The 72,089-nt window shown below is 44.1% G+C and overlaps 1 protein-coding gene and 1 long non-coding RNA gene across 2 annotated transcripts; both read left to right on the top strand.

Annotated features, from left to right (window-relative positions):
- The first annotated feature begins 24,001 nt into the window (after nucleotides 1–24,001).
- LOC127297090 (cytochrome b561 and DOMON domain-containing protein At5g47530-like) lies at nucleotides 24,002–24,755 on the top strand. The gene has a single exon (XM_051327351.2). It carries the CDS (start codon nucleotides 24,142–24,144, stop codon nucleotides 24,715–24,717), a length of 576 nt encoding a protein of 191 aa, XP_051183311.1. The 5' UTR covers nucleotides 24,002–24,141; the 3' UTR covers nucleotides 24,718–24,755.
- A 201-nt stretch (nucleotides 24,756–24,956) lies between these two features.
- Nucleotides 24,957–29,190, top strand: LOC127297091 (uncharacterized). Its single transcript, XR_011743943.1, has 3 exons — nucleotides 24,957–25,425; nucleotides 27,944–28,431; nucleotides 28,890–29,190. It is a non-coding gene; the product is annotated as an uncharacterized lncRNA (long non-coding RNA).
- Nucleotides 29,191–72,089: the final 42,899 nt, after the last annotated feature.

Raw genomic sequence — 72,089 nt, 5'->3', positions numbered from 1 at the left:
AACCAATAGCGGGATCTGGAGATCCATAATGGCTCCCACATATTCAACGATGACTTTAGTGATCGAATGAACCATTCACATATATTACCAATTCCCTTTGTCTCGCGATATTTTACTTGTCCGAGGTTTGATCTTCGGTATCACTCTATACCTTGTTCAACCTCGTCTCCTGACAAGTACTCTTTACTCGTACCGTGGTATGTGGTCTCTTATGAACTCATTCATATGCTTGCAAGACATTAGACGACATTCCACCGAGAGGGCCCAGAGTATATCTATCCGTCATCGGGATGGACAAATCCCACTGTTGATCCATATGCCTCAACTCATACTTTCCGGATACTTAATCCCACCTTTATAGCCACCCATTTACGCAGTGGTGTTTGGTGTAATCAAAGTACCTTTCCGGTATAAGTGATTTACATGATCTCATGGTCATAAGGACTAGGTATCTATGTATCGAAAGCTTATAGCAAATAACTTAATGACGAGATCTTATGCTACGCTTAATTGGGTGTGTCCATTACATCATTCATATAATGATATAACCTTGTTATTAATAACATCCAATGTTCATGATTATGAAACTAATCATCCATTAATCAACAAGCTAGTTTAAGAGGCATACTAGGGACTTCTTGTTGTCTACATATCACACATGTACTAATGTTTCGGTTAATACAATTCTAGCATGATATATAAACATTTATCATAAACATAAAGATATAAATAATAACCACTTTATTATTGCCTCTAGGGCATATCTCCTTCAGTCTCCCACTTGCACTAGAGTCAATAATCTAGATTACATTGTAATATACCTAACACCCATGGCATTCTGGTGTTGGTCATGCTTTGCCCTAGGGAGAGCTTTAGTCAACGGATCTGCTACATTCAGATCAGTATGTACTTTGCAAATCTTTACTTCTCCATCTTCGATGTACTCGCGAATCGAGTGGTAACTCAGCTTGATATGCTTCAGCCTCTTGTGTGACCTTGGCTCTTGTGCATTGGCGATGGCACCCATGTTATCACAGTAAATGATTAATGGGTCCAATGCACTAGGAACCACACCGAGCTCTACAATGAACCTCTTCATCCATACCGCTTCGATGAAGCCTCCGAAGCCGCTTATGTACTCGATTCTGTTGAAGACTTCGCCACCGTGCACCGCTTCGAGCTTGCCCGACCATCGCAGCACCATTCAATATAAACACGTACCCAGATTGTGACTTAGAGTCATCAGGATCAGTGTTCCAACTTGCATCGGTGTAACCATTTACAACGAGCTCTTGGTCACCTCCATAACAAAGAAACATATCCTTAGTTCTTTTCAAGTACTTAGGGATATTCTTGACCGCTGTCCAGTGTTCCATTCCTGGATCACTTTGATATCTGCTAAGTCAAACTAACAGCATGCGCTATATCCGGTCTTGTACATAGCATGGCATACATAATAGAGCCTACTGCCGAAGCATAGGGGATCTGATTCATCCTTTCTCTTTCTTCTGCCGTAGCCGGTCCTTGAGTCTTACTCAAGACCTTGCCTGGTAACATAGGTAAAAACCCTTTCTTACTTTCGTCCATTCTAAACTTCTTTAGAATCTTGTCCAGGTATGTACTCTGTGATAGCCCTATTAGGCGTCTTGATCTATCTCTATAAATCTTGATGCCTAATATATACGATGCTTCACCAAGGTCTTTCATTGAAAAACTGTTATTCAAATAACCTTTTACACTGCTTAATAGTTCTATATCATTCCCGATCAATAATATGTCATCTACATATAATATCGGGAATGCTACGTAGCTCCCACTCACTTTCTTGTAAATACAGGCCTCTCCATGACACTGTATAAACCCGAAGTCTTTGATCACCTTATCAAAGCGTCGGTTCCAACTTCTCGATGCTTGCTTCGGTCCATAGATTGAACGCTGAAGTTTGCATACTTTGTCGACATTTTTAGGATCGACAAAACCTTTGGGTTGTACCATATACAACTCTTCCTCAATGTCTCCATTAAGGAACGCCGTTTTGACATCCATCTGCCAAATCTCATAATCGAAAAATGCAGCTATTGCTAACAAAATCCTCACAGATTTTAGCTTCGCTACGGGTGAGAAAGTCTCATCGTAGTCAACTCCTTGAATTTGTCGGAAACCCTTTGCGACAAGTCGAGCTTTATAGACGATAATATTACCATCAGCATCTGTTTTTCTTTTGAAGATCCATTTATTCTCGACAGCCTTTCGACTATCAGGTAAGTCTACCAAAGTCCATACTTTGTTATCATACATGGATCCCATTTCGGATTTCATGGCTTCTTGCCATTTGTTGGAATCTGGGCTCATCATCGCTTCTTCATAAGTCGCAGGGTCCTCATCATTGTTATCCACAATCATGACATTTAGACAAGGATCATACCAATCAGGAGTGGCACGTTCCCTTGTCGATCTGCGAGGTTCGTGGTTTCCTCGTTCGAAGGTTCATGATCATTATCATTAGCTTCCTCTGTTGCCGGTGTAGGCGGTGCAGTACAACTTCCGATCTTGCGCTACTCTGATCAACGAGTATAGATTCATTAATCTCATCGAGTTCTACTTTTCTTCCAGTCACTTCTTTAGTGAGAAATTCTTTCTCAAGAAAGGTTCCGTTCTTAGCAACAAAGATTTTGCCTTCGGATCTGTGATAGAAAGTGTACCCTATAGTTTCCTTAGGGTATCCTATGAAGACGCATTTCTCCGCTTTGGGTTCTAGCTTGTCCGGTTGTAACTTTTTTACATAGGCTTCGCAACCCCAAACTTTAAGGAACGACAGCTTAGGTTTCTTATTAAACCATAATTCATACGGTGTCGTTTCTACGGATTTTGATGGTGCTCTATTTAAAGTGAATGCGGCTGTCTCTAATGCATAACTCCAAAATGATAACGGCAAATCAGTAAGAGACATCATAGAACGAACCATATCTAAGAGAGTTCGATTACGACGTTCGGACACACCGTTTCGTTGTGGTGTTCCCGGCGGTGTCAATTGTGAAAGTATTCCGCATTTCTTTAAATGCATGCCAAACTCATAACTCAGATATTCACCTCCGCGATCAGATCGTAGAAATTTAATCTTCTTGTTACGTTGATTTTCTACTTCACTTTGGAATTCCTTAAACTTCTCAAAAGTTTCGGATTTATGTTTCATGAAATAGATATACCCATATCTACTCAGATCATCTGTGAAGGTTAGAACATAACGATAACCACCGCGCGATGCTACACTCATTGGTCCGCACACATCGGTATGTATGATTTCCAATAAGTCAGTAGCTCGCTCCATCATACCAGAAAATGGAGTCTTAGTCATTTTTTCATTAGACATGCTTCGCATCTATCAAGTGACTCAAAGTCAAGTGATTCAAGTAATCCATCAGTATGGAGTTTCTTCATGCGTTTCACTCCAATATGACCAAGACGACAGTGCCACATATAAGTAGAATTATCATTCAATTTAATTCGCTTAGCATCAATGTTATGTATATGCGTATCACTACTATCGAGATCTAATAGAAATAAGCCATTCTTTTGTGGTGCTCGACCATAAAAGATATTATTCATAAAAATAGAACAACCATTATTCTCAGACTTGAATGAATAACCGTCTTGTATTAAACAAGATCCAGATATAATGTTCATGCTCAACGCAGGTACATAATAACAATTATTTAGGCTTAAAACTAATCCCGAAGGTAGATGTAGAGGAAGTGTGCCGACTGCGATCACATTGACCTTGGATCCGTTTCCAACGCGCATCGTCACTTCATCTTTCAGCAGTTGTCGTTTATTCTTTAGTTCCTGTTTCGAGTTACAAATATGAGCAACCGAACCAGTATCAAATACCCAGGTACTAGAACGAGAACTAGTGAGATAAACATCTATAACATGTATATCAGATATACCTTCTTTCTTCTTCTTGACAAGGCCGCTCTTTAGATCTGCCAAATACTTGGAGCAATTACGCTTCCAGTGTCCCTTCTCCTTGCAGTAATAGCACTCAGCATCAGGGTTAGGGCCGTTCTTAGGTTTCATAGGAGGCGTGGCAGCTTTCTTGCCACCCTTCTTGAATTTTCCCTTAGACTTGCCCTGTTTCTTGAAACTGGTGGTCTTGTTGACCATCAACACTTGGTGCTCTTTCTTGATCTCAATCTCAGCAGCTTTTAGCATGCCAAAGAGTTCAGGTAACTCCTTGTTCATGTTCCGCATATTGTAGTTCATCACAAAGTTCTTATAACTTGGTGGCAGTGATTGAAGGACACGATTAATCCCCAGTCTGTTAGGAATCACTATTCCCAAGTCACTGAGTTTCTTCGCATGCCCGGTCATGGCGAGCATGTGCTCACTAATGGAGCTGCCTTCTTCCATCATACAGCTGAAGAAATGTTTCGATGCTTCATAGCATTCCACGGCCGCATGAGTCTCAAAAATAGCTTTCAGCTCATTCATCAACTCATGAGGATCGTGGTGCTCAAAACGTTTTTGAAGATCGGATTCCAGACTGCACAGGATGGCACACTGAACTTGAGAGTACCGAGTTTTCCGAGTCTCGTAAACAGCTTTTACTTCATCGGTTTCAGTTTCTGCAGGAGGGTCACCTAGCGGTGCATCAAGCACATATTGCAGATTTCCGCCAGAGAGGAAGATCCTCACATGACGGAACCAGTCGGTGAAGTTGCTACCGTTGCTCTTAAGCTTTTCTTTCTCTAGGAACTGGTTAAAATTGATTGAGGACGCCATCTCTACAACATATATTTGCAATAGTTTAGACTAAGTTTATGACAAATTTAGTTCAAATTTTAATTCAACATAATTAAAAATCTAGGTGAACTCCCACTCAAAACAATATCCCTCGCATTGTCTTAGTGATCACACGAACCAAATCCATCGCACCTCAAATCGATCATCACGAGAAAAGGTGTAATTTCAATGGCGAACACTCAAAGTGTTCATCATATCAATCATATGATTCATGCTCTACCTTTTGGTATCACGTGTTCCGAGACCATGTCTGTACATGCTAGGCTCGTCAAGGCCACCTTAGTATCCGCATGTGCAAAACTGTCTTGCACCCGTTGTATGTACTTATCGAATCTATCACACCCGATCATCACGAGATGCTTCGAAACGATAAGACTTGATAACGGTGCTACTAAGGATGAACACTTTATTATCTTGAGATTTTAGTGAGGGATCATCTTATAATGCTACCGTCGCGATCTAAGCAAAATAAGATGCATACAAGGATTAACATCACATGCAGTTCATATGTGATATGATATGGCCCTTTTGTCTTTGCGCCTTTGATCTTCATCTCCAAAGCACGGACATGATCTCCATCATCTTCGGGCATGATCTCCATCATCGTCGGTGAAGCACCAAGGTCAATGGCGCCGTCTTCATGATTGTCCTCCATGTAGCAACTATTACAACTACTTTGAAATACTACTCAACATGAAATTTAAAGACAACCATAAGGCTCCTGCCGGTTGCCACAATACAATAATGATCATCTCATACATATTCATCATCACATTATGGCCATATCACATCACCAAACCCTGCAAAAACAAGTTAGACGCTCTCTAATTTGGTTTGCATATTTTACGTGGTTTAGGGTTTTCGATATAGATCTAATCTACCTACGAACATGAACCACAACGTTGATACTAATGTTGTCAATAGAAGAGTAAATTGAATCTTTACTATAGTAGGAGAGACAGACACCCGCAAAGCCTCTTATGCAATACAAGTTGCATGTCGAACGAGGAACAAGTCTCATGAACGCGGTCATGTAAAGTTAGTCCGAGCCGCTTCATCCCACTATGCCATAAAGATGCAAAGTACTCAACTAAAGATAACAAGAGCATCAACGCCCACAAACCATTGTGTTCTACTCGTGCAACCATCTATGCATAGACACGGCTCTGATACCACTGTAGGATAACGTTGCATAGAAAACAAAAATTTTCCTACCGCGAACACGCAATCCAAGCCAAGATGCAATCTAGAAGACGGTAGCAACGAGGGGGTATCGAGTCTCACCCTTGAAGAGATTCCAAAGCCTACAAGATGAGTCTCTTGTTGCTGCGGTAGACGTTCACTTGCCGCTTGCAAAAGCGCGTAGAAGATCTTGATCACGATCGGCTCCGGCGCCACGAACGGGCAGCACCTCCGTACTCGGTCACACGTTCGGTTGTTGATGAAGACGACGTCCACCTCCCCGTTCCAGCGGGCAGCGGAAGTAGTAGCTCCTCTTGAATCCGACAGCACGACGGCGTGGTGTCGGTGGCGGTGAAGAAGTCCGGCGGAGCTTCGCTAAGCTATGCGGGCAATATGGAGGAGAGGAGCTTGGCTAGGGTTTGGGAGGGGTGGCCGGCCACTCTATGGGGGGCGGCCAGCTTGTGGTCTTGGGGTGGCCGGCCCCCTCCCTTGGCCCCTCATTATATAGGTGGATCCCAAGTGTTGGTGTCCAAGTCTTCGAATAAGACCCGAAACCAAAACCTTCCATAAGAGGGGAAACCTAGCCCAACTAGGACTCCCACCGAAAGGGTGGGATTTCCACCTCCCATGTGGGGGGTGGCCGGCCCCCTAAGGGGGAGTCCACTTGGGACTCCTCCCCCGCTAGGGTTGGCCGGCCATGGAGGTGGAGTCCCATGTGGACTCCACCTTCCTTGGTGGTTTCTTCCGGACTTTTCTAGAACCTTCTAGAACCTTCCATAGAACCTTCCGCGACATTTTATTCACATAAAATGACATCCTATATATGAATCTTATTCTCCGGACCATTCCGGAACTCCTCGTGATGTCCGGGATCACATCCGGGACTTCGAACAAATATTCCAACTCCATTCCATATTCAAGAACTACCATTTCAACATCCAACTTTAAGTGTGTCACCCTACGGTTCGTGAACTATGCGGACATGGTTGAGTACTCACTCCGACCAATAACCAATAGCGGGATCTGGAGATCCATAATGGCTCCCACATATTCAACGATGACTTTAGTGATCGAATGAACCATTCACATATATTACCAATTCCCTTTGTCTCGCGATATTTTACTTGTCCGAGGTTTGATCTTCGGTATCACTCTATACCTTGTTCAACCTCGTCTCCTGACAAGTACTCTTTACTCGTACCGTGGTATGTGGTCTCTTATGAACTCATTCATATGCTTGAAAGACATTAGATGACATTCCACCGAGAGGGCCCAGAGTATATCTATCCGTCATCGGGATGGACAAATCCCACTGTTGATCCATATGCCTCAACTCATACTTTCCGGATACTTAATCCCACCTTTATAGCCACCCATTTACGCAGTGGTGTTTGGTGTAATCAAAGTACCTTTCCGGTATAAGTGATTTACATGATCTCATGGTCATAAGGACTAGGTATCTATGTATCGAAAGCTTATAGCAAATAAATTAATGACGAGATCTTATGCTACGCTTAATTGGGTGTGTCCATTACATCATTCATATAATGATATAACCTTGTTATTAATAACATCCAATGTTCATGATTATGAAACTAATCATCCATTAATCAACAAGCTAGTTTAAGAGGCATATGATGACCCACAAGTATAGGGGATCGCAACAGTCTTCGAGGGAAGTATTACCCAATTTATTGATTCGACACAAGGGGAGACAAAGAATACTTGAAAGCCTTAACAGCGGAGTTGTCAATTCAGCTGCACCTGGAAACAGACTTGCTCGCAAGAGTTTATCAGTAGTAACAGTTTTATAGCAGTAGCAGTAGTGAAATAACAGCAGCAGAGTAACAAAGACAGCAGTAGTGATTTTAGTAAACAGCAGGATTAAAATACTGTAGGCACGGGGACGGATGACGGGCGTTGCATGGATGAGAGAAACTCATGTAACAATCATAGCAGGGCATTTGCAGATAATAATAAAACGGTGTCCAAGTACTAATCAATCAATAGGCATGTGTTCCAATTATAGTCGTACGTGCTCGCAATGAGAAACTTGCACAACATCTTTTGTCCTACCAGCCGGTGGCAGCCGGGCCTCAAGGGAAACTACTGGATATTAAGGTACTCCTTTTAATAGAGTACCGGAGCAAAGCATTAACACTCCGTGAACACATGTGATCCTCACGTCACTGCCATCCCCTCCGGTTGTCCCGATTTCTGTCACTTCGGGGCCATTGGTTCCGGACAGCGACGCGTGTATACAACTTGCAGGTAAGACCATAAACAATAAATATCATGATGAAATAATAACATGTTCAGATCTGAGATCATGGCACTCGGGCCCTAGTGACAAGCATTAAGCATAACAAGTTGCAACAATATCATAAAAGTACCATCTACGGACACTAGGCACTATGCCCTAACAATCTTATGCTATTACATGACCAATCTCATCCAATCCCTACCATCCCCTTCGGCCTACAGCGGGGGAATTACTCACACATGGATGGGGGAAACATTGCTGGTTGATGGAGAGGCGTTGGCGGTGATGGCGGCGATGATCTCCTCCAATTCCCCGTCCCGGCGGAGTGCCAGAACGGAGACTTCTGGCTCCCGCGACGGAGTTTCGCGATGTGGCGGCGTTCTGGAGGGTTTCTGGCGACTTTCACTTCTCCCCGTGCGTTTTTAGGTCGAGACGAATAAGTAGTCCGAAGGGGGGCATCGGAGGCCGACCGAGGGGGCCACACTACATGGCCGCGCGGGCCCCCCCTGGGCCGCGCCGCCATGTAGTGTGGGGCCCTCGGGCCTCCACTTCAATTGCCCTTCTGGCTCCGTCATTATTCTGGGAAAATAGGCCCTTCCGTCAAAATCCCGAGGTTTTTCCTGAAAGTTGGATTTCTGCACAAAAACGAGACACCAGAACAGTTCTGCTGAAAACAGCGTTAGTCCGTGTTAGTTGCATCCAAAATACACAAATTAGAGGCAAAACAATAGCAAAAGTGTTCGGGAAAGTAGATACGTTTTGGACGTATCAACTCCCCCCAAGCTTAGCTTATTGCTTGTCCTCAAGCAATTCAGTTAACAACTGAGCGATAAAAGAACTTTCACGAACACATTTGCTCATATGATGTATATATTCTCATGATATGGCTAATACTTGAGCAGTTCATAATAAGGTACATGCAAATAAGATCATCTAACAGCTATGTCAATCATGAAGAGGTACCAACAATTAATAATAAGCATCATGAATCATGTATATAAGCAGGATTGCAATGTTCATAAGAGAGTATGATAAAGTGGTATCTCGCTTGCCTGTATTTGATCGGCAAAACATAAATGCCCGGGCACCTTTGAAGTTCATAGAAAGACTAGAAGTAGTGATTGTCAAAGATAAGAGCATCAAAGTTATACCACAATCAATCATATTTTGGGACAAGCATATTATACTAAGAATGACAGTTGTGCTCTCAAGAAAGTGCTCAAAGAAATAATGGAGACACAACATAAAAGTAAAAGATTGACCCTTCGCAGAGGGAAGCAGGGATTAACATGCGCTAGAGCTTTTCATTTGTAAAGCAGGAGTAAAATTATTTTGAGAGGTGTTTGTTGTTGTCAACGAATGGTAATGGGTACACCAACTACCTCGCCAACCGGACTTTCAAGAGCGGCTCCCATGAATTATTTGCATTTTTATGTGGCACTCCTTCCAACCTTTCTTACACAAACCATGGCTAACCGAATCCTCGGGTGCCTGCCAACAATCACATACCATGAAGGAGTGCCTTTTTAGTTTAGTTTTATTATGATGATGACACTCCCCCCAACCTTTGCTTACACAAGCCATGGCTAACCGAATCCTTCGGGTGCCGTCCAACAATCACAAACCATGGAGGAGTGTCTATTTAAGTTAATTAATTCGGGACTGGGAATCCCATTTCCAGCTCTTTTTGCAAAATTATTGGATAAGCGGATGTGCCACTAGTCCATATGAGAGTCCGTCAAAAGTAAATGACAAGGTTGAAAGCTAAACACCACATACTTCCTCATGAGCTATGAAACATAAACACAAATTAAGAAGCATTTTGAAGGTTTTAAAGGTAGCGCATGAGAATTTACTTGGAATGGTTTGAAATGCCATGCATAGGTATTTATGGTGGACACTCTGGAATAACTTGGTTTTCATGTGTTTGGAGGCACGAGCAGCGTTCCCACTCAGTACAAGTGAAGGCTAGCAAAAGACTAGGGAGCGACAAATCAAGAGAGCAGTAACTGTCATAATCATGCTTGCGGCAAAATAAATTAATTGAGGCATAAAAGTGATACAAGAACTCTGAAGCAATGTAAATCATTGAGGCTTAATTGACTTTTGTTCAGTCATATGCATGCGTGAGCATGTGCCAAGTCGATATAAATGAATTATTCAGAGGAGGATACCACAATGCCATACTTACTTATGAATAAAACAATGCAAGCAAACATCCATGACATGCTACTCATATTAATCAATTGGAGCTAATCATGAGAGATCATAAACTACTAGACTTTCTTAAATGACATATACCTCACATGAACCAACTAAGCATGCTCACATGGATGAGTATATGTACAAAAATGAAAACAAATAGAGTTCATACCAGCCTCTCACCACAATCAGATTGTCGTAGATCGTCATTATTGCCTTTTCACTTGTGTCGCTTGGATAATATGAAATGAAAACCACGCTCCAGCCACCGAAGACCATTGAACTCAAGATGAACTTTACAAACCAAAGAAGAACAGCAAATATTTTTGGTGTTTTCGAATTTGAGAATAAGAACAAAAGGAAACAAGCAAACAAAGCAAAATCTTTTTGGGTTTTCTTATAGCAAACTAGCAATAGCAAATAAAGCGAAACAAATGCAAGAAACCAAGATAAACAAATGATGAAGAGAAACAACAGAAATATTTTTGGTCTTTTTGTGTTTTGGGAAAGAAACAAAGTGAAAACAAGAAATAGCAAACTAAAAGAAACACAGAAAAGCGAGATGGCAGAAATCTGCCAAATCTTGACAGCAGTACAGAAATCGATTTTTACAAAAATCTTACGTTGCTCAGTTCAAAAAGTGTTCAACTAATGAAAGTTAGATAACAACCTGGGGAACATGCACAAAAATTTGCAATTCAAAATACTGTTCTGGCTGGGCGCACGAATTTTTACGGTAACAGCCCAGAATCTGTTTTCAGGCAGCACTTCCCCAAATATCATCTTCCTCTCATTAGAAAACCACTCAAAGAGACTAAACAAGTATATACAAGTATCCAGCAATCATAATATGCAAAGAATGAGTGATGCCGGTATACCTCCCCCCAAGCTTAGACTTTTGGCCTAAGTGGAGTTCAATCCCATCGATCCCATGAAGTAGTATCTCCGTAATATGAAGATGGGTCGTATTCCGGGTATGTGCTAGAAGAAGCACCCGGATATGTGACGGTGTGGTCGTAGGAGGTCCCGACGTCCTCGGAGTCATGTTGCTGGTGGAACTCTTGTATCTTCATATGTTCATCCACCTCCTCCTTAGTGCACGACCATGATTGCCTGTCAATACTGAGCAAACCTGGTTGGGGAAGAGGAATTTCTTTCTCATCCCCGTCAGAAAACAACATTCTATAGACCATATCATCTAAAGTAGAATCAGTAGTCACAAAATGATGACTCTTCATAGCAGCAATATCAAGTCTCCTAGGGGCCAATGGCACATCATTAGGATCAACAGAAAGCTCTAGATATGTTAAAACACGCAGTGCAATAGTTCCTCCAAAAATAGGTCCCCTGGTAGTCAGGCGGCGAGCAATAAGAGAACCAAGATGATAGGATGTTTGACCAGTAAGTGCAATATTCATGAAAGCAAGATGGTAGCTAGAGATATTACTAGTGTTCTCCCTACCAAGAACGCTAGTAGCAATGTAATATGCAAAATATTTAATGGCGGGGAGTTGAATGTTCCTTATCTTGCCCCGCTGAATGGTGCGACAGTCATCATTGGTGATCCCTCGATAGAGCTCCAACAAGTCCCGAGGGTTGTTATCGATCCTCCTTGCTGTACCTACAGGGGCAATATCCAATGCACGACAAAATTCATCCAATTCCATAGTAACAGGAGTACCATAGATCTTGAATGCGACTGTCGGATTATATTCCGCGTTTTGGAATTGGAAGCTCTCAACAAAAATCTTGGTGAGCATGTGGTATTGCTCCCTTTCATCGCCAACGTAGGTAGCTAAGCCCGCCCTGTTGACAAGGGTGAAGAAATCCTCCAATATTCCTGCATTCCTTAGAAAATCATAGCATGGAAAAGTAGAAGCATTAGGAGGCCCGTTGTCCTCTTCGGGCGCGAAGCTAGGCGCGAGGATGTCCTCGTTGTACGACCGCCTAATTTGGGTGGAGGACCTAGAAGGCCTCCCGGTGCTGGTTGTTCCCTTCTTGAACAATTCTCCAAATTTGAACTTCTTCATTTTCTGAAATTTTCAACAAACAATATAAAACTTGATTTGGTGACATATAATTGAGGGAAACTACCATAGGAACTTGCTAGAGTACTAATCATGCATCAAAACTAATTTCTACCAATTAGAACAAGCATGCAAGCTCACCAAACATGTTACCTACAGCAGCAAAATATTCAAGATATACTCAACCAAACAAAATTCTACTTGGATGGGTGGAGGAGTCACATACCAAGGAGCAAATGTGCCAAATTTCAACCGGAAATCTGAGCTGAGCAAAGAGATCGAGAAATCTGGAGTTCTTGAGCAGAAACGCGAGTGAGAGGAAATGTGTTCGAGTTTTTTCGGGAGAGAGAAGGTGCTGGGAGGAAGAGATGGCAAAGTGGGGCAAGGAGGGGCCCACACCACATGGTGGCGCGCCCACCTTGCTGGCCGCGCCGGCCTGTGGTGTGGCACCCTCTGGTGCCCCACAGGTCATCCTCTGGTGCTCCCAGGTGCCTCGTCGAAAAATAGGACCAACGGTATAATTTTCGCGAATTTTTGAAAACTTTGAAAAATGCACATTTTCTGGGTATTAAGTTTATTATTACTGGCCAGGAAAATTTTTGAAATCTCAAATCAACTAAAAAACTTTGCAAATTAAAAGTGCTACAGCAACTAAAGCAAGTGGAGGAAGAAAGAGATGTTGTTTACCTCCTATATGCATATAAAAGGTATTTGTTAACAAGGTTGATCAAGTCTTGCCACCAAATAAATTTTACATAGCATATGAAGAAATAAACCTCAAATCAATCATGTTACCTTGAATTGTATTGATATGGATCCAATCACAAGAGTTTGATATTCTTCTTTAGGCTCATATATAGGACAATCAATAGTTCCTACTTTGATAGTTCTCACATGAGAGATAGTATTAACTCCGCATGCTTTTTCAATCCTCTTGGGGAAATAGACGGTGTGTTCCTTATCATCAACATTGAAAGTAACCTTTCCTTTATTGCAATCAATAACAGCCCCTGCGGTGTTAAGAAAAGGCCTCCCAAGAATAATAGACATATTATCATCTTCAGGCATTTCCAACACAACAAAATCAGTTAATATCAAGCAGTTATTAGTAACTTGAACAGGAACATCCTCACATATACCAACAGGAATAGCAGTAGATTTATCAGCCATTTGCAAAGATATATCAGTAGGTATCAACTTATCTAAGTAAAGTCTCTTGTATAGAGAAAAAGGCATAACACTAACACCGGCTCCCAAGTCACATAGAGCAGTTTTAACATAATTATTCTTAATAGAACAAGGAATAGTAGGTATACCTGGGTCGCCCAACTTCTTTGGAACTTTTCCATTGAAAGAGTAATTAGCAAGCATAGTAGAAATTTCCTCATTGGGGATTTTCCTTTTGTTAGTAACAATATCTTTCATATACTTTGAATAAGGAGGCAATTTAATAGCATCAGTCAAAGGAATTTGCAAGAATAAAGGTTTCATCCAATCACAGAATTTATTATAGTGTTCTTCTTCCTTTGATTTTAGTTTCTTAGCAGGAAAAGGCATTGGCTTTTGCACCCAAGGTTCTCTTTCATTACCATGTTTCTCAGCAATAAAATCTTCTTTAGTATACTTTTTATTTTTAGCATGCTTTTCAGGTTCTTTTTCAACCTCTTCTTTATCAGGAGTATCATTCTTATCATTATCTTCACTATTATCATGTTCATTGCCACTTTCAGTTTCAGCATCAGAAATAGAAATACTATTAGGATCATTAACAGGTTCAGAGGATTCTACAACATTTTTATGTTTCTTTTTCTTTTTCTTAGAATGAGCTCTAGGTTCAGTGCGTTGAGAATCTTGTTCAATTCTTTTGGGATGCCCTTCAGGATATAGAGGATCCTGGGTAGAGACACCACCTCTAGTTGTTACTTCATAAGCATGTTTTTCTTTAGCATTATTTCCTAACAAGTCATTTTGCACTTTAGTGAGTTGATCAATTAGAGTTTGAATCATATGAAAATGTTTAACAAGCATCTTAACATCATTGGAGGTTCTCTCCACAATATCATGCAATTGACTAATAGCTTGAGAATTTTCCATTAGATGATTCTCTACTCTCATATTAAAATTTTCTTGCTTAACAATATAATTATCAAACTCATCTAAGCATTGCGCAGGAGGTTTTGAATACGGAATATCTTCCCTAGTAAAGCGTTGAAGCGAGTTTACCTCAATCATGGATGAAGGGGGAATTATCTCACATATATCTTCTATTGGAGGTAGATTCTTCACATCTTCAGATTTAATACCTTTCTCCTTGAGAGACTTCTTGGCTTCCCTCATATCTTCATCATTCAATTTAATTAAACCCCTCTTCTTCACTATTGGCGTTGGAGTTGGTTCAGGCATATTCCAATCATCATAATTCCGGCTTATTTTAGCCAATAATTCTTCAGCGTCGTCTGGAGTTCTTTTCCTGAAAACACAACCAGCACAACTATCCAGGTATGCCCTAGACTCAATGGTTAGTCCACTATAAAATATATCAAGTAAATCATGCTTTTCCAAATCATGGTCAGGCAGAGCTCTAATAAGAGAGCAAAATCTTGCCCAAGCCTCAGGCAATTTCTCTTCATCTTCTTGATCAAAATTATAAACTCTCTGCAAAGCAGCATGTTGAGCACTAGCAGGAAAGTATTTCCGAAAGAAAACAGCAAGTAATTCTTTTGGACTTTTAATAGAACCAGGTGGCAAACTATTATACCAAGTTTTAGCGTCATCCTTTAATGAGAATGGAAAGATTTTAGCAACAAAGTAAGTACGCTTCTTAACATCATCAGAAAACAAGCTACTCAAAGTAGATAACTCAGTCATGTGTTCAACAGCACTTTCTTTTTCAGTACCACAAAAAGGTGTTTTCTCAACAATAGCTATATGAGATAGATCAAGAGAAAAATCATAATCTTTATCCTTAATGTTTATAGGAGATGTGGCAAATTTAGGATCAGGAGACAGTTTATATCTAACAGTATGTTCTGCAAGCAACTTTTTAATTTTTCTTGCATCAGTAGTAGCATGGAATTTTTCAATAAAATCATCATCAAGTTCCACATAATCTTCATCAAGATCATCACTAGAGTATTCAAGCTCAGGTGAATTAACAGGTGTAGTAACATCAGGAGTTTCAGCATTTTCAATTTGTCTAGACCTAGCAATTTTAGCATCTAGAAAAGTTCCCAATGAACCACTATCATCAAGCACAGCAGACATATTATCAGTATTATGAGAGTTTTCAGATTCAGCAGAAGTACCAGCATTTGAAGCATGTGGTGGTGAAACAAGTTTATCAATCACAGATGGTGAATCAAGAGCAGCAGAGGTACTCAGAGTTGTACCTTTTCTTGTAGTGGATGGTAATATGGCGACCTTAGTATCGCGAGTTTTACCCATGGTGGAGAATTTGCAGCGAACAATATCAATCCAAGTGAACTTCCAAATAAAGCTATGCTCCCCGGCAACGGCGCCAGAAAATAGTCTTGATGACCCACAAGTATAGGGGATCGCAACAGTCTTCGAGGGAAGTATTACCCAATTTATTGATTCGACACAAGGGGAGACAAAGAATACTTGAAAGCCTTAACAGCGGAGTTGTCAATTCAGCTGCACTGAAACAGACTTGCTCGCAAGAGTTTATCGATAGTAACAGTTTTATAGCAATGCTTGATAGTGAAATAACAGCAGCAGAGTAACAAAGACAACAGTAGTGATTTTAGTAAACAGCAGGATTAAAATACTGTAGGCACGGGGACGGATGACGGGCGTTGCATGGATGAGAGAAACTCATGTAACAATCATAGCAGGGCATTTGCAGATAATAATAAAACGGTGTCCAAGTACTAATCAATCAATAGGCATGTGTTCCAATTATAGTCGTACGTGCTCGCAATGAGAAACTTGCACAACATCTTTTGTCCTACCAGCCGGTGGCAGCCGGGCCTCAAGGGAAACTACTGGATATTAATGTACTCCTTTTAATAGAGTACCGGAGCAAAGCATTAACACTCCGTGAACACATGTGATCCTCACGTCACTGCCATCCCCTCCGGTTGTCCCGATTTCTGTCACTTCGGGGCCATTGGTTCCGGACAGCGACGCGTGTATACAACTTGCAGGTAAGACCATAAACAATGAATATCATGATGAAATAATAACATGTTCAGATCTGAGATCATGGCACTCGGGCCCTAGTGACAAGCATTAAGCATAACAAGTTGCAACAATATCATAAAAGTACCATCTACGGACACTAGGCACTATGCCCTAACAATCTTATGCTATTACATGACCAATCTCATCCAATCCCTACCATCCCCTTCGGCCTACAGCGGGGGAATTACTCACACATGGATGGGGGAAACATTGCTGGTTGATGGAGAGGCGTTGGCGGTGATGGCGGCGATGATCTCCTCCAATTCCCCGTCCCGGCGGAGTGCCAGAACGGAGACTTCTGGCTCCCGCGACGGAGTTTCGCGATGTGGCGGCGTTCTGGAGGGTTTCTGGCGACTTTCACTTCTCCCCGTGCGTTTTTAGGTCGAGACGAATAAGTAGTTCGAAGGGGGGCATCGGAGGCCGACCGAGGGGGCCACACTACATGGCCGCGCGGGCCCCCCCTGGGCCGTGCCGCCATGTAGTGTGGGGCCCTCGGGCCTCCACTTCAATTGCCCTTCTGGCTCCGTCATTATTCTGGGAAAATAGGCCCTTCCGTCAAAATCCCGAGGTTTTTCCTGAAAGTTGGATTTCTGCACAAAAACGAGACACCAGAACAGTTCTGCTGAAAACAGCGTTAGTCCGTGTTAGTTGCATCCAAAATACACAAATTAGAGGCAAAACAATAGCAAAAGTGTTCGGGAAAGTAGATACGTTTTGGACGTATCAGCATACTAGGGACTTCTTGTTGTCTACATATCACACATGTACTAATGTTTCGGTTAATATAATTCTAGCATGATATATAAACATTTATCATAAACATAAAGATATAAATAATAACCACTTTATTATTGCCTCTAGGGCATATCTCCTTCATATTTGTCAATTGCCCAACTGTAATTTGTTCACCCAACATGCTATTTATCTTATGGGAGAGACACCTCTAGTGAACTGTGGACCCCGGTCCCATTCTTTTACATCGAATACAATCTACTGCAATACTTGTTCTACTGTTTTCTGCAAACAATCATCATCCACACTATACATCTAATCCTTTGTTACAGCAAGCCGGTGAGATTGACAACCTCACTGTTTCGTTGGGGCAAAGTACTTTGGTTGTGTTGTGCAGGTTCCACGTTGGCGCCAGAATCCCTGGTGTTGCGCCGCACTACATCTCGCCGCCATCAACCTTCGACGTGCTTCTTGACTTCTACTGGTTCGATTAAACCTTGGTTTCTTACTGAGAGAAACTTGCTACTGTGCGCATCACACCTTCCTCTTGGGGTTCCCAACGGACGTGTCAACTACACGCATCAAGCAAATTTCTGGCGCCGTTGCCGGGGAACGAAGAAAAGTTACTCCACAAAGATTTCTAACTCCCACGTCAACTGCACGCCAGCAAGCAATGGCTTAAGTTGGGGCCGAATGGACGCTAGAGGATTCGGGGGAGGGTTTTTGATTAGATAGGATGAACTTCCGGATGCTTTACTCAAGAACTTAGCCAAAGCCAGAGGTAGAAGAAGAGAGACACAAGGAAGAACTCTGCTCTAGATCTTTCTCTTCATTGATCTTCACAGATTACAGGTTTGTGCTTACAAGGTTCGTCCCTGGATCGATCGTCCGTCCCGCGTACGGGTGTGCCCCCTCTCCTTATATAGGGGAGAGGGTGGCTTACAGGGGAAGAAACCCTAATGGCATCTTTGACTAGACAAACTACTTTACAAAGTTACTTTAATCATAAATGACGCCGGGGTCTTCTTTAATCAGGGAGGCTGACGTCCTCCAGATGCTTTCAGCGTCATCCTCTTCTTTATTGTCACAGCTTCGTTTAAAGCTACTTTGCTTAGCTCATCCTTGTCCTCTAGCTCTGGAGAGAATCTTTGACCAGTCTTGCCGATGTGCTACAGTGCACTTCTTACCGGTAGCCCGGTGTCTTCTTTATCTGGTTCCGATATACCCCTCTTGGGGATACCGGCTTAGCTTTACTTAGCCAAACACTTAACTTCGTGCTCCGGTATAAATATTAAACCGGTATCTTGATGGCTCAAACCATCCGGTTTGGCATGCCTTTGGCATACCGGGGGTCATCCCCCCAACAACCCACGTGTGTTGCACGCGTCATTCCGGACGGAGGGGAGCTGGCCGAAGCGGCGGCGGAGCGTCCGGAATCGCTCGTCGGAGCGGACGCAGGAGGCGGCGGCGGGAGACGAGCGACGGAGGGGAGTAGGGTTTGCGAACCGAACTCCCCTCCACGAATCCTTTTAATAGGGGTCGTGCGGTGAGTTTCTCGGGCCCCCGAACTTTCGATTCTGGCCGGCCTATGTATTTCGGGCGCTGATTTGCGCGAGTTTCGGCCCGAACCCGTAAATCCGCCGGAAAAGTTCAGTTCCGGCGGGATTTACAAGCTCTGTTAGAGATGCTCTTATATTGCACCATATGTCTTTCGTTCCTGCTACTAGTTTTATCGAATAATAAAAAAATGTGCACCGTACACGCTAGCATTGTACATATACAGGCACTTTTTTTTATGTTGATTGCTGCATACTGCAGCTTCCAGTAAATAAAAAATTCAAACATTTTACACCTAAACATTCACATCATGTTTAACAGATCAGATTGTCCTGCGAAATTTGGATTTCAAAATCCGCAATGTTTTCAAACATAGTATTGCTTTTCTTAGAGTTCACACACCTTTATTTCCCCTAGGTACGTACCCCCCTCCCCCCGCCCCCCTTGTGATCGACAAACAACGCCAACCAAACTCTTCACCGTAGATTTTACAACCGCTGCAGCGAGCAATCCCATCTCCCACTTGAACTACACAACCAATATTCTCAGTCCCTACTTTTCTAGTTTGTTTGAAAGCTTGTAAATCTAGGGTTCAATGTCCCTGAAAAACCCCTAAAGAGCCAATTCGAGGGAGAAGGCTGGGATTTCACTTTTATCTCACCCATCGGGTTGAAGTAGTTAGCCTTCTATATGCCGTGGAAGAATACACGTAAGCATTAGTTATTGCGCTTCAAGTGTAACTATCATATCAAACTTTATATAGTTCCACACATTGCCTTTTCCCTTGTACGTCGTAGCAGGCGAGCTCCCTTTTGCTAAAAAGGATTTGACTAGAAGGTTGATCGCACATTAACATTTAGAAATATCTTTTCAACGGTTAGAAACCTTTCTATTCTATGATAGCTAAGTCCAAGGCTAACACAACAAGATATAGAATTCCTATTTACCGGGAACAGGTGGGCAAGGGGCCACACTACTTCTTTATTCACGCGGGGCTAGCCTCATGACTTCAGAAGGGTGTTTCCAATTCAATTCACCACTAATGGAGCGAGAGGAATTTGAATAATTTGAAAGAGAAGGCGTCAACATTGAGCTTTGCCTTCCCTTAAGGCGATGCTATCCACACCGATGATCGTGTTCTCCTTGAACTTCTCGGAGGCGCCACAACGTCTGGTTATATACTTGTCTCAAGATCTTTCAAAAACCTCTCCACGAAAAAGACAGTGGCCATCGAACTTTGGTATGCCTCTTGGTGGATTGCTTTCCGTCTGCATATCGCCCAAAGTGTACCCAACATCTTTGTTAGATCATCTTCCTTCGTCGTCTCAAGATCGAGAATATCCATTGTCACGCTGCCGGTTCTGTCTCTATCAAAGCCCAAACACAACGTGCCATATCACAATGTCTTAGAACATACTCCCCCCGTTTCGATTTAGTCTATATTTTAGATTAAAATTGTGTTCCATATTTTTTTTCCGAGGTTTACGGGGGGGGGGGGGGGGGAATCCCCACCGCTTGTTGCATTCCACGAAAGTAGCCTTGAGGGCCCATGTTCTTACAAACAGCTAGAGAGAAATAGAGGGGGATACAGGGGAGGAGAATACAACAAAAAAAACAGAAAAAACAAAAACTAGAAAAAGGGAACACAAAGGGAAGGGGAGGTTAGCATTCGAAGCCAACCGAACCCCCCGGGAGGTCAGCACCTCAAAGGAAGACCCCTACGACTTGGCATGGCAAGCGACGGGCAATGACGAAGGACCTGCAGAAACCGAGACCAAAGCGCAGTCGAAGGGCGTCGGATAGCCGAGACTGGGGCGACGACACCTGTGTGCCGACCCCATGGTCGAAGGGCGACGCAGAAACAAGTCATGCCACTAGCACGAACCGAGCAAAGCCACAACTAGGGGCCATCTCGAGGACCTCAAGCCAACCGCCAGACGAGGATCTCCGGTGAGAACCACACCGCGAACAGGCAAACCAAGGGAGCAAGTAGTGGAATACTTGGACACCTACAGAAGCACACCAAGAAGCGTCCCGGAACGGTCGAAAGGCGTCGGATAGCCGAGACCGTGCGGCGACACCGGTGTGCCGCCGGCGAAGCCGAGGGGCAATGTGCTGCCGAGACCAAGCACAGTCGAAGGGCGTCGGATAGCCGAGACTGGGGCGACGACACCGGTGTGCCGCCCCCGTGGTCGAAGGCGACACATGCCGAGGCCACCCCGGAACATCCAGGCGGCTCTGACGGAGCCACCATGACAACAACCTGATCCCACAGGAAAGCTAGCCAGCGGCCAGCGAGAAGCGAGGCAGACGCCGCCCCAAGCGTGCACGGGAGGAGCATAGAGCCAACAGGACGCCTCCACTGAGGAGCACGACGTGCGCGGCGTCGTCGCCCGCAGGATTTCGCCTGGATGTGCACCTACACCACAACATCGGGACGGGCCAACCTCCCCCACTCAGCAAGAACCGCGGCCAGGGGGTGGACACGGGCCACCGGGGCGGCCGAACTGCAGAGGGCCCAGGGGCGCCATGACCCTAGCCGAACCAAAATTGTGTTCCATATTAATCTACATTTTAGCTTTTAGTCAACACAAATACATGAAACAAAGCGGCCTTGCTCTCTTTATTGGATGACTTTTTAATATAGTTTGGATTGGCTGAAGTAGTAGTAATAAATCCACTATAATTATATCTAATTTTTTCTAGGCCTCAGGCAAAGCCTACTTCAGTCGGCAGCTGGCCCGGCACGGCCCATGGATTCGATCCGCTAGTTTTTCTCCGTCGCGCGTCTCCATCCAAAATCGCGGCACGCGCGCACGTCCGAGGCCAGATCGAAGGATGCTCAATCCCGTGACGGAGGAATCATTCCTCGTGCTCTAAATATTGCGAGCAGCCGCCACCTTTATCGCAACTGAGCGTAAGAAACACATACTGTACTACTTTCTCCTACCGAGTAGCGTAGCTAGCCTGGATCGAAGCATCAAGCATTGCTACAAGCAGCAAGGGGGACGATAAGATATGTTGATATCACCTGTCAAGTGTCAACTTTGAGCTTTGGCTCCCCGTTCCTGCATGTATGAATCAAAGCATCCGGCCGGCCCCATGGCAAAGCCAAGTCTTGAGACCGAAGGCAATGCAACGACCCCATGGCATCAAAGCATAGTCTCGACGTGGAGATGTAGACGAGGAAGAAACCATTTGCAGCAGATGTTAGGGCATCTCCAGCAGGTTGACCCAAATCGACGATCCAAACGGTCTGTTTCTGTATGTTTGGGCCGGCCCACGAACAGCTTGGGGTGTCTGTCCATTTTGGTTGGGTGGTGCGTCCAGCGGCCTGACCCAAAGTGTCTTCCCTCGTCCATTGTTAACGATGACGCGCTGCCTCTAGTGGCGATGGGACGCTAATGGCCGTCGCCGGCTTCACGCGCGCCGTAGATGATTCCCGCGCTTCCGGTTGGTTCCCGCCCACGGCGGCACCGGTTTCCCGCCCGCACTCGTTTCCTGTCCCACCGTGGCCCGAAAATCTTCGTCGCCACGCAGGATCGCAGGGGCTGCCGTGTGAATACTACTTTCTTGTCCAAGAATTTTCGACATTGGTGCGGAATTCCAGAGGTGGCAACATAGGTGTGCCATCGACATGTGTGGAATGGAGAAGATGAACAGTTCCCCATAGACAGGATTGTATTTTCTACCAGGGTTTTTCTTATGACATTGATGTTTGATTAATATAGAACTTCGGGTCATGTGCAAAAGGAAAAAAATACTGAAAAGATATTACCGTTGCGGGCAGGTGGCAGTAGCCCAACGAATGGCCTGCTACGGCGTGTACCGATGGACGTGATTAAGTACACTGTTCAGTCTTTCCCTAGATTTTTGGCCACGCAGCTGCGTGCGTGTGCAGCAGTTGCAAATGTGTTCACGGGAACGTGTAGAATTCTTCAGGTGACTGCGACATCCATCAGGCTACGACCAAATGTGTTCGTTGAAACCGACGTGCGTTTGGTATGGTAGAGAACACGTACGCGGTGATCATCTCGACATCTCTCATAGTCTCATCTTGAATAATGTCAACACGGATCCCATATACTCCTCGAAATAGGTTTTTCGCTCCGCTATATTAATATAGCAACCGACCGATACAACGAAACAGCTGGAGCCGCAGCACAACCGAGCCCAAACGAAAAGAAAAAGAAAAGAAAAAGAAACTAATGCCGACACCGGCAGATTGACGAAAACGAGGATGACTCCGCAACCGTTGCGCGCCCTCTGGAGAAGTACCACCACGCTCCTAGCACGTCGAGACGCCGCATACCAAGCAACACCTTCAACAAGGGAACGACGACGACGCCGCTGCTGCCCGGACTAGGCCTAGGGTTTCCCCCGGTACGCGGAAGGGATTGGGGAGGAATACATCCGACGCCCTTCAGGAAGGAAGACGGCACCCGCAGGCGTCGCCGCGTCAGAGTCGGACATGCCGACACGGATTTCTCCTGACCACCAAACCCACCACCCTGAACGCCCCGACGTGCTCCACCAAACATGCCACCAACCAGCACACGCCACCACGGTCTTGTAGTCACCCTCGCCGTCGCACTGTGGTCACCGGAACAGGGCCTAGAGGGAGAGACGACAAGCAGCAAGGACGGGGGTAGCGGTACCACAACCGGGCGGGAGGGAACTACCTCCACCGCTTTCAAGCGAACAGTTTTTTTCGGGGGCCCAGGCCGGTGTGGATCTCGGAGCCCATATACTTAGTTAACTCCGGGGGTTTACTCGGTTAGGACGAAGCTAAGTCAGCCATTTCCTTCTAGAAGTGTGATTCAGTGAGGATCACTTGTTCAAGGGTTCTTCCTGATATATGTGAAGTAGGGTCGAACACGTATGGCGGCGGTGAATATTATCTGTATTTGTGATGTTACCAAGAGCTCGAGATTGCAGATTTCGTCAAACTCTGCGTTCAATATTTCACCGTACGAAAATCTATGAAGCTTTCGACCGGCCGTAGATACCTCAAATTGCCACGTCCCGGTATTACAAATACCTAGCCTCTCTGTACCATTCACGCCTCAAGCAGACATTGCATTTGCATCTCCAGCTGCCTAGCTCGGAGAGCCGAGTCGAAGCAACGCGATCGACACGAGCAAGTTACGTGCGTGCGGTCTAGCTAGCACCATGGCGCAGCCAGGCCACACGGTGGCGCTCCTCCTCGTAGCCACCACCGCGCTGCTGCTCGCGTCCGGCACGACGGCGCAAGACTGCGCGAATGCGACGTTCCCGGCGGGCCGGTCGTTCGAGCGGTGCAACACGCTCCCCGTGCTTGGGGCGAGCTTGTACTGGACCTACCACGCGGCGAACGGCACGGCCGAGCTCGCGTTCCGCGCGCCGTCGACCAGTGGCGGGTGGGTGGCCTGGGGCATCAACCCCGCCGGCGCCGGCATGCCCGGCAGCAACGTCTTCGTCGCCTCGCAGGACGGCAGCGGCGCCGTGTTCGTGCTCACCACCGTCCTCGAGAGCACGGCGCCTACCCTGACCAACGGCACCCTCAAGTTCGACGTGCCGGTGCCGCCCACCGCGGAGTACGCCGGCGGCGCGTACACGATCTACACCACGGTGGCGCTGCCGGGGAACTCTACGACGCAGAACATCGTGTGGCAGGCCGGCCCGCTCAGCGGCGGGTCCATACTGCCGCACCCGACGTCGGGGCCGAATTTGCAGAGCGTCAAGAGGCAGGACTTCCTGTCCGGCTAGAGCGCGCCCGCCCAGGCCGAGGTCTCTCCACGCCACGCTGCACCATATTCCTAACAAACAGCTAGCTGTTTTTCAATTGGCAAACAGCTACTTTTTATGCCATACGATTGACTCACGAATCTTAGCGCAACTTTGATTTCGCTTCCCGCATGTTCTCCCATCGTGTCCTCGTGTCTTTTTTTTTTGAATTCTTTATTCCTTTTCTGTCTGATTCCTACCCCGTGAGGGCCCTGGCCATTCTGTGGTCATTTCTCTCTTTTCTTTTCTCTTTGGTCTTCCTCGTGTCGTGAGGGCAAGCGGATCCATGGCGGAGAAATCCGCACGTCCTGCTCGGGCGTCGCCGGGGGGGACGGTTTATGTGTGGCCGCCCCGTCTTGCTCGGCCGGTGGCAGAGGAAGTTGTTCCTGTTGGGAGGCTGCATCCTGCTCGGGCGTCGTCGGGGTTGATGTGGTGCCGCCGCGTCGTGCTTCGCCGGCTGGAGAGGAAGCAGTTGGTGTTAGGACGCCGCGTCATGCTTGGACGACGGCAGAGGAAGCAATTGGTGTTGGGACGCCTCGTCCTGCTAGGCCGTTTGTCGGATTGGGCGGTGACTCCAAATCCGCCGCTAGCGTCGATGGGGAAATTTTCAGCTCATGTTCATCTCCGTCCATTGGGGAAGAGGTCTTCGCTTCGCGAGCGCAGAAGGCATGTGCACCGGCGCAGTGATGGGTATCTTCTATCTCCCCTAATTGTCTTCTGTGTTGTTTCTTCTGTCATCGAGTATGCAGAGATGGGTATTTTTGCCGTTGTATTGGAGCCGTACGACATGTTTTGTTCACGATTTGTATGCTGGGTCCTGCTAGATGCCATTCTGTCGCTCGCGTTGGAGTCACCTCACATGTTGTAATTTGATTATGCGTAGGTGCTGTAGTGCTCAATTTTGTTGGTTTCTAGGCAGTAAGTGATGTTGTGCTTATTTTGTTTTCTAAAGGTTTTTTTGCTGAAGGTGGTGATGTTTGATTTTGGAGGTATCTAGGCATCTAGCTATGTGTATGGGTAGTGATCCTAGTGCTGTATTAGGGGTTTGTTCCAAATGGGTTGGTTCAGTTTCATGGTGATATCTGTGATTTCTATGATTTTAACTGACGTGTGAACAGAAGAATGCATTGTAAGATCTTTTTGCGCACGAACTGCTCGAATCGATTAGGGTTCAGTATGATTTTAATTTTTCCTCTTTCTTCCCCACCTATTTTGTTGTTGTGTCCACATCTCACTGTCCAGCATGTGTTCAAACAGCTCGAAGAGGTGATGATATAGGCCCACGTATAGCTTGAATTGACGAAGTATAGTTTCATTTTAGTACCCGTTCTTCATTTCTACCTTTTGTCTTCGTGTATCCAGCGGTGTTGTGTTTGATTTTTATTTTATTTTTTGAAATAGCTGGATATTGATGATGATTTTACATGGAGTTCAGGCTCTGATTTGATTATGGTTCATAGTTAGTTTGGCTTTGCCTAATTCATCATTTTTTTAATTTGTTCCTCATGGGTTTACCTTTCTCATTTATGTGTGGGTGTGCATGTTTTCTCATGTTTTCATGTATGAGACGTGAGTAGCTGATAAATAATTTTTTAGAAGGAGAAATCATTCATTCCTCGACAATATAGAGTTCGTGTAAGCTGTTGCTTTGGCTGTTCGCTTGAACCATGCTTGCTACTTCATGAGCTATACTTTTCTCCCAATTTTCACAAAATCACACCCACATAACGAAGGCTCCAGGCTGATTTTTTTTTATATGTTGTAGCTTCTTTGATATATTGGTCTCTGCCTTTTTACATGATACATTAATTATTTATGTTTTATTTGATCGCTTACAGAAGCTTTATATCGATTTATTTCACCATGCATTACTTCTTTTGGCTGCTTGTTCGTTCTTCAGTACTTCTTTTTGCAGTAGGTAGATTCCATGCATTGTCATCATTTGCTGATGAAGCGAAACTCAGTGCATCTCCGTGTAGTTTAAACATTATACTGTACATCATGTATTTTGTAGATTTAAATTTAAACATAGAACTTCTAATTTTTTTTGCAACATCAATAATTGAAAGAGTTTGAGAAACCTGCATGTTAGCACTCTCATATGAGCAGCTTATGTCTACTTCTCCCCTGAACAATGCCATGTATGAAAAGTTGTGCTGCAAATGATGTTTGCAGTTAATGAATATTGTGCATAAACCTTTTTTTGAATTTCAGAATAGAAGTCAAATGTTCTATTTTGAACAATACCTCCAATAATAATGGTTCATTCACCCCTGTAATCGAAGTGCCAACATTTATTGCCTGCAAGAAAAGAAAATATTTTCATGCATTAGATTAAGAGATTTCCATGCATTAGATTTTCTTTAGTTATCAGGTAGTTGCCTACAGTATCTCATTTACTTCATTTTTCTGAGTTCTTTAGTTTATCATTTACTTCATTTCTTTGAGTTTTTTAGTTTTTTAGTTTATCATTTACTTCATTTCTCTTGAATCCCTCAGTTTGCATCATTATTTTTCTCATGTCATTATATATCAGTATCTAAGTACTTATTTCTTGAGTTCTTTTCATTTTCATTGAAAATTTCAATTTCTCAGGTTGCCTTCCCATCATTGCCTCAATCTCTCAGTTTTGAGCTTGAGGTTTTATTTCAAAGTTTGAGCTATTAATTTCTCAGTCTTGAGTTCTTCAGTTCCGTTAGTTCGACCTTAGTTCTTCAGTGTACATATTCTTCAGTTCCGTTAGTTCGACCTTAGTTCTTAGTTCTTCAGTTCTTTGCCTTTCTCTAAATTTTCATTTTATATAATAACCTTAGTATTCATCATTTGCAGTCTCTCAGTCTCTCAGTATCTCAGCATGTTATTTTAGATTCTTCAGTCACTAAATCTTTGTCCACACTCTTCAGTATCCCAGTTTTATGTGTCTCATTCTTCATTCATGCTCTTCATCATTTATCAGTTAACCCTGAAATTTAGTGTTCCTCATTTTCTTGTTAACCCTGAAATTGTAGTTTATTTGTTCAATATTCAGTCTTCAGTATTATTCAGTTTTCCCTGTAAGTCCTAGTCGCGCCAAGTTTCGTGCTCATGCATACTAAGTTTTGCAGGCTGGATTGTTTAGTTTGTAGAGTACTGTCATTCAGTTTGGAAAAATAAGGCAAGCAGCCCGAGGAATGTTTGCAACTTACTTGTTTTGTTTGTTTTCTTGTAGAATAGGATGTTAATGTGATCATGCTGTGTGATGGCATGAGACAAAGGGATCATGCTGGCTTAGTAGTGCGACAAATGATGGAATTTTTGATGGTATTGTCTACTAACTCAGTCCTGGCCTGTTGAATGGGTAGTGTTGTGTTTAAGTCTGTAATATCGCAGCAGTATTTATTCAGTTCAGTCTTGCTTTGCATTTCTCAAATCTGTCAGTTAAGTTTGCAGTTGCCCTTACTCTTTTAGTTTGCATTACTTTCAGTATGTCTCAACGATTTTCTTTGTTTCTACCTGCAGATTAGTTTTTTGTGTGCTCACTAGTGTTTTGTGTGCTCACTATTATATCTGCATTTCTTCGGTGGCAATGCCACAAGGGGCGCCGGCGTGTCTTCCTTGATGGCGTCTTCTGATATGAAAGGCGGTGAAGGAGGTGATCAACACATACTTGGCGGTCTGGGCTATGGTAACACCAGAAACTGAGCTAGTACTACAAGAGTAAGGATTTACACCCATCATTGCCATTCTTTTTCTTCCTTCTACTCTTCATTGCTCTCACTAGAAGGGGATCAATCAATACAAGTTGTATGTTTTTTATTTGTTCATGATGTACAAGTAACATGGAAGAATCCATCGTCCTTAGTCTAGTCCTGCTAGTAGTTCCTTAATTCTATAGTTTTCAGGGAGTAATTTAAGTGTTTTTGTGATGCATGGAAGTTGAGCTTGAACAAGAGTGCATCAAAGTTAGGTTCTAATACAATTGTGCTGCCCTAGAACGAAAAAATCTGAGGATCCTAAAGGTAGCTATGAGAATTGACAATGAATAGTGGAGTTCAGTTGTAAGGGAGTTCAGGACCGTACCTCATCATCTCCAATTGGAAGTAGGATTTCTTGCACAAATTTGCCTTTCTTCCTGTCCGTTGGCTCATCTTATTTTTCCTCCATTGTTATTGTAGTTTCTTCTTGATCGATCTAAATCGTGAGAGGAGCAGGACTGCTTGGAAGGAGTGGTTGAAAAGAAGTGGCTGGAGCACGTGAATAGCTTCGCTTGCTGGAAAAGAAGGTCGAACAGCTACAAGATGCACGTGCTGGGCTTTTGTGGATCTGGGAGCCTTTAACTGTTAATGGCCTTTCCTCTGTAATGGGCTTTTTAAAACTCAACATGTTGTGTGAAAGCAGAAATCCTTGAAACGCAAACACATGCCTCCTACCGAATGTGTCTGTTTTGCTAAACGGAAACAGACAGATTTTTATTAACTGAGTTCTTTTCTCTGTTGTACAAATGTCATCATTTGATTGGTCCTAAAAAGTGTCTGTTTATCAATTGAAAAACAGCTAGCTGCTGTTTAGACACGTTCCTGCTACTAGTTTTATCGAATTAAAAAGTGTGCAACGTAAACGCTAGCATTGTACATACACAGTCACATTTTTTTTTATGTTGATTGCTGCATACTACAGCTTCCAGTAAATAAAAAATTCAAACATTTTACACCTAAACAGTCACATAATGTTTAACATACGAGATTCTCCTCCGAAAATTTGGATTTCAAAATCCTACAATGTTTTCAAACACAGTACTGTTTTTTTTAGCACCTTCAACAAAAATTCGGTCTCACCGTCGGACTCCTTATTCGACGATGATTCGAAGACATTCTTGCAGAAAAACTCGATCGGCTTACTACCTATCCACACAAGCAGATGCCGCTGGTCAGTTTATGGACGTATCGCCAATATCCATACCCACACACATGCAAAGCTAGAGAAAGAAATTTGGGCGGCGAACATAGCTCAAACGTGATCGGGCGACTGGACGAGCAAGTTGTGGGTGTACGGGCTAGCGACGCTCCCAAGCGTGTTGCCGGCTAAGAGTAGGTGTCGCGGTCGATGGCGGGATGGAGCCCGAGAAGGCAGTCAACTGCGACAATGAGCGCGGGTTGCGGCATTGCTTGGAATTGGGAAAACACTCGCGACGACATCGAGTGACGGCAAGAACCAGCAAAATCTTGTGACGGTAGTGCGAAATGGCGGAAGAGAACGTGGTTTCTAGGAAGCAGGGTCCGGTGGGAAGCGGCGACGGTAATGGCAAGCCAGAGCTCAGATGGCGGCGTTGCCTAGGGTGGTGGCGGAGATGACGAGTGATGGTTTAGGCTGCAAATTAGTTGTGTGTGCCTTGTGTGCCACTGGCGGGAGGGCCCTGGGTGGCCAAGGAGAGGATGCGTGTGCTATACGACCCAACACATTCATGGCCCAAATTTGATGGATAGATTAATCGATCTGTGCGAGTCGGGGTGTTTGAATCGCATCATTGAAACGTGCGTGGTCTATTGACTTTCCATGTGAACCTTTTTAAATAGGGTAGACCCAGTAGGGCCGTGCCCCTGAAGCTGCCCTCGTGACAAAAAAAAAATAGCCAGGACAGATGAAGTCATCATGCAACGCACCGTTGCACATCTTGTAATAGGTGTCGAGGAAGAATGACGTTCTTCGAGAAGGTGCTGAACTACTGACCTTTATTAGGTCACACAACTTGCCTTCCAAATGATAACCACGATCGATACGGCAGTGGAAACTTCGCCTGGAATCAAAAAAAAAAAAATCTACTAGGCTTAGTCTATGTTCGTTAGGGGTGGGTAAACCAACGAAGCGAAAAGGAACCAGCCAAGCAGCCACACGCAAACAACAAAACATAGTACTGGTACTATATATACAACTCTAGGGAACTATTCCAGCCTAGTCCGAAAACAATGCTCCACATATTTGTTCACACAGTTGCAATTAGAAAATAAAGCGTGTTGTTTCGTCCTCCAACTGCAACTGGTATTGGGCACAATTCAAACATTTTGCGTCTAGGGATTAACAGAACGTAGCCATGAGAAGAGCTACTTGTCCGAAGACCCAACTAACAGCATGCATGCTGTCAACCATTAATTAGGCGTGCAGCAACCTGCGGGTCAAAAAAAAAATTCCCGTAGTCATGTATAAGCTTTGTCATACTATAAGCTAAACAGTACGTATCATGTAATGCTCAGATTCCAAAATATAATGCAACATCATAAAACTCTACCTAGTAATAATATGCAGAAGTGTCTGAATTGGGAATCTATACAAATATTTTTGCATTTGTCCCGAAAAATACTTGTATGGCATGAGTCATTTTATTAATATCGTACGCATATCATAAGTGAAAATCATCGTCACTATCGTGCATTACGGGATGTCAAAAAATATACTCCCCCTTCCAAACTAGTTGACTCAGACTAGTTTAGAGCCGCATGTATCTAGACGCATTTGGTGTGTAAATATATACAAATCCAGATAAATTCACGTCAATTAATTTAGAACGGAGGGAGCGAGTAGTACATTTTGGATCAAAGAGAGTGTTTGCATCACACGTATGTACTTTATGTATTGTTATTTTGAGAAATATGAAATGCATATATTAGATGAGTGTGGTGTTCCGTAGACCAAGCTACATGTAGCTCATTTTCTTTAAAAAAATGAAATAGCATTTTTAAAATTTTAAAAAAATCTGCAAAAATCTAGATCTAGATAATGGTGTACTATATAATAGTGCAAAATATCCTCGAAATACGTTATACTCTAGGCAGTGAAAAAATAACAAATGCGAAAATCTGAAGTAATGAAGAGTTCAAACTTTGAAACCTCCAAAACTTGTCATTTTTTGTCATTTTTGTGTGGCCCAAAATACCTGGTGTTTTGAGTCGAGATTTTACAAGTTGGTAGAATACATCATTATAAACAGACAAAAAAAAGTAGAATTTTTGGGACTTCAAGATGTCTTTTTTTTTTCCAAAAGATGGCCTACATGTAGCACGAGCTATATTTGTAGTTTCCATACATTAGATAGGCTTCTAAAATTTTGGATGTATCTAAGTGCATAGAGGATACATCTAGATGTAGAAAAACCCAAGACATCATTTTATAGACGGAGGAGGTAATACATATTTGCGCCTTTTTGGTTTACCTTTTTGTGAAAGCCCGCGATCCAGCCTCATCGTTTAGTAACCAGATGGGTAGCTTCTACTTTGATGTGTCGTATATATCCTTGCTGAAGATGCTGCTTCCAAGCTTCGAACATGAACCTTTGGTGGGAAGTAGAAACATCGGCATGCAAGAAGTGTTCCTATTGTGAAGGTATGTTGTCTTGGAATATCGTACGCTGTATTACCTAAGTTTTGTGTTCTTGCACCGATGGATTTGTTCCGGTGATAGGTTAGTGGTAGTTAGTGAGAAAATGGTTGTTGATTCTCAGAAGGAAAAAAAATTGGTTGTTGCGATATGTCATCTTTATGTTGATGTCACTGGGTTTATTTTTCATCTCTTTGATGTGTCATATCATTTGGCTTGATGCCCATAATCCTTAGCGATAAAATTTGAATTTGTGCATCCAAGGATACAAAGACCAAAGTCTTGACCCTTCTTAATGAGACCAAAACCTATTTTCACAAGTTTTTTTTAGAATAATCTAGTTACCATGCTTCAGGTCAACAAATAAATATCTAGAGCTAGATATTTACATGGATGAGTACTAGGAATAATCTAGACTTGGTTTTTTACGAGACAATTTAATCGAGTAGATTTAGACTGTATATTTTGTGAATACAACAAGTCGGGCCTTTAGTGTAATAGTGTGGCCTTTCACTCATGTGCTTGTACTTGTAAAGTATGGGTAGCAGGGTCACCACAAGTACTATACTATGCTACAAACGAATAGAAAATACAAAGTAAAACATACACCAAAGTGTTTCAATAGTTGAATGATAATGATCTTCAATAAACCAGGAGAAATGCAACAAACTCTATATGGTCAATCATACAGATAGGTTCCACCTTATATCCTCCAAAAAGCGTTGCAAATATATTTGGCAACTGGCTAAATGGAGTAGATGCTAGGTTCAAAGTTCTTATCAGAGTGGGAGCTATGGCAGTTTTATGGTCGCTTTGGCTATGTAGAAATGGCAAGGTTTTTGATAATAAAAATTCTTCTCTTATGCAGGTTATTTACCGATGTACGGCGTTGCTCCGTTCATGGTCGTCGCTTTAGCGTTTGGAGGATTGCGACCTATTACGGAGGTGTCTACACGCTTAGAGGAAACGGCGAAAGACTTTATTACCCAACATGGGTGGCTGCATACTAGAAGAATCTTGCCTTCTTCAGTATAGCTTTTTCCTTTTATTTCACATTGTACTCGTGAGTTCTACCTTTTTTTGGTTTTCTGCAACTGAAACTATCAGCGGCTGTGTACATCCTAGATATGCAGAGGCCGGATGTATTGCTTGAACTTGAGTAATAATAAAACGCCCTTTATCAAAAAAATGATGAGTTGTCGGGTCATATTGCACGTCTTACAAAAGATATTTACATGGTGGCTTAATTAAGGGATGGAAATTAGATCAGTTGGGAATAATTTATAACATGTCCTTTGCAATCCATTCGGCAATGTCATGTTCCATAAACATGACCATGGTTTAGATGATAAAATTCATATCCAAAATAATTTAGTACTTACATGTACTGATATAGATGCTGCAAACAAGTATTTGAAGTTACTGCCGTGATAGGGCAATTGCATGAAACTAGAGAACGATATAACTTTACATTAATATGAATGTAAAATTATATATGCATATGTATGTAAAAAATTAATATTTGTCGATAAGATTTCATGTAGAAGAGCAAAGTGAAGAGCGACGTTCTTTTCTTCTGTGCCACTTGTAAATCCCAAGTTTAATGTTTAATAATTTACATTTTTGTAGTATACTAAGAGAAATTTATTTCCATGAGAAATTTTGCTTTATTTTTGCACATATTTCTTAGATTATTAAACATTAGGGTGAATGTATAGCATCCAAATTCCTTAAAAAAAATGTTTAGCACCCAAGACTGCATTGTTCCTGTTGTGGCACACTACTTTAGAAAAAAAAAACATATTATGCCCTTGCATATGTTTATGAAAACTTGTAGAGGGAAACACATCGATTGCTGGTTTCACATGAAATCGTCATAATCAGGCTCACTTGGTTAGACCATACATGATGATGGTTTATACTTGGTGGTCAACACATAATTATATTATCTGCAATGTATTTTCTATGTCAACATGTGAAAGGGCGTCATCTTGGGCTTGGCGGGTGGTCGCTTACATTTCAGATATTTAAAACATCTACAGGGCTCAGGAACTAGTTACGCCGATTCAATGCGTCAAGACATGAAAAGTCTTCAAGACAATACATTAGCCATCAGTTAATTTGCAACACATGTTGTCTAGCATAAAAATAACCGTATATTATATTGTGTTCTATTATAAATCTGTTAATATCAAATTGACATCGTGGATGCTAGATATTCTTGTACATGGTTAAACAACGAAATATTTCAGCGGTTAAGCGTTAAAAATAATTACATTTTGGATCAGAGGCAACATTGGATTTTTTATGAAAAGATCAACAGCATATATATAGCCATGCAACAAACTACATGTCGATGACTACCAGGCAGTCAATAACTAGGGGCATGCACGGCACCCTTCAAGCAAAACAATGTTCTTAAATCATATTTGTCATTGTTCTTATGTACTCCCCCCGCTCTATAATTCTTGCCGTGATTCTAGTTGAAATTTGAACTAAAGCAACGACAAAAATTATGGAACATATTAGAGTATTTGCCTTAGCTGATAGCTCGTGCATCACTTTTTTTTTGCTGTTGTTGAAGAAAAACACATGTATCTTTGAACAGTTAATTAGAACGAACTCAAAGCACATAAATTGGTTCTTATTATAATTTAACTGGAGTGTCATATGGTTTGGTGGCATTTATGTGTTCCTACTACGCACCTTCATTTGTCCATGGTCCTTAGTCAGAATGAACAACAGAATGATTGTAATCAATGTCTGTCTGAAGAGATATGTACTATGATAATTTTCAGCCGGCCTCTCTCCCACTTGTATTTGTTTTATTGCTGTGGCAGGTTGATGTCGTCAGTGAACGCTGCGTACGGGCGTAAAGAATTAGTCCGATTGTTTGTTTCTTCAAGAGTTCAAGCAGATACAAGCTTTGCTGCAAGGAGGATGCTGCTACATGTTTTTCCTATATCTATTACATTAACAGAACTATGGCGCTGGTTTTCTGAAAGCCTGAAGATGCAGTATAATTGTAACAGTAGTGCAGTAGTTTCCAGCTTACGCTTCGACGCCCTCTTCCGGTTTGCAACCACAGGAGCGTAGTTTCCGGATTCCTACAAGCCAGCGGAGGGCGTACGTCGTTTCACAGGAGCGTTGTTGCTAAACCATCACGGCATTTGTTCTCCCTCAGTGTCCACTTTTAGAGCATCCCCACTTGTTTCCCCGACGAGGCCCTCAGGACCGCGTTTTGTCATTCGGACGGTGAAATTCGGTCCAGTCACGTCCCCGGTTTCTCGTTTTCGTCCGGATTTGGCCCTTCATCCATCCGGCGAGCCCACGCCATACCCGGCCCCCGAGGAGCGCTCGGGGAGTCCGGACGAAACGAAAGCGCGGGAAACGCCGAGGAAACTTCCCGCACGGCTGGTGGCCCCAACTTGTCAGCGAGAGACACCGATCGTCGTCCTCATCGCATCGTCTTCCGCATGCTGTGAAAGCCTGCCGCCGGTCAGTATTCGCCGGCCGCGTAGCTTCCACGCGGCGAGTTAATGCCGTCACTTCGGTATCACGCACACCTACCTCTATTTATCGCCGAACTACCTCTCCTGCCCCACATTCACCTCGCTCGGCTTCCCCCAAATCTTCCCCGATCTCGAACGAACCAGCGGCGATCGTGCAATGGCGAACGACGGTGCGGCCAACAATGGCTTCGGCCGCCACTCTCTCCACCAATGGGAGGGACGGCTCCTCTACATGGCGGGCTACCCGGCGCCGCTGGACTTCCGCGCGCCGAGAGGATGGAGACTAAGCGCGGGCGGCGTGCTGATCGCGCCGCCGCCAATGGGTCGGGCCACCCTGGACGCCGAGATCGAAGCAGTGCTCGCCACATTCACCGACGAGCAGCGCGCGGAGCCGCGCTTCTTCCCCGACGCGTACGACTCGTGGACCGAGTTCTTCCGGCGCAGGTACGAGCGCGAACTCGCCGCGTATGACGTCCCTCCTCCTCCTCCGGCAAGAAACAATGCCGCCGGCCGCCGCCGGTGGCGGAGCGTGCCTGGGCGCACCCTCCCGAATGTGCTCGCGCACATCGAGGACGGGAATTTCCCCGTCCTGGAAATGCCGCCGCCGGAGGCGGCTACTTTGTCGCGCCGGCGCGGTAGCTCCTGGATGCCGAGGAGGATGGCGCCATCCTCCTCCTCGTCTGGGTCAAGGTCGGTGATACGCATGAAGCACACGTCCGTTGGGAACCCCAAGTGGAAGGTATGATGCGTATAGAAGCAAGTTTCCCTCAGTATGAAACCAAGGTTATCGAACCAGTAGGAGCCAAGAAGCACGTGAAGGTTGTTGGTGGAGGAATGTAGTGCGGCGCAACACCAGTGAAACCGGCGCCAACGTGGAACATGCACAACACAATCAAAGTACTTTGCCCCAACGTAACAGTGAGGTTGTCAATCTCACCGGCTTGCTGAAAACAAAGGATTAAACGTATCGAGTGGAAGATGGTGTTTGTTTGCAAAGAACAGTAAAAACAATGATTGCAGTAGAATGTATTCAGATGTAAAAGAATGGACCGGGGTCCACAGTTCACTAGAGGTGTCTCTCCAATAAGATAACTAACATGCTGGGTGAACAAATTACAGGCGGGCAATTGACAAATAAAGATTCAATACATATCAACGATGATTACTATGTGATTTAATCAGGGCATTACGACAAAGTACATAGACCGCTATCCAACATGCATCTATGCCTAAATAATCCACCTTCAGGTTATCATCCGAACCCCTTCCGGTATTAAGTTGTAAACAACAGATAATTGCATTACGTATGGTGCGTAATGTAATCAACACAAATATCCTTAGACAAAGCATCAATGTTTTATCCCTAGTAGCAACAGCACATCCACAACCTTACAACTTTCTGTCACTGTCCCAGATTCAATGGAGGCATGAACCCATTATCGAGCATAAATACTCCCTCTTGGAGTTACAAGTATCAACTTGGCCAAAGCCTCTACTAGCAACGGAGAGCATGCAAGAACATAAACAACACATATATGATAGATTGATAATCAACTTAACATAATATTCTATATTCATCGGATCCCGCCAAACACAACATGTAGCATTACAAATAGATGATCTTGATCATGTTAGGCAGCTCACAAGATCTATAACAATGATAGCACATGCGGAGAAGACAACCATCTAGCTACTGCTATGGACCCATAGTCCAAGGATAAACTGCTCACGCATCAATCCGGAGGCGGGCATGATGATGTAGAGCCCCTCCGGTGATGATTCCCCTCTCCGGCAGTGTGCCGGAGGCGATCTCCTGAATCCCCCGAGATGGGATTCGCGACGGCGGTGTCTCTGGAAGGTTTTCCGTATCGTGGCTCTCGGTACAGGGGGTTTCGCGACGAAGGCTATTTGTAGGCGAAAGGGTAGGTCAGGGGGCCACACGAGGGCCCCACACAACAGGCCGGCGCGGCCAAGGCCCAGGCCGCGCCGCCCTAGTGTGGCGTCGCCTCGTGGCCCCACTTCCTTTCCCCCTCGGTCTTCTGGAAGCTTCGTGCAGAAATAGGACCCTGGGCGTTGATTTCGTCCAATTCCGAGAATATTTCCTTACTAGGATTTCTGAAACCAAAAACAGCAGAAAACAACAACTGGCACTTCGGCATCTTGTTAATAGGTTAGTGCCGGAAAATGTATAATAATGTTGTAAAGTATGTATAAATCATTCAAGTATTGTAATAAAAGTAGCATGGAACATAAGAAATTATAGATACGTTTGAGACGTATCAAGCATCCCCAAGCTTAGTTCCTACTCGCCCTCGAGTAGGTAAACGATAACACAAATAATTTCTGAAGTGACATGCTACCAACGTAGTCTTGATCAACATTATTGTAAAGCATATGAGATGAATGGAGTGATCTGAACAAAAGATTGCTAACAAAGATAATGACTAAACAAATGAATCATATAGCAAAAAAATTCATGAATAGTACTTTCAAGACAAGTATCAATAAGAGTTGCATAAGAGCTAACTCATAAGCAATAAATTCAAAGTAGAATGCATTGAAGCAACACAAAGGATGATTAAGTTTCAGCAATTGCTTTCAACTTGTAACATGTATATCTCATGGATATTTGTCAACATAGAGTAATATAACAAGTGCAATAAGTAAACATGTAAGAATCAATGCACACAGTTAACACAAGTGTTTGCTTCTAAGATAGAAAGAAGTGGGTAAACTGACTCAACAATAAAGTAAAAGAATGGCCCTTCGCAGAGGGAAGCATGGATTACTATTTTTGTGCTAGAGCTTTTGTTTTGAAAACATAGAAACAATTTTGTCAACGGTAGTAATAATTCATATGTGCTATGCATAATACTTCATACAAGTTGCATGTCTCATGCATAGAGTACTAATAGTGCTCGCACCTTGTCCTACTTAGCACGGAAGACACGGATTATCATCGCATAACATATGTTTCAACCAAGTGTCACAAAGGGGTACCTCTATGCCGCATGTACAATTGTCTAAGGAGAAAGCACGCATTGGATTTTTCGCTTTTGATTATTCTCAACTTAGACATCCATACCGGGACAACATAGACAACAGATAATGGACTCCTCTTTTAATGCTTAAGCATTCAACAACAGTTAATATTCTCATAAGAGATTGAGGTTGTATGTCCAAACTGAAACTTTCACCATGATACATGGCTTTAGTTAGCGGCCCAATGTTCTTCTCTAACATATGCATACTCAAACCATTTGATCATGAAATCGCACTTACTTCAGACAAGACGAACATGCATAGCATCTCACATGATATCCAACAAAGGTAAAGTTGATGGTGTCCCCAGAAACATGGTTACCGCTCAACAAACAACTTATAAGAATTAAGACACTTAACTACATATTCATCACCACAATAGTTTTTAAGCTATTTGTACCATGAGCTATATATTGTAGAGGTAAAGGAATGAAATTTTAAAGGTAGCACTCAAGTAATTTACTTTGGAATGGCAGAAAAATACCACATAGTGGGTAGATATGGTGGACACAAATGGCATGGGGTTTGGCTCAAGGTGTTTGGATGCACGAGAAACATTTCCTCTCAGTACAAGGTTTGGGCTAGCAAGGTTGTTTGAAGCAAACACAAGTATGAACAGGTACAACAAAACTCACACAAGAACATATTGCAAGCATTATAAGGCTCTACACTGTCTTCCTTGTTGTTCAAACACTTTACCCAAAAATATCTAGACTTAGAGAGAACAATCATGCAAACCAAATTAAACAAGCTCTACGGTAGTTCTCCATTAATAGATTAAACTACATGATGCAAGAGCTTAAACATGATCTAATGAGAGCTCAAACAATTGCCAAATTTTCAAACCATATGCAGCATTTTCCGATTCCAACCAAATAGCAATTTAACGGAGCAATTTAGCCTTCGCCATGAACATTAAAGCACAATTAAGAACACAAATGTTCCATATGAAAAAGCGGAGAGTAATATCTCCAATATAAGAATGGTGGGATCCAACTTTATTCAAAACAAAAACAAAAATAAAAATCAAACCGACGCTCCAAGTAAAGAACATAGGATGTGATGGAATAAAAATATAGTTTCACTAGAAGTGACCTGATAATGTTGTCGATGAAGAAGGGGATGCCTTGGGCATCCCCAAGCTTAGATGCTTGAGTTTTCTTAAAATATGCAGGGATGAACCACCGGGGCATCCCCAAGCTTAGACCTTTCACTCTTCTTGATCATAGTATATCATTCTCTTCTCTTGACCCTTGAAAACTTCCTTCACACAAACTTCAAGCAAACTCATTAGAGGGTTAGTGCATAACAAAAAATTCACATATTCAGAGATGACACAATCATTCTTAACACTTCTGGACATTGCACAAAGCTTCTGAAAGTTAATGGAACAAAGAAACTCATTCAACATAGCAAAAGCGGCAATGCGTAATAAAAGGCAGAATCTGTCAAAAAACAGAACAGTCCGTAAAGATGAATCTGGCAGGGGCACTTAACTTGCTCAAATGGAAAAACTCAAAACTAATGAAAGTTGCGTACATATATGAGGATCACGCTCGTAAATTTGCAGATTTTTTCGATTTTTTTACAGAGACTTCTGCGAGAATTCGTGACAGACAGCAATGCTGTTTCTGCGCAGCGATCCAAATCTATCATCAACTTTAACATAGAAACTTTACTTGGCACAAAAACATGATAAGGAGAGGTTGCTACAGTAGTAAACAACTTCCAAGCAATACAGTAAATAAAATGAAACATGGGTTATCTCCCAAGAAGTGCTTTTCTTTAACGCCTTACAGCTAGGCGCAGAAAGTGCAAATCAAGTAACATCAAGAGAAGAAGCATCAACATCATAGCTTGTTCTAATAATAGAATCAAAAGGCAACTTCATTCTCTTTCTAGGGAAGTGTTCCATACCTTTCTTGAGAGGAAATTGATATTTAATATTACCTTCCCTCATATCAATAACAGGACCAACGATTCGAAGAAAAGGTCTTCCCAACACAATAGGACAAGATGCATTGCATTCGATATCCAAGACAACAAAATCAACGGGGACAAGGTTATTGTTAACCGTAATACGAACATTATCAATCCTCCCCAAAGGTTTCTTTTTAGCATTATCGGCAAGATTAACATCTAAATAACAATTCTTCAATGGTGGCAAGTCAAGCATATCATAAATCTTCTTAGGCATAACAGAAATACTTGCACCAAGATCACATAAAGCATTACATTCAAAGTCATTGAATTTCATTTTAATGATGGGCTCCCAACCATCTTCTAACTTCCTAGGGATAGAAGCTTCAAGTTTTAATTTCTCTTCCCTAGCTTTAATGAGAGCATTTGTAATATGTTTTGTAAAGGCTAAATTTATAGCACTAGCGTTGGGACTTCTAGCAAGTTTTTGTAAGAACTTTATAACTTCAGTAATATGACAATCATCAAAATATAAACCATTATGTTCTACAGCAATGGAATCATTGTAACCAATATTTTGAAAAATTTCAGCAGTTTTATCACAAACAGCAGTTTCAGCAGTTTCAGGCAATTTTGCACGCTTTGTACTAGGAGTAGAAACATTGCCAACACCAATTATTTTACCGTTGATAGTAAGAGGTGCAGCAACATGTGAAGAATCAACATTACTAGTGGTGGTAATAGTCCATACTTTAGCTAAATTATTTTCTTTAGCAAGTTTTTCTTTTTCTTCTCTATCCCACCTAGCATGCAATTCAGCCAACAATCTAATATTATCATTAATTCTAACTTGGCTGGCATTTGTTTTAGCAAACCTAACATCTTCAACTTTCTCAGGCATAACTTGCAATTTTAAAAGATCAACATCAAGAGCAAGACTATCAACCTTAGAAGCAAGAACATCAGTTTTACCAAGATTTTCTTCAACAGTTTTATTGAAAGCAGTTTGTGTACTAATAAATTCTTTAACCATCACTTCAAGACCAGAGGGTACACTCTTATTATTGTTGTAAGAATTACCATAAGAATTACCATAACCATTACCATTATTAGAAGGATAAGGCCTATAGTTGTTGTTACCATAATTATTCCTATAAGCATTGTTGTTGAAATTATTATTCTTAATGAAATTCACATAAACATTTTCTTCTTGAGCAACCAATGAAGCTAAAGGAACATTATTAGGATCAATATGAGATCTACCATTTGCAAGCATAGACATAATAGCATCAATCTTATCACCCAAAGAAAAGGTTTCTTCAACAGAATTTACCTTCTTACCTTGAGGAGTTCTTTCAGTGTGCCATTCAGAGTAATTGATCATCATATCATCAAGTAATTTAGTCGTGGCGCCCAAGGTGATGGACATAAAAGTACCTCCAGCAGCTGAATCCAATAGGTTCCTCGAGGAAAAATTCAATCATGCATAAAAGGTTTGGATAATCATCCAAGTAGTCAGTCCATGGGTTGGGCAATTCTTTACCAAAGATTTCATTCTCTCCCATGCTTGAGCAACATGTTCATTATCAAATTGTTTAAAATTCATTATGCTACTTCTCAAAGATATAATCTTAGCAGGAGAATAATATTTACTAATAAAAGCATCTTTACACTTAGTCCATGAATCAATACTATTTTTAGGCAAAGAAAGCAACCAATCTTTAGCTCTTCCTCTTAATGAGAAAGGAAACAATTTCAGTTTTATAATATCACCATGTATATCCTTATACTTTTGCATTTCACAAAGTTCAACAAAATTATTAAGATGGGCAGCAGCATCATCAGTACTAACACCAGAAAATTGCTCTCTCATAACAAGATTCAGTAAAGCAGGTTTAATTTCATAGAATTCTGCTGTAGTAGCAGGTGGAGCAATAGGAGTACATATAAAATCATTATTATTTGTGCTAGTGAAATCACACAACTCAGTATTTTCAGGAGTACCCATTATAACAGTAGTAAAGTAAACTAGGCAAATAAAATAAAGACAAGTAACTAATTTTTTTGTGTTTTTGATATAGAACAAGTAAACAAGACAATAAGTAAAGTAGCTAATTTTTTGTGTGTTTTTAATATGAAGAAAACAAGACAGTATAAAATAAAGTAGAGCAAGACAAAAACAAAGTACAGAGATTGGAAGTGGAGACTCCCTTTGCAGCGTGTCTTGATCTCCCCGGCAACGGCGCCAGAAATTTAGCTTGATACGCGCGAAGCACACGTCCGTTAAGAAGCCCAAGTGGAAGGTATGATGCGTATAGAAGCAAGTTTCCCTCAGTATGAAACCAAGGTTATCGAACCAGTAGGAGCCAAGAAGCACGTGAAGGTTGTTGGTGGAGGAGTGTAGTGCGGCGCAATACCAGTGAAACCGGCGCCAACGTGGAACCTGCACAACACAATCAAAGTACTTTGCCCCAACGTAACAGTGAGGTTGTCAATCTCACCGGCTTGCTGAAAACAAAGGATTAAACGTATCGAGTGGAAGATGGTGTTTGTTTGCAAAGAACAGTAAAAACAATGATTGCAGTAGAATGTATTCAGATGTAAAAGAATGGACCGGGGTCCACAGTTCACTAGAGGTGTCTCTCCAATAAGATAACTAACTGGGTGAACAAATTACAGGCGGGCAATTAACAAATAAAGATTCAATACATATCAACGATGATTACTATGTGATTTAATCAGGGCATTACGACAAAGTACATAGACCGCTATCCAGCATGCATCTATGCCTAAATAATCCACCTTCAGGTTATCATCCGAACCCCTTCCGGTATTAAGTTGTAAACAACAGATAATTGCATTAAGTATGGTGCGTAATGTAATCAACACAAATATCCTTAGACAAAGCATCAATGTTTTATCCCTAGTAGCAACAGCACATCCACAACCTTACAACTTTCTGTCATTGTCCCAGATTCAATGGAGGCATGAACCCACTATCGAGCATAAATACTCCCTCTTGGAGTTACAAGTATCAACTTGGCCAGAGCCTCTACTAGCAACGGAGAGCATGCAAGAACATAAACAACACATAGATGATAGATTGATAATCAACTTAACATAATATTCTATATTCATCGGATCCCGCCAAACACAACATGTAGCATTACAAATAGGTGATCTTGATCATGTTAGGCAGCTCACAAGATCTATAACAATGATAGCACATGCGGAGAAGACAACCATCTAGCTACTGCTATGGACCGATAGTCCAAGGATGAACTACTCACGCATCAATCCGGAGGCGGGCATGATGATGTAGAGCCCCTCCGGTGATGATTCCCCTCTCCGGCAGGGTGCCGGAGGCGATCTCCTGAATCCCCCGAGATGGGATTCGCGACGGCGGCGTCTCTGAAAGGTTTTCCGTATCGTGGCTCTCGGTATAGGGGGCTTCGCGACGAAGGCTATTTGTAGGCGGAAGGGTAGGTCAGGGGGCCACACGAGGGCCCCACACAACAGGCCGACGCGGCCAAGGCCCAGGCCGTGCCGCCCTAGTGTGGCGTCGCCTCGTGGCCCCACTTCCTTTCCCCCTCGGTCTTCTGGAAGCTTCGTGCAGAAATAGGACCCTGGGCGTTGATTTCGTCCAATTACGAGAATATTTCCTTACTAGGATTTCTGAAACCAAAAACAGCAGAAAACAGCAACTGACATTTCGGCATCTTGTTAATAGGTTAGTGCCGGAAAATGTATAATAATGTTGTAAAGTATGTATAAAACATTCAAGTATTGTAATAAAAGTAGCATGGAACATAAGAAATTATAGATACATTTGAGACGTATCAGGTAGCACTCAAGTAATTTACTTTGGAATGGCAGAAAAATACCACATAGTAGGTAGATATGGTGGACACAAATGGCATGGGTTTTGGCTCAAGGTGTTTGGATGCACGAGAAGCATTTCCTCTCAGTACAAGGTTTGGGCTAGCAAGGTTGTTTGAAGCAAACACAAGTATGAACAGGTACAGTAAAACTTACACAAGAACATATTGCAAGCATTATAAGGCTCTACACTGTCTTCCTTGTTGTTCAAACACTTTACCCGAAAATATCTAGACTTAGAGAGAACAATCATACAAACCAAATTAAACAAGCTCTACGGTAGTTCATCATTAATAGATTAAACTACATGACGCAAGAGCTTAAACATGATCTAATGAGAGCTCAAACAATTCCCAAATTTCCAAACCATATGCAGCATTTTCCGATTCCAACCAAATAGCAATTTAACGAAGCAATTTAGCCTTCGCCATGAACATTAAAGCACAATTAAGAACACAAGTGTTCCATAAGAAAAAATAGAGCGTAATATCTCCAATATAAGAATGGTGGGATCCAACTTTATTCAAAACAAAAACCAAAAATAAAAAGCAAACCGACGCTCCAAGTAAAGAACATAAGATGTGATGGAATAAAAATATAGTTTCACTAGAAGTGACCTGATAATGTTGTCGATGAAGAAGGGGATGCCTTGGGCATCCCCAAGCTTAGATGCTTGAGTCTTCTTAAAATATGCAGGGATGAACCACCGGGGCATCCCCAAGCTTAGACCTTTCACTCTTCTTGATCATAGTATATCATCCTCTTCTCTTGACCCTTGAAAACTTCCTTCACACAAACTTCAAGCAAACTCATTAGAGGGTTAGTGCATAACTAAAAATTCACATATTTAGAGGTGACACAATCATTCTTAACACTTCTGGACATTTCACAAAGCTTCTAAAAGTTAATGGAACAAAGAAACTCATTCAACATAGCAAAAGCGGCAATGCGAAATAAAAGACAGAATCTGTCAAAAACAGAACAGTCCGTAAAGATGAATCTGGCAGGGGCACTTAACTTGCTCAAATGGAAAAACTCAAAACTAATGAAAGTTGCGTACATATATGAGGATCATGCTCGTAAATTTGCAGATTTTTTAGATTTTTTTACAGGGACTTCTGCGAGAATTCGTTACAGACAGCAATGCTGTTTCTGCGTAGCGATCCAAATCTATCATCAACTTTAACATAGAAACTTTACTTGGCACAAAAACATGATAAGGAGAGGTTGCTACAGTAGTAAACAACTTCCAAGACTCAACAATACAGTAAATAAAATGAAACATGGGTTATCTCCCAAGAAGTGCTTTTCTTTAACGCCTTTCAGCTAGGCGCAGAAAGTGCAAATCAAGTAACATCAAGAGAAGAAGCATCAACATCATAGCTTGTTCTAATAATAGAATCAAAAGGCAACTTCATTATCTTTCTAGGGAAGTGTTCCATACCTTTCTTGAGAGGAAATTGATATTTAATATTACCTTCCTCATATCAATAACAGCACCAATGGTTCAAAGAAAAGGTCTTCCCAACACAATAGGACAAGATGCATTGCATTCGATATCCAAGACAACAAAATCAACGGGGACAAGGTTATTGTTAACCGTAATACGAACATTATCAATCCTCCCCAAATGTTTGTTTTTAACATTATCGGCAAGATTAACATCTAAATAACAATTCTTCAATGGTGGCAAGTCAAACATATCATAAATCTTCTTAGGCATAACATAAATACTTGCACCAAGATCACATAAAGCATTACATTCAAAGTCATTGAATTTTATTTTAATGATGGGCTCCCAACCATCTTCTAACTTCCTAGGGATAGAAGCTTCAAGTTTTAATTTCTCTTCCCTAACTTTAATGAGAGAATTTGTAATATGTTTTGTAAAGGCTAAATTTATAGCACTAGCGTTGGGACTTCTAGCAAGTTTTTGTATGAACTTTATAACTTCAGTAATATGACAATCATCAAAATCTAAACCATTATGTTCTACAGCAATGGAATCATTGTCACCAATATTTTGAAAAATTTCAGCAGTTTTATCACAAACAGCAGTTTCAGCAGTTTCAGGCAATTTTGCGCACTTTGTACTAGGAGTAGAAACATTGCCAATACCAATTATTTTACCATTGATAGTAGGAGGTGCAACAACATGTGAAGAATCAACATTACTAGTGGTGGTAATAGTCCATACTTTAGCTACATTATTTTATTTAGCAAGTTTTTCTTTTTCTTCTCTATCCCACCTAGCATGCAATTCAGCCAACAATCTAATATTATCATTAATTCTAACTTGTATGGCATTTGTTTTAGCAAACCTAGCATCTTCAATTTTCTCAGGCATAACTTTCAATTTTAAAAGATCAACATCAAGAGCAAGACTATCAACCTTAGAAGCAAGAACATCAATTTTACCAAGCTTTTCTTCAACAGTTTTATTGAAAGCAGTTGGTGTACTAATAAATTCTTTAAGCATCACTTCAAGACCAGAGGGTACACTCTTATTATTGTTGTAAGAATTACCATAACCATTACCATTATTAGAAGGATATGGCCTATAGTTGTTGTGACCATAATTATTCCTATAAGCATTGTTGTTGAAATTATTGTTCTTAATGAAATTCACATCAACATTTTCTTCTTGAGCAACCAATGAAGCTAAAGGAACATTATTAGGATCGATATGAGGTCTACCTTTTGCAAGCATAGACATAATAGCATCAATCTTATCACCCAAAGAAGAGGTTTCTTCAACAGAATTTACCTTCTTACCTTGAGGAGTTCTTTCAGTGTGCCATTCAGAGTAATTGATCATCATATCATCAAGTAGTTTAGTTGCGGAGCCTAGGGTGATGGACATAAAAGTACCTCCAGCAGCTGAATCCAATAAGTTCCTTGAGGAAAAATTCAATCCTGCATAAAAGGTTTGGATGATTGATGTCTACGGGTGCTTCTATTCTTGTAGACAATGTTGGGCCTCCAAGAGAAGAGGTTTGTAGAACAGCAGCAAGTTTTCCCTTAAGTGGATCACCCAAGGTTTATCGAACTCAGGGAGGAAGAGGTCAAAGATATCCCTCTCAAGCAACCCTGCAATCACGATACAATGGAGGAGTGTCTATTTGTAAATTTATGAAAGTTAATTAATTCGGGGCTGGGAACCCCATTGCCAGCTCTTTTTGCAAAATTATTGGATAAGCGGATGAAGCCACTAGTCCATTGGTGAAAGTTGCCCAACAAGATTGAAAGATAAACTCCACATACTTCCTCATGAGCTATAAAACATTGACACAAATAAGAGGTAACAACTTTTGAATCGTTTAAAGATAGCACTCAAGCAATTTACTTTGGAATGGCGGAGAAATACCATGTGGTAGGTAGGTATGGTGGACACAATTGGCATAGTTTTTGGCTCAAGGATTTGGATGCACGAGAAGAATCCCTCTCAATACAAGGCTAGGCTAGCAAGGTTGTTTGAATCAAACTCAAGTATAAAACGGTGCAGCAAGACTCACACATGAAAATATTTTAAGTATTATAAGACTTTGCATCATCTTCTTGTTGTTCGAACACCTTAACCAGAAAATATCTAGACTTAAAGAGACCAATCATGCAAACCAAATTTTAACCAGCTCTATGTAGTTTTTCATTAATAAGTGCAAGGTATATGATGCAAGAGCTTAAGCATGGTCTATATGAGCACAACAATTGCCAAGTATCAAATTATTCAAGACATTATACCATGTACCACATGAAGCATTTCCCGTTTCCAACCATATGACAATGAACGAAGCAGTTTTCAACCTTCGCCATGAACATTAAAAGTAAAGCTAAGAACACATGTGTTCATATGCAACAGCGGAGCGTGTCTCTCTCACACACAAGCATGAATTTATTAAAATAATGCAAATAACAAAATGAAAATAAAAGCACACAGACGCTCCAAGTAAAGTACATAAGAGGTGACCGAATAAAAATATAGTTTCAATAGAAGAAACCTGATAAGTTGATGAAGAAGGGGATGCCTTGGGCATCCCCATGTTTAGACGCTTGAGTCTTCTTGAAATATGCAGGGATGAACCACGGGGGCATCCCCAAGCTTAGGCTTTTCACTCTGCTTGATCATATATCATCCTCCTCTCTTGATCCTTGAAAACTTCTGCCACACCAAACTTCAAGCAAACTCATTAGAGAGTTAGTGCATAATCAAAATTCACATGTTCAGAGGTGACACAATCATTCTCAACACTTCTGGACATTGCACAAAACTTCTGAAAGTTAATGGAACAAAGAAACTCATTCAACAAAGCAAAAGCGGCAATGCGAAATAAAAGGCAGAATCTGTCAAAAACAGAACAGTCCGTAAAGACGAATCTGGAAGGGGCACTTAACTTGCTCAAACGGAAAAACTCAAAACTAATGAAAGTTGCGTACATATCTTAGGATCACACACGTAAATTTGCAGATTTTTGTGATTTTTTTACAGAGACTTCTGCTCAAATTCGTGACAGACAGCAAATCTGTTTCTGCGCAGCAATCCAAATCTAGCATCAACTTTACCATAGAGACTTTACTTGGCACAAAAACATGATAAGGAGAGGTTGCTACAGTAGTAAAAAACTTTCAAGACTCAAATATAAAACAAAAGTGCTGTAGTAAAATAAACACATGGGTTATCTCCCAAGAAGTTCTTTCTTTATAGCCATTAAGATGGGCTCAGCAGTTTTAATGATGCTCTCATGAAAATAGACAATGAAGCAAAAGAGAACATCAAGAAGCAGTTTCAAAACACATTTAAGCCTAACCCACTTCCTATGAAAAGGAATCTTGTACACAAATAGATTCATGAAGAACAAAGTGGCAAGCGTAGGAAGGCAACACAAGCGCAATTTCAAGATTCTCAACATAAAGAGGGGAAACTTAATACTATTAAGATGCATATAACCATATTTCCCTCTCTCATAATAACTTTCAGTATCATCATGAATAAACTCAACAATATAATTATCACATATAACATTCTTGTCATGAGCCATATGCATAAAATTATTACTCTCCACATAAGCATAATCAATTTTATTAGTTGTAGTGGGAGCAAATTCAACAAAGTAGCTATCATTATTATTCTCATCAAGTGTAGGAGGCATAGTATAATCATAATAAAATTTACTCCCCATAGTAGGCGGCACCAAAAGACCACTATCATTATAATCATCATAAATAGGAGGCAAAGTATCATCAAAGAAAATTTTCTCGTCAATGCTTGGGGGACTAAAAATATCATGCTCATCAAAACCAGCTTCCCCAAGCTTAGAATTTTCCATATCATTAACAACAATGGTGTTCAAAGCGTTCATACTAATATCATTGCTACCAGCATGCAAATAAAATTCCATAGGTTTTTTAATTTTCGCATCAAACAATCCATGTCTTAACTCAGGAAATAGAATAAGAAGCTCATTGTTACTTTCCATTATGCCTAACTACTGTAAACAAGAAACCAAAAGATGCAATTGCAGGATCTAAAGGAAATAGCTTCGAGTACTTACAACAGCGCCGGAAAATAGCTTAGTAGCCGAGATCCGGAGTGTGAGTACCTTTTACCTTTCCTCCCCGGCAATGGCGCCAGAAAATAGCTTGATGTCTACTCACGCTTCTTTTCCTGTAGACAGTGTTGGGCCTCCAAGAGCAGAAGTTTGTAGAACAGCAGCAAGTTTTCCCTTAAGTGGATCACCCAAGGTTTATCGAACTCAGGGAGGAAGAGGTCAAAGATATCCCTCTCAAGCAACCCTGCAATCACGATACAAGAAGTCTCTTGTGTCCCCAACACACCTAATACACTTGTCAGATGTATAGGTGCACTAGTTCGGCGAAGAGATAGTGAAATACAAGTAGTATGGATGTATATGAGTGGTAATAGCAATCTGAATAAAATATGGCAGCGAGTAAACATGCAACAGAACAGTAAATAAACGGTGTTTGCAGTATTGGAAACAAGGCCTAGGGATCATACTTTCACTAGTGGACACTCTCAACATTGATCGCATAATAAATAATAACTTCTCTCATTTGTGCTACATATACTCTTTGTTGGATGACAAACACCATTCGTTGTGTAGGGCTACAAGAGCTCCCTCAAGCCGGTGTTAACAAGCGCCACAACATTCAGTATTCATATTTAAGTAACCTTAGAGCATAATAGATCTTTGCAAAATAAACCAAGTACTAACATAGAATACACACTGTCACCGTTACACTATGAAAGGGGGAATAGATCACATCAATACTATCATGCAGGAGGAATAGACTACTTTAATAACATCACATGAGTAGCACATAAGTAGTAGCGATACAAAGCTCATCATATGGATCTCAATCATGTAAAGCAGCTCATGAGATCATTGTATTGGAGTACAGAGAGAGAGATTAACCAAATAGCTACGGTAGAGCCCTCAGCCCCAGGGGAGAATTACTCCCTCCTCATCATGGGAACAGCGATGGCGGTGAAGATGGCGGTGGAGATGGCTTCTGGGGGCAATTCCCCGTCCCGGCGGCGTGCCGGAACAGAGACTTCTGTCCCCCGAATCTTGATTTCGCGATGACGGCGGCTCTGGAAGGTTTTCTAGGGTTTCGTCAATCGTGGCTTATTCTTCTCGGGGTTTTAGGTCAGGGAGACTTTATAGGCGAAAGGGGAGCCTCGGAGGAGCCCTGGTGGGGCCAGACAACAGGCCGGTGCCCCCCCCCCTCAGGCCGCGCCGCCATAGTGTGTGGGGCCCCTGTGGCCCCCCTCTGGTCCCTCTCGGGTGTTCTGGAAGCTTCCGGTGAAAATAGGCCCCTGGGCGTTGATTTCGTCCAATTCCGAGAATATTTCCTTACTAGGATTTCTGAAAACAAAAACAGCAGAAAAACAGCAACTGGCACTTCGGCATCTTGTTAATAGGTTAGTGCCGGAAAATGTATAATAATGCTGTAAAGTATGTATAAAACATTCAAGTATTGTAATAAAAGTAGCATGGAACATAAGAAATTATATATACGTTTGAGACGTATCAATGATCATCCAAGTAGTCAGTCCATGGGTTGGGCAATTCTTTACCAAAGATTTCATTCTCTCCCATGCTTGAGCAACATGTTTATTATCAAATTGTTTAAAATTCATTATGCTACTTCTCAAAGATATAATCTTAGCAGGAGGATAATATTTACTAATAAAAGCATCTTTACATTTAGTCCATGAATCAATATTATTCTTAGGCAAAGAAAGCAACCAATCTTTAGCTCTTCCTCTTAATGAGAAAGGAAACAATTTCAGTTTTATAATATCACCATGTATATCCTTATACTTTTGCATTTCACAAAGTTCAACAAAATTATTAAGATGGGCAGCAGCATCATCAGTACTAACACCAGAAAATTGCTCTCTCATAACAAGATTCAGTAAAGCAGGTTTAATTTCATACATAACAAGATTCAGTAAAGCAGGTTTAATTTCATAGAATTCTGCTGTAGTAGCAGGTGGAGCAATAGGAGTACATATAAAATCATTATTATTTGTGCTAGTGAAATCACACAACTTAGTATTTTCAGGAGTACCCATTATAACAGTAGTAAAGTAAACTAGGCAAATAAAGTAAAGGCAAGTAACTAATTTTTTTGTGTTTTTGATATAGAGGTAGTAAATAAGACAGTAAGTAAAGTAGCTAAATTTTTGTGTTTTTAATATGTAGAAAACAAGACAATAAATAAAATAAAGTAAAGCAAGACAAAAACAAAGTAAAGAGATTGGAAGTGGAGACTCCCCTTGCAGCATGTCTTGATCTCCCCGGCAACGGCGCCAGAAATTTAGCTTGATACACATGAAGCACACGTCCGTTGGGAACCCCAAGTGGAAGGTATGATGCGTATAGAAGCAAGTTTCCCTCAGTATGAAACCAAGGTTATCGAACCAGTAGAAGCCAAGAAGCACGTGAAGGTTGTTGGTGGAGGAATGTAGTGCGGCGCAACACCAGTGAAACCGGCGCCAACGTGGAACCTGCACAACACAATCAAAGTACTTTGCCCAACGTAACAGTGAGGTTGTCAATCTCACCGGCTTGCTGAAAACAAAGGATTAAACGTATCGAGTGGAAGATGGTGTTTGTTTGCAAAGAACAGTAAAAACAATGATTGCAGTAGAATGTATTCAGATGTAAAAGAATGGACCGGGATCCACAGTTCACTAGAGGTGTCTCTCCAATAAGATAACTAACATGCTGGGTGAACAAATTACAGACGGGCAATTGACAAATAAAGATTCAATACATATCAACGATGATTACTATGTGATTTAATCAGGGCATTACGACAAAGTACATAGACCGCTATCCAGCATGCATCTATGACTAAATAATCCACCTTCAGGTTATCATCCGAACCCCTTCCGGTATTAAGTTGTAAATAACAGATAATTGCATTAAGTATGGTGCGTAATGTAATCAACACAAATATCCTTAGACAAAGCATCAATGTTTTATCCCTAGTAGCAACAGCACATCCACAACCTTAGAACTTTCTGTCACTGTCCCAGATTCAATGGAGGCATGAACCCACTATCGAGCATAAATACTCCCTCTTGGAGTTACAAGTATCAACTTGTCCAGAGCCTCTACTAGCAACGGAGAGCATGCAAGAACATAAACAACACATATATGATAGATTGATAATCAACTTAACATAATATTCTATATTCATCAGATCCCGCCAAACACAACATGTAGCATTACAAATAGATGATCTTGATCATGCTAGGCAGCTCACAAGATCTATAACAATGATAGCACATGCGGAGAAGACAACCATCTAGCTACTGCTATGGACCCATAGTCCAAGGATGAACTACTCACGCATCAATCCAGAGGCGGGCATGATGATGTAGAGCCCCTCCGGTGATGATTCCCCTCTCCGGCAGGGTGCCGGAGGCGATCTCCTGAATCCCCCGAGATGGGATTCGCGACGGCGGTGTCTCTGAAAGTTTTTCCGTATCGTGGCTCTCGGTACAGGGGGTTTCACGACGAAGGCTATTTGTAGGCGGAAGGGTAGGTCAAAGGGCGTCACGAGGGGCCCACACAACAGGGCCGCGCGGCCAGGGGCCAGGCCGCGCCGCCCTGGTGTGTCGCCACCTCGTGGCCCCACTTCGTCTCCCTTTCGGTCTTTTGGAAGCTTCGTGTAAAAATAAGCCCCTGGGCGTTGATTTCGTCCAATTCCGAGAATATTTCCTTACTAGGATTTCTGAAACCAAAAACAGCAGAAAACAACAACTGGCACTTCGGCATCTTGTTAATAGGTTAGTGCCGGAAAATGTATAATAATGCTGTAAAGTATGTATAAAACATTCAAGTATTGTAATAAAAGTAGCATGGAACATAAGAAATTATAGATACGTTTGAGACGTATCAGTCGGCGTCCAGGTCCGGCGGGTCGACGTCGGTCTTCGTTAAGAAGGAGCCGGCGTCTCCGTCGACACCGGCCATCAAGAAGGAACCGGCGTCTCCACCGCCGACCAGAGGGCGCAGCAGCGACGCCCTCGTCATCCGCGACCAAACCTCCTCTCCGCAGCGCGGGCGGAAGAGGAAGTCGGCGAAGAAGGAGGTCGCCGCGGCCGCCGCCAACCAGCTCGCCGAGGAGGAGGCGAAGCGCGCGGAGGACGCCGCGGTGGTGGAGGCGATCGCCAGGTCGCTGAAGGACCTGGTGCCCGCCGACAACAGCCTCCCCATCGACGCCGCACTGGAGTGGTCCAGGCGCGGCTGGGAGCGCGAGGAGGCGGAGCAGCAGCTGCCGCGCGTCAACTCGCCGCCCGCGCCGCAGCACCAGCCGCGCCCAGGGAGGTGGTCAAGCTCGAGGAGAGCAACGACGACGACATCTACCGGCCGTCGCCGCCACGCGCCGGCGACGCTGGCCAGGGTACGAGCCGCTGGTACGAGGCGCCGCCGCCCCAGGACGACGCCGGCTCGAGCGACGACGATGACGACGGCGACTACACGGTCTTCTACCGCCATTTCGGCATGTAGGAGGCCGGTTTTAGTTTAAGTTTAAGTGATCCTAGCGCTGAATTCAAATATATGTACGAATTTGGCCTATTTATGTACGAACTCGCCTCTATATGGTAAATATCAATAAATTTCGCTTATGTTTGAACGAGCTTCGCCCAATTTGTCTGAATTCGTCGTATTACGTCAAAGTACTCACATCCATCCTGGGCTCGCGGCTGGGAAAATGGACCTCCCCGAGCTAAATTTTCCTTCAATCCAGATAAAAATATCGTCGGATTTGGGCGTGGGAAGCCCCAACGGCTGGAGATGCTCTTAGTCCAGTGACGCCTCTTTGGATGTTTGCCTTCGTGGAGTTTTCTGTTCACAGCGGTTGCTAGCTAGAATAGACTGTTGGTTTATACAATTCGCAGGAAGTAATATTTCCTCCTACCTTCCGGTTTGGGGCAGCGCTTTAGCGTAGTACGAATTTTCACCTAATTTTGCTTGCAAAGAGATTTCACAGTGATACAGTGATACTGCAGTCAGTGCATTGCCCAAGTGGAATGCTGACCACGTGCCTATTAAACGAAGCGACTTGCCCTGAGGTTTGCGGTCGCTGCATACGAGTTTTCGGCGGAATGAAACTTTTTGTGCCCCATGAAAAAATATTTCGATGCTCCAATGCGACAATTTTTTTTACACAAGCCACAATTTTTTCTGTTTCACGAAAGCTTGTGTTTCGACATGAAACGTCGAAATGTACACGCGAATTTTTTCTGGAAGGTTTTTTAACATCTTTAAATTTATTTTTTATACACCTTCCACTTCAAAGTGTCTATATGTGCTTCTAGCAATCTAGCATACATATGTTGGGCCACCTAGAGATAAACAATAAACTTTTCTACGTGGTATTTCTAAAAACTAGACGAGGTAGAAGGCCACGATAATTACCACTCGCTGGTTCATGGTTCCCATATATGGCAAGCTCACCGGCTCGCTGGCATCATCTTCTCTAGTCTGACGGGGAGAATGGTAAAGGTCGCCATCCATGATGGCGTGGCGTCCTATCCGGCCTTCACAGTGTGACGTGGGGGAGCACGACCTTCCTATCCAGAAGACGCAGCAGTGGTGGCCGCCGGAGCGGGAGAGCCCGCATCAGAGCAGCCAGCACTTAGAGAAGCTAGTTGCAGCGGCGGCGGCCGGCGAGCGAAGAAGCTGCAGCGGGGAACACCGGCAAAGGACATGTAGAAGCCTAGAAGGGAGAGACTGCATCGGGAAACAGCCAGCAGGGCTGCAGGAGCAAGTCTTGTGCTTTATAACGAAAACCTGAGCTAAAGCACACTCAGCAAGTAGTGTACAAATAAGCCCAACGCCCAGAAGTTAGCCCGGCACCTTTCCGCCTCATCTCGGACTCCTTTCCGCAAGCGGGGCGGCTCCTACCCCCACACGCGCGAGCACGCCGGAGGACAGATGGAAGGATCGATGCTCGAGCTCGATCCCGTGACGGCGGCATCATTCCTCGTTCGCCAGCCCGCCACCTTTATCAGGCTCCACCGACGAGGATTAACATAAACTAGTACCAGCTAGCTAGCCTGGATCGAAGCATCAAGCATTGCCAAAACCAGCAAGGGGCTGATAAGATATCTATACGTCACCTGGCAAGCGTTAACTTTGAGCTTTGGCTCCCCGTTCCTGCACGGGTGAATCAAAGCATCCGGCAGCTCCCAAGGTTCGTGTCTTCAAACCAAAGGCAATGAACCACCCCATGGCAAAGGCAAATCTCAAGCCCCTTCCGCCTTCGAGCTTCGGCATCCCCTACGTCGTTTTACCGCCACAACCGGGAGCTGGTGTGTTAGAGCATCTCCACTATCACCCAATACGTTTCAGTGGCGTTAGAGTCGCATGGGGTGCACCGACACCAGTTGCCACGTATGGGGCATCTCTTCCCATCTGCGTCCCCAATACGGAGCCTCCAAGGACTTTGAATTAATTTTTGTAATTTGATTCTTTTTGTGATAATGAAAATTGTTTGAAGCAAGCACAGAGTCGGAAGTGCCATCAAAACGCCGCCACGTGCGGTCACTCATATTACAAAGCCATGTGAATAATAGAATGGAAATTAAATAGAACTGGGCTCTTCTATCGCCGGTGTTGGGGTCAGCTCTTCCATTGAAGAGGGATACTCCATATACCACTCATAACTCATTCATCGTTGGATTCATGTTCGACGTGTCAGCCGTCATGATCACGAAGTCCTTCCTTTTCTTCACTACAACTCATTCCTTCTCGAGCTCGATTGTCGCGTCTTGCTGCTGCATCAGCACCGCCTACCTTGCATCGCTCTTAATAACTCCGGCGGCCTTGTTCGATGTGACCTCTGACCTTCACGATGGATAGTTGTCAACCACCGATTGCACCCTCTCTGGTTGTGCTGCCCCTACAATGGTTGCCTTTGCCTTCTTGTTCCCGATGGGTCGTCCTGTCGATGCCACCGGCGCCTCGGAGGGTTCATATTTGTCCGGCGCCGTTAATCATGTACCATGTATGGTGGAATCCACTGGACGCCATTATGTCGAACATGTTACCGGCGTAAAACTCATTGAGAGCACCTAACGCAAGTGCCCCTCCAAGCCGGCAAGGGTGCCAGGGAGCCATTGTAGGGACTATCAAGGTCGAGGCTCTCCACCCTTTGATTCCCGCCACCCACACCAAGACAGGAGAAATGAAATGGAAGGGGAGGGGGGAGAAAAGGGGAAGTGAAATATTTTTGGCTGTTTCAAGTTGTCTCTTTTTTCTAGCGCTCTTAGACGGGCCCCTGTTAGTCAAGATCGACGTGGGAGCACCAGATTGTCTATTAGGTTGTGCCTGGCGCAAGCCATCTTTGTGATCGAGCACACGGTTTTCTATTCGGCCTCCCTAGTAACCCTTTGAAAAAAGATACTCCCTCCGTCTATAATTATATGTCTTTTTTGCGGGGTAAATATATATGTCTTAGATTTATCTAAATTTGAATTATCTATAGACTAAACATTGTCTACATGCATCCAAATTTTGATAAACTTTAAGACATCTATTTATGGTTAGAGGTAGTATGTGGCGCTTCTGGGTTGCTTGATTGTGTGAATCATGGACGACCCACGGCAGAAATAAGTTGCAGCAGCGATCAGATGCGGTCATGACAGAGAAATAACAAGCATGACCAGAACAGATGAAGTCATCATGCAACACACGGCTGCACACGTGTAGGTCGCAGGTGTTGATTCTGGAATGACGTCTTCCAGAAGGTGGTCACCTTTAGGCCAGATAACTTGCCTTCCAAATGATAACGCCGATTGACACGGCAGTGTAAACTTTGTCTGGAGTCTGAATCTGCAAAAAATCTAGCTTAGTCGAGGTTCGTTAGGGATAGGTAAACCAACTGCTCTTTGCGGCACCAAGGACGAAGCCGAGAGGCAAGCAGTCAAGCGGCCACAAACAAGCAACAAAACATAGTACTGGTATACTGTACAACCGTCCAAACCTAACCCGAAAGCAACACTCGAAATATTTGTTCACAGTTGCTTAAAAATGAACGTACGCAGGCAATTAGACACAACGACCGAGAGAGTGTTGTTTGGCCCTCCAGTTACGTTTAGAGCATAAATCAACGATAAAGTTTGGGGTCAATGGATGAACAGAATATAGCCATGGAACGAGCTACTTATCCGCACTAGTAAAAAACAGGCCTTTCGTCAAGCACCTTTTGTCCCGGCCGTGTCCTGGGCCGGGACCAAAGGCCTGGTCACGTCGCCCCGTAAACGCCCAAGCGTACGATACCTATAGGTCCCGGTTTGTTAGGATCTAATTGTCCCGGTTCGTATCCCAAACAGGGACAAAAGGGTTTTGCGGCACGCTGCGCCTGCGGTACCCCCTTTAGTCCCGGCTCGTATCCCAAACCGGGACTTAAAGTCAAACGCTTCGTTCCCGCAGAAGCCGGTCGCGTGTGCCATTACTGGCCAACGTCGAAATCGAGCGTCGCACGGAATCCGAGCAGCCGGCGCCGGCGCGGCCAGCCACAGGACTGTTCATCTTCATCTTCCATTCCTTTATATGCTCAGATCTTCTCCACCATTGCCACACACACATTCTTCTCCTCTTTCTCCTCCACCATTGCAAAAGCTCTCTCCTCTTCGTCGATGGAGCACCTCCCGCGTGACCCGGGTCCTCTAACTCGGGTGTACCACCTCATGGCCGAAGGGATGTCCTTCAAGCTCACGGTCGCGCTCTGTGCAAGAAGGATGGAGAAGTGGATCTGCAGCGTGAAGAGGGACTATCTCGACAACACGCCAATCAAATGTGTCAGCTTGGATTGCGAGTTCACCAACCCTCGCGAGGGTGATCAGCGCGCCACCATCCTGCAACTCTCAGTGGCGTCCGAGAATCTGGTATTCCAGATTTGTCGGGCTGATGAAATGCCACAAGCTCTCAAGGAGTTCTTGCAGGACTGCCCCATCAGATTCTGCGGCGCGGCTATCGGCAAGGATGTGGAGATGCTGAGTCCGTACGGTATTCACATTACTTCTACGTACGACCTCCAACAGATACTCCCGAATCCCACAAATAATTCAATTCCAAATCTATATGATCTGGCGAATTCTCTCATTGAGACAAATCTTGAGAAGAAGAGGAAGAAGTACAACAATAATGCATATATTATTTGATAATAATAATAATAAATGAATAAAAACATAATTATTTCATATTCAAATTCCCCAGATTTTTCTAATAATAAAGCATATATTATTTGTCCAATTACGGTTTATAGATTTCAAGATATTAATTATTTGGCCATATTATGTGAATAATTCATATATTATTTGATAATAATAATAATAAATGAATAAAAACATAATTATTTCATATTCAAATTTCCCACATTTTTCTAATAATAAAGCATATATTATTTGTCCAATTGCGGTTTATAGATTTCTAGATATTAATTATTTGGCCATATTATATAAATAATACATATATTATTTGGTAATAATAATAATAAATGAATAAATACATAATTATTTCATATTCAAATTCCCCATATTTTTCTAATAATAAAGCATATATTATCTGTCCAATTGCGGTTTATAGATTTCAAGATATTAATTATTTGGACATATTATATGAATAATGCATATATTATTTTATAATAATAATAATAAATTAATAAAAAATATAATTATTTCATATTCAAATTCCCCACATTTTTCTAATAATAAAACATATATTATTTGTCCAATTGCGTTTTATAGATTTCAAGATATTAATTATTTGGTCATATTATATGAATAATGCATATACTATTTGATAATACTAATAAAAATGAAAAAAAAACGTAATTATTTCATATTCAAATTGCCCACATTTTTCTGATAATAAAGCATTATTTGTCCAATTGAGGTTTACAGACTGTTTTTTGTTTCAGAAAATACAGAAATATGACACAATGGTATAAGAGTTAATATGATTGATATGGTAGTATTTACAACAAGGTACAATCATATTCGCGGGAGCACAACAGGAAAGAATCGAGGAGTTAAACATGCTGAGGGTGGAATAGTGTGCGGATAGGTGACCAACCGAGAAGTGATGACCAAATCTACAATTTAACTACAAATTAAGTGTAATTGTTATTAAAAATGGTCCAAGTGGAGAGTAACAAGTCAAAAAATTAGGAAAAAGAAAAAATAAATCAGAAAAATAAATTATGAAAAATAAATTAGGAAAAATAAATTAGAAAAAAGAAAAACATAATTATTGAAAATAATATTTAGTCGCGGTTGGGATTACGGACCGGGACTAAAGTTTCTCCAACCCAAACCCTGTATCGCGGCCACGTGGAGGGCCATATATCCCGGCTAATAACAGGATCAGGCCTTTAGTCCCGCATGTATAGTCGCGGTTAAAAAACCGGGACTAGAGCACGTTACGGGCCGCGACTGAAGGGCCTCTCTCCACTAGTACCGAAGACCCAACTTCCAGCATGTATGCAGCCAACCATTAGGCCAGAGCAACCTTCAGGCATATATGCTCTTAAATAGTCATGAATAATGTTTGTGGATAAGCAGGAGTATTCCCTAAGTATAAGTGCAGTCAATATCAGGAACTCTAACTACTAATAATACTAATAATATGCAAAAGTATATCGATTGAGCATGTATAAAATATATTTGTGGATTTGTCTTGAAAATAATCATATGCCATATGTCATTTTACTAACTTCATATGCATACCATAAATGAAAATCCTAGTCACTATCGTTCATTAGAGACTGTGAAAATATGTACATTTTGGATCCAAGAGAGTATTTGCCTTGGATGTATCTGCTTTCTATCTTGTTATTAACGAGAAATATGATATATGAAATGCATTTTAGACAAGCTTTTTAAAACAGTGGAAAAATCTGGAAGATACTATATAATACATATTTGGGGCCTCGCTTTATCTCCTAGTGAGAACTCATGATCTAGAGGCTCAAAGTTTAGTGACCAGATGGGTAGCTTTCGACTTTCATGCTTTATGTATAACCTTACGGCCCAACCTTGGTTGGAACCGACAAGACGGGCACTCAAGCGGCAATCCTTCTTTTAAGATGTTTTCTTGGAATACCATACCACTAGCTAAGTTTAGTGTCCTTGTACCAATGGATTTTATCTAGTGATAGTTTAGTGGTAGTTAATAGATAAATTGGTTGTCGCGAGGTCATGGTTATATTGATGGCATTGTTTTTATTTTTTAACTGTTGCGTTTGTCATCTCATTCGGTTTGATGCTTATAATCGTTAACAATAGAATGAATTTTGAGTTATAATTCCAATGATGCATAGACCGAGGCTTAATATCTTCTTTTTCTTAATAGATGGCCCCATTTTGCTGGTCTCACAGCGAGCCACATCACCTCATTAAGAATCTTTACTTTCTCCTCATTGTTCCCAGCCGTAGGCAACGTTTTTTATGCCTAGACCGACACGGCACGAGCCGAACCACATCAGGAGGAGGAAGAAGATCGAGGGCTGCCTCCGTCGTGTGCGTGTGCGCCGCTGTATACATTCTGGCACGTACCAATTGTTCGTACGTGGGATAGTAGACCGATGTGGGCTGGAAGGCCAATCGTGGGCGCGTGGAATCATGTCGAGGCAAGCTAGCGCTCGGTTCCTCCGGGAAAACAAATGCAATCACTGTTTCTGAAAAAAAACTTTTGCTGTTCGTATTCCAGGTGGTGATTCACCGGCACTAACTCCTCCGCCTGTGTCCGTCTCCTCGCCATGAATGTTCCCGCCGCCAACTGATCGAGGCACCCTGCTCACAAATGCTCATGAAACTGCCTCATGAATCTCAGCATTCAACGAGTAGAAACTGTTCCACTGAAGTGATCTGACGCCCGCGGCCTCCATGTTAATAGACCATGCCAGCCTCCTCACGCACCACCTCTAGCAGCGGTATCCACCCTCGCTGGTACCGCTCCGCATTTTAATCCACGTTTCTCTTTTTCAATTCCTTAACACATCTTTCCAATCCAGTAGGTTGCAATTCGGATCCAATTTTGCTCAACGTTTTGCCATCCACCCAATTTGATTGGAATCTTCCTGCTGCAAGCTCAAGCCTCTCAGTTTCTTTGGATTTATTGGATTCTCTGTCTGCTCGCTGGTGCTAGGAGAAAGCGGCCTTCAGTCGCCCTTCTCGTGATGATTGACCACTGTTGTGGGTATACTTCATGGGTGTACCATCGACAGTGCCTAGATCCGGCAAGCCCGGGTGGCCCACAGGCGGTGATGAGGCATGTGGCCCATCGGGCGGCCCAGTTGCTGTTGATCCTGACGGAAGATGTCCGGCCCAGGAACAGGAAGCCGGATCCGACCGACCTTGGAGTAACCCGGATCTATGGAGGCCCAATAGGAACCCGGATCCAGTACGACGTGTAAGGAAGGCGGATCCGTGACGTGCACGGCAAGATATTGTACCGTAGTTAGGCTATCTGTAATCCGGCAAGGACTCTCCATGTAAACCCTAGATCCGTGCGCCTTTATAAGCCGGATCCCGGGAGCCCTAGAGGCGAACAACCACAACCATTGTAACAACGCGCAAGCGCCCAGATAATTCCAGACAAGCAGCAGTAGGCCCTGTCATCGTGCAGGTGTTCCGAAGCTGGGTAACTCGCGTACCACCGTCCCGAGTGCACTCCGCCCTATGGCCCCTACTTCTTCTCCCCCTCGTGAGGATCCCTCCTCCGAGGTACCGTCGATTAGGCAACGACAGTTGGCGCCCACCGTGGGGCCTGAGGCGTCTGGAGGCCGGAACCGGGAGGGCTCCGCCATGGGAAGCTACGATGACTCGATCGCTGTGGGGCGTGTACTCTACGCCGGGAATTTTCCGATCGTCCCCCCGGACGAATTTTGGATTCCGGCTAGGTCAAACCCCGTCAAGCTCTCCATCGTCCCAATCGGCGGCATCCACATCTTCATCGGGGAAACCGTCGATTCCGACGGAAACCCACTGGTAAGTAACGCTGACGCGACCGCCACTGAGCAGGACGCAGTCGCGAAGTTCCGATCTGAGACGCAGGAGCCTCCTAAGGAAGATTCCGCCTTAGATCTGGAAAATTTCAAACCCACCCAATCCGCCCCTGAGCAGGAAATAACGGTGGAAGACCAATGCAGATCCGCCTGGGTCTCCCAGGTGTTAGAGAAGCAAAGGTGTCACTTCGTACACTTCATAGCCCATACCGCAGGAGCCGCCCCCCAAGAGGACGGAGCTGGTCCCGTGCAGGTTGAGGCGCCGGAAAACGCTGCTCCGGATCAGCAAGAGGCTGTCGGAGAAAGCGGATCTCCGGTGGAAGAGTCGATTCTGGGAAACTTAAGCCCAATTTCCGGAGATACCCAATCCATGGACACTGAAGAGTTCGATCGTAGGGTGAAGGAATATGGATACGGTGCCCAGCCTGAAGTTGATTCCGCCCAGCCAAAACAGGTACTTGCGACCATTGCGGCGCTGGGAGAAAACGGATCAGAAGCAGCAGACACCCAATCTGACCCCCAGCCATCTCGTAGGGGATCCCCGATGACGAGGGAACGACCCCGCAGGGACCCTACCCCGGAGGACCACCTTTCAACTGAAGACATGATCGCACAAGCAGCCATGGATGCGGCTTATCCCTCGGATGTTCTTAACACACCCATCACTCCCGGAGACGTTGAAGCTTTAGAAGCTAAAAGACTGGAGTTACTGGCCACAGCCAAAAAGATCAAGAACACTGCAGCCGCCATACTGGAGGAACGCAAAGACGCAGAAATTTTTGTGTCAGGTTACATCCAGCGTGAGAAGGAAGTGGACGAAGAACTGGTAAAGGTCAAGGAACTCCGAAAGCATTGGGAGGACAAGATCGTTGAAGCTCATCAAGAGGTCGAAAAGCTCCGGCGTGACATGATAACTCCCCGCAGGATCACCTTCGCAACTCCAACGGGGCAGCAACCGCTTGCCACCCCGAAGGACAATATGACGAAAGCCGCGGAACTCCTGAAAAAGAAGGATGAGGAGATTGACATCGACTTCGTCCGAAAGCTCGTTGCTTCCGCAGTGCAGCAACAAAGCAAGGCAGATACTTCGCGCAGGTTGGCATCCAACCCGGATCTTTGCGTATCCACCGCGCAGAAGGACGCCCCAGGAGATCAACACCGTGATGATGAATCGCGCACCGGTTCCACGGAACGCAGGAGAGAAGCAAGAGAGCACCCAAACCCGATTCCGGTTCCTTCGGATTCAACTCCGAGAGACCCAGCAAGGGGTAAGGGCCCAATGTACGCTGGCAGAGACAAGCACCGTGTCCCTTCACCTCCACCCGGAACTTCGCGTCCGCCGCTCCCCTCCCGCCGTCGCAGTCCCGCAGGAAACACCAGGCCCCACGGGCCAGGTGGAATCAACATCCGCGACAACATGCCACCGCCAAGGAACAGGGACCGTCCGCTGGAGCTACGCAGAAGCCGGAACCACGAGCCTGAGCCTCGTCGGAACCAGAACAGGGAGCGGACGCCGGAACCTCGCCAGAGTCAGCACAATGATCATGAGCCCGAGCCTAGGAGGAGCCGGAATGAGGAGCGCGACCCGGAACCTCGCCGGAGCAGGAACGACCAGGGCAGCCAACGCCACGGCGAAGGCAGCCACAGGAGCCGGAGCCAGCACCGGGAGGGCCGGGGAGAGTCTGAAGGCGGAAGCAGGAGGTCGGATCGGCCCCCTCACAGATCTCCCTCACCACCACCTAGCGGTGGCGGCGGAGGTGGAGGCGGAGGCGGCAGCCGGAGATCTCGCTCTCGCTCAAAATCCCCCCGACACGGCTCACGCGACGCACGGGAACGCCTCAACGAATACAGAACCGACTACATCGGACCAAAGTGCTTTGGCAGGATGATTCGAGAGGAACCAAAGCCAAGGAGCTCCCTCAAGCTACCCGGAAACTTGAAGCATTATGATGGCACCGAAAGGCCGGATACCTGGATTGAGGATTACTATAATGCAGTAACCTTTGCCGGAGGGACCCCTAACATCGCCTGCCGCATGCTCCAATTGTACCTTGTAGGTCCAGCCCGGATCTGGCTCAGCGACCTCGAGAAAAACTCCATCTTTTGCTGGTTTGACCTGAAGACCGCTTTCGAGAAACACTTCAGAGGCACCTACAAAAGACCTGCCACGGCAAGCGACTTGCAAGCCTGTATCCAGAAGAAGGGAGAATCCTCAAGAAACTTCCTCACGCGGTGGTTGGCATGCAGGAACGAGTGCGAAAACGTCGATCACACCACTGCCATGTACGCCTTCATCGGCGGACTGCAAAGAGGAGGACTGCTGAGGCACAAGCTCACTTGTTTAGCTAATGCAAATAAGTTAACTTTGGATGAGATGATCTCCATTGCCAGCGACCACACTGCCGCCGATGACGACGCAGGCGGTGATATCGCGGCCACAGCAATCCCCTTACACCAACAAAAGAAGAATCGTGATAACGGCAATAACAGCGGCCATAAACGCAAAAATCCTGATGACCAGAAGAGCGGCGGATCCGACTTGGTCGCCGTGGCGTTTCAACGCGGAGGTTCAGGAGGCGGAAGAGGACGCGGCCGTGGAAGCGGAACCGGCAGGGGTCAGCAGCACGGCACAGAGGCCGCAGCTGGCGGATCCCGCGCCCCGCAAACCTACGAGGAGTATAGGGACATGCCCTGCCTGGCCCACTTGGACCCGGCTACAGGGAAGTCTACACACACCAATCGCAACTGCAAGTGGGTCAACGATCTAAAGAACGACCCGGAGGCAGGATACAAGCGAGCCCGGAAGCACCGCCCGCGCGGCAAAGGAGGCAAGGGCAAGAACAAGGACAAAGAGGAGGACAGTTCCGAGGCCATGGACGAGGATGACGCTTCGCCGGAACCCAAAGAGGGTACCGCAGCTAACAAATCTAACCCCTTCAGCAAGAAGAGTGTCGGAAATTACCACACCTTCCTCGGAACCCCAACTGTCCGCGCGAAAAAATCAGCGCTCCGGATCTTGAACGCCACAGTTCCGGCTGTGCCGCAGTATGTCAAGTGGTCGGAGAAAGCCTGTACGTTTGACAGGTCGGATCACCCGGCCGTCATCCCCAAAGAGTGCTACGCTCTGGTTGTGAGTCCCCGCATCGACGGGTATGACTTCTCCAAGTGTCTTATGGACGGAGGAGCTAGCCTGAACATCATGTACCTGGAAACCCTGGAGAAGATGAACCTCACCAAGGAACAGCTCAAGCACAGCACCACTGAATTTCATGGTGTGGTTCCGGGTAAGAAGGCAAATTCTCTGGGCAGCATCAAACTTCCCGTGGCCTTCGGCGATGTGAACAATTACCGCGAAGAGATGATCACGTTCGAAGTGGTGCCCTTCAAAACCTCCTACCACGTGATCTTCGGCAGGCCCACCTACCACAAGTTTCACGCCAGAGCATGCTACATCTACAACAAGCTCAAGATCCCGGGTCCTAACGGTTGGATCACCGTGTCCGGAGACTACAAGAAAGCTAGGGACTGCGAGGAGGGCGAAGCCGCCTTTGCAGAATCCGTCATATCTGGAGAGGAGCTGCAAGGCTACAGAGCCGCGGTGGATCCGACCGAAATGCAGACCACCAAGAAGCAGATCTCCGAACAGAAGACCTCGTTCAAAGCCGCGATAGAAACCAAGAAGCATGACCTCGTCGAAGGTGACAGCTCCAAGCAGGTTTCAGTCGGAGCCAACATGGACCCCAAATAGGAAAGCGCGCTCGTCGAGTTCCTCCGAGCTAACATGGATATCTTCGCATGGCAACCTTCTGACATGTCCGGAGTACCAAGGGAACTCGCCGAGCACTACCTCAACATAAATCCGGGTGCAAAACCGGTGAAGCAAGCTATGCGACGCTTTGGAGATAAGAAGCGCCGCGCCATAGGAATGGAATTAGCAAAGTTACTAGAGGCAGGTTTTGTAGTAGAAGTTATCCATACTGATTGGGTCGCAAACCCCGTCCTTGTACCTAAAAAGAATTCTGAAATACTAAGAATGTGCATCGATTACTCCGGCGTGAATAAGCACTGTCCGAAAGATCCGTTCCCTTTGCCGCGCATTGACCAAGTCATTGATTCGACGGCAGGGGCGGACCTCCTGTGTTTTCTTGACGCATATTCCGGGTATCATCAGATATTGATGAAGGAGTCTGACCAAAAGGCGACCTCTTTCATCACACCCTTTGGCACATACTGCTATGTTACCATGCCTTTTGGTTTGAAAAATGCAGGTGCCACATACCAACGGACGATGCAGCGGTGCCTGAAGGACCAAATTGGCCGGAATGTGCACGCCTACGTCGACGACATCGCGGTCATGACCCGGAAGGGATCCGACCTGCTGAGCGACCTCAAGGAAACCTTTGATAATCTCCGACGGTACAAGATGATGTTGAATCCGCTGAAGTGCGTCTTTGGCGTACCAGCAGAAAAACTCCTTGGCTTCATTGTTTCTCACAGGGGCATTGAAGTTAACCCGGAAAAAATCAAGGCTATCCTGAACATCAAAAGGCCAACTTGTCTCAAAGATGTGCAACGATTAACTGGTTGCGTTGCGGCAATCAGTAGATTTGTTAGCCGTCTTGGCGAAAAAGCCTTACCTCTATACAAGCTGCTGAAGAAAACCGACAAGTTTGTCTGGGACGAGGCAGCAGATAAAGCACTTCAGGAGTTGAAGAACATACTCTCCTCCCCACCTATATTGGCAGCTCCAGCTGAGTCAGAGCCTATGCTCCTCTACATAGCGGCTACCAACAAAGTTATCAGCCTCGTAATCGTGGTGGTGCGAAAGGAAGAAGGATTTGAGCACGGAGTCCAAAGGCCTGTCTATTACATTAGCGAAGTCTTGACGGAATCCAAGCAGAGATACCCTCACTTTCAGAAGCTGGCATACGGAGTTTTCCTAGGAAGCCGGAAACTGAGACACTACTTCCAAGAACACCCAATGACAGTGGTGAGCAAGGCTCCCCTGGCAACAATCATCAACAACTCCGACGCAACAGGACGCGTAGCAAAATGGGGCATCGAGTTATCTGCCTTTGACATCAACTACGAAGCCCGAACTGCAATCAAGTCTCAAGTTCTAGCGGATTTCATCGCGGATTGGACTGAAGCACCGGAGGGCACACCTGTGCCGGAACCTGAAGCTTGGGTCATGCACTTTGACGGATCCAAGCAACATCAAGGCTCGGGGGCTGGAGTCACCCTGAAGTCACCTACCGGAGAAGAACTGCAGTACGTCCTGCAGATTCACTTCGAAGCAACCAACAATATGGCGGAATACGAGGCTCTACTACACGGTCTGCGCATCGCTAAGGAGATTGGGATCAAGCACATCATATGCTGCGGAGATTCCGACCTGGTGGCACAACAAGTAGCCGGAACCTGGAACGCCAGAAACTCCGTCATGGCGGCTTACAGAGACGAAGTGGACGAGATCGCCAAGTGCTTCCTCGAATACGAAGTCAAGTACGTCAGGAGAGACGATAACACAGCAGCAGATATGCTGTCCAAGCTCGGATCCGGCAGGAAACCAATTCCGCCTGGAGTGTTCCTTGAGCATCTGCGAGTACCCTCAGTGAAGGGTGCAAACCCGGAAAATCCTGATCTGGCAGTTTCTCCGGCTAAGGAAGTGATGGCAATCATTCCGGCCTGGACTCAGCCGTTCTTGGATTACCTCATTGATCAAAAGTTGCCGGAGGACGAGGTCCACGCACGACAGATCATCAGACGAGCAAGATCCTACACAATTGTTGATGGACAGCTCTACAAACGAAGCGCAAACGGGGTATTTCTCAAATGCGTCTCCAGTCAAGATGGCATTGAAATCCTCAGAGAGATCCATGCGGGGGATTGCGGGCATCATGCCGCTCCCAGATCCCTCGTTGCAAAAGCTTTTCGGTTAGGCTTTTACTGGCTAACAGCTAAAGAAGACGCTGACAAGCTGGTGAAAACTTGCCGCGGTTGTCAGTACTACGCTACTCAACCAAACGCCCCAGCTCAAGAGCTGAAGACCATACCTATCACCTGGCCGTTTGCGGTCTGGGGGCTCGATATGGTTGGTAAGTTAAAGAAATCATCTCCTGGCGGTCATGAATACCTCCTGGTCGCTATTGATAAGTTCAGTAAGTGGATCGAGGCAAAGCCAGTGAGAAAAGCCGATGGTGCTACGGCACTAAAATTTGTTTGTAGCCTCGTGACGAGATTCGGCATCCCACACAGCATAATCACAGACAATGGCACAAACTTTGCGCAGGGAGAACTCAAGGATTACTGCGATGAAGTTGGGATCCGGCTTGATCTAGCATCTGTGGCTCACCCACAATCCAACGGTCAGGTCGAACGAGCCAATGGTCTTATACTAGCCGGAATCAAACCTCGCCTTGAAGAACCGCTGCGCCGCGCAGCTGGAGCTTGGGCTGATGAGCTGGACTCTGTTCTGTGGAGTTTACGAACTACCCCTAACAGGTCAACAGGATTTACTCCTTTCTTCCTGGTATACAGATCCGAAGCTGTGCTCCCCACCGACATCATCCATGATTCACCGCGAGTTTCCGCCTACAATGAAGAAACTGCTGACGAGGCTCGACAGCTATCTGTGGACCTGATCGAAGAAGCTCGGAATCTAGCCGATCAACGCTCCACCATTTATCAGCAGAAGCTCCGACGCTATCATAGCCGTCGAGTTCGGAACCGCTCGTTCATGGTCGGAGACTTAGTCCTCCGCCTTCGCCAGGTGAAAGATCACAAGTTGCAATCTCCATGGGAAGGACCTTTTGTCATCAGCAAAGTACTACACAACGGATCCTACTATCTCGTTGATTTCCGGGAACTAAAGGATAGACCTGCCAACTGGCATCGGAAACGAAAACGAGAAGATCCGGGTGATATATATGATGAAACAGATCGTCCCTGGAACATAGCACAGCTACGTCCTTTCCACACTTAGCGCTTTTCGCATTACATACCTTGTAATATCTATGATACATGATCAATGAAATAAAGCTTTTGGTTCACTCTTAGAGTCATTTACCTCCTTTAATTTTTCATTTCTGGATCGTGTATGTTTTTTCCGACTAAAACCGCAGAGCTGGATCTTTCCGCCTAGGCGCGTATGAAAGTTGTGATTTTCAAAATCGTCCCTTAGGACGTAAGCTTAAGTTTTCTGGCGGAGATTGTTTCTGTTGCGAACCCATGGATTCCTGGTAGCGACTTCCGGCACTTGGGCTGGAGGCTTGGTTCCGCGGTTATTGACGGATTGCCATTGGGCTTCGTCGCCGCTGGCGAGCGTTTCCGGCTCGGGTTTTCCGGCTCGTGGAAGGTCAAGTGGGCAAGCCGGAAATTATCAACCCAGCACTTGCTTTCAAGAAACAACACATGCAAAAAATATATAAACGGATAGCAGGATAAGTTGTTTCCGCCCACGCATAATTGTTTCGTACCTAGCTACTTAAGAATTTAAGTATTATTACAAACCCACTCTGGGGCCAAAATGATGCAACTTGTTTCATTGTTCTAAACAGGAGCTCTACTCGGAGTCCTCCTCTTCACTTTGCTGGTAATTGGAGCCGTCGTCACTGTCACCAGATCCGGCTCTGGAGCCGTCACCAGAGCTTTCTCCGGAATGCTCGCCGCTTGACCCGGATCCTTCCCCGTAATACTCCGGCTCGCCTGCTTCTTCCTCAGCATCGGAAAATCCTTCGGGTAGATCGTGCTTGTTATACCAGAACGAGTGATCCACTCGCCTGACAAACAGCTGTTCATATCCTTCGGTTTCCGCGAGGAGAGCGCCCATGTCGGAACCCTTGGGGGCTCCGTGCGCGATAGTCGCCAGGTCAAGAGAGGGGAAGTGAGCCTTGCAGGTGGCCAAGACTAGGGAGGCGACTCCGCGTGCTGAAGACTTCTGCCAGTCCTTGATGAAATCCGGCACCAATCCCATAAGTTTGGTCATCGTATCGATAACTGTGGTTTTGGCCTTCTTCAGAGACAGAGCCGTGGCGATTCCGCGACAGGCTTCAATTAACTTCTCAATCGATATACGCGCTTCATCATATGCCTCCGTCCTCGTAAGGTTTGACTCTTTTGTCCATTCAAAGCCAAGGCTCGCTGTGAAAGAAGCAACAGTTTCCGTTAAGAGATAAAAGCTTGCGGGATGGTCGGAGCAACAACACGGAAAACGCTTACGGAAGATAAGCTTGTCGATGGCCTCCGCTTCCTCTTCCAGAACTTTGTTCTTGGATATCACGGAAAGCACGCGGCCCTGGCTTGTCTCCAGTTTTTCATTCAGCTCCGCCAGGTCGCGGGCATGTTTTTCGGACAGCTCCTTCCTCGCTTGATTTTCCTGGGAGGCGGATGTCTTCACAAAGTTCTTGAGGGATTCATTTTCCGCCTCAAGCACCTGGATCTTGGCGGACAGCTCGTCAAACTTGGAGTGCCTGGCAGTCTCTTCTGTATGAAGACAGAATTGCACATATTACGCATCTTGAACAGCTATATCAAAACAAGAGTAAAGACCCGGATCTTGTACCTTGAAGGCGGGTCTCAAGCAGCTGGATAGCGTTCTGGCTATTTTCCGCGTTCTGGCGCAGCCCCTCGATCTCCGCGATCTGCTCCAGCACATGCACGCGCAGGTCTTCGTGCAGTTTCCGCGTGGTCTGTGCAGAGGAGTTAGTCGGATATTTAAAATCTTGGGGGCTAGCGAGGAATTCATTCTTGGTACAAAATTTAAAATTTCCGCCTCAGGTACATTTTTGGGAAAGCATCGGCTAATACATGTTACACGGAAATATATCACCCAATGCTTGGGGGCTAGTATTACCTGCCGCACTTCCCTGTGCTTGGCGAAAAATTCCTTCAGGTTCTCCTCCAGGTCGGCGAGTTCACGCACCTCCTCGTCCGGCTTCCCCCACACTTTGTTTAGCATATCGGAAACTTCCGCGTGGCGCTGTGAGAGGGTAAGCTTTTGAATAGACGGGGTTGGTTGGTGGTGGACTCGAGTCGCGTTGGTTACTTGAAGGAGCTTAGCCTTTTGCTCCTTTTCTTCTTCTGTCGGCCCCGCGAAAGCGG

Source organism: Lolium perenne, chromosome 4 (assembly GCF_019359855.2).
Source record: "Lolium perenne isolate Kyuss_39 chromosome 4, Kyuss_2.0, whole genome shotgun sequence".
In the NCBI taxonomy this organism is placed as follows: Eukaryota; Viridiplantae; Streptophyta; class Magnoliopsida; order Poales; family Poaceae; genus Lolium; species Lolium perenne.
This window is presented reverse-complemented; position numbering and strand designations above follow the sequence as displayed.

Excerpts from the sequence above, each read along its gene's own strand:
- LOC127297090 (XM_051327351.2), top strand. The coding sequence starts at position 24,142 with ATGGCGCAGCCAGGCCACACGGTGGCGCTCCTCCTCGTAGCCACCACC.